Below are 60948 nucleotides of genomic sequence, written 5' to 3' on the forward strand. Positions count from 1 at the left end.
GATGCGAATGAAGAGCTACTTGACAAACTAGATAGACTTCAAAATTTGTGCATTCGTTTCATTTACGGTCTGCGCAAATTTGATCACATTTCTCAATTTCGACGTCAGTTAAAGTGGCTTCCTATCCGACTTCGCCGGAGCTTGCACATATTATCGCTTCTTTTTAATATATTAAACCATGGTAGCCCTGATTACCTACATGAGCGTTTTCTGTTTTGTCCTGCTCGTGAAAGACCAGTACGCGCTTGTGTGGCGTCGAAAACTCTTGAGGTACCATTTTTTAATACTACTTCCTATGGTAACTCGTTTTCCGTTGTTGCCGCTCGCCTATGGAACTCTCTTCCAGATAATATTTTCTATAATAATGTTACGATAAAATCGTTTAAAATCAGAGTTAAGCAACACTTTCTTGCCACTTAAGTTTAATTTATTTTATATGTATGTATATATATTTTTTTGTATCTATGTAAGTTGAATGTATATATATATTATAGATAATGGTATATATTATGTATATATTTGTATTTAGTGTGTAATATATTCATTTATCGCTAAGTCTACTTGAATTCTATAATATAAAACTAATTGATATTGTACCTACACCATAAATATGTATTACAAATAATCTCCACTAAATTCAGGGTTTCTGGAAGAGATCTCTTGTTAGAGATAAGTAATCCCTTTGTACACATTTTTCATTTATATAATTTTCTGTATACTCTGTTGGTACATAAATAAATAAATAAATAAATAAATATATCTTTCTTCTAGAACTCTATTGTACTCGTTTAAAAGCGTAGGATTCTTACTTAATCGTTTCTCCAATGAAAGTAATTTGTTGATGGCTATATCACATGACTGACCATACTGACATTGTGGATTATTTGTTTTAAACGGTAATTTGACAACAAATTTTCCATCTTCTCGTCTTAAAGTAGTTTCTTCGTACAATTTCTCACATAGTTTTTCTTCTTCTGTTAATCTTTTCTCGATACTGTTCGGCTCATTTTCTATTTCCCAAAACTTTTTCAATAATTCGTCTTCTTTTACTTGTACATGTAAGTTTAAAACATTCTCTTTTACCGACTCTTGTTCTATTTTTCCCGACAAAACCCACCCGAATAAAGTATTTTGTGCTAGTAAATTCCCACGTGGACTCTTCTTCACTCCATTCTGCAAAATTTCTCCATACACGTCAGCGCCAAGTAATATATCAACTTTACCTGGTGATGAAAATTCTGGATCTGCAAGCGGTAGCGATTTTAGCTCAAGCCAGTCAGGTATACGAACTTCACGGCTCGGCAACAATGACGTTAGTGACTTTAATACATAAGCATTTACACAAACCTTTCCAACAGGTTCGTAACGCGATTCAATTTCTATATTTACTGCATGTTTAATATTAAGATGACCGTTTCCCAAACAAGACACCTTACCATTCACATTTGTACGTTTAAGACCCAACAATTGCACAATATGTTCGCTGACAAAAGAGGCTTGAGAGCCTTGATCAAGTAATGCTCTGATGACGAAACAACCATTTTTAGATTTAGATTTTACCACTGCTGTTGCTAGTAACACATTATATGTTTTTATATCTCCTCTTGAAAAATTTGCTACTACGTTCGTCTCAGATGTCGTTTCTCGTTCTCGTTGTTCAGGTTCTCCTTTATTTTGTTCGGTTTGTCTCAGAGTGTAATAGGCCTCTTTGTCTTCCTTCTCAAAGTGAAGCAAAGTGTGATGCTTTTTGCCACACTTATGGCATGAAGTGTTTTGATGACATTTATACACAGAATGTGTTGGCGCCAGACAATTAAAGCAAAGTCTTTTTGCCTGTGCTATATTCTGCCTCTTTAAAATTGGTTGTTTCTTAAACTGGGCACAGTGATAGACAAAATGTGGACCATTACACATTGCACATGTCGCCTCTGGTGAAGCATTTTTTACTTCAAGTGCTGTATGAAATGACTTAGTCTTTACCGGTTGATATGATGATCTTGATTGAATCATGGTTTTACTCATTTGCTTACCAGTTTCGAGCAATTCTAAAGTTCTGAATCGTGTTTCGATAAATTGTTCCAATTGAGACCATTTGGGTAAATCATCTGTAGTTGAACTTACATAAGTCTCCCACTGTCTTAGTGACTCGTGATCCAATTTAGACACCACTAGATGTATTATAACCGGATCCCATTGTTCAGTGCTAATGTTCAGATTATTTAGAGCTTTCAGACAAGATGTTGTTGTATCTAACAAATGTTTTAGTGCATTTGTTGATTCATGTAGTATTAATTTTTGTCCAAATAATGTCTTCATAATCGCGTTGCAATTATATTTCTTATTGTTGTAACGTTTAGATAATTGTTCCCATGCTTCTTTATAATTAGCTGATGTAGTAGGAAAATTTCTAAGTAGCATTTCAGGTTCTCCTGACAAACTGGATTTTAAATAATGCAGCTTCTGAACCGGAGAAAGTGTATTATTCTCATGTATCAATGATAAGAACATATCATAAAAAGATTGCCACTCGGTATATTTCCCAGAAAAGTGTGGAAGCTGTATTCTTGGTAACTGCACCTCGGAATTAATAAGTTTAGAATTAGCTGAAGAACTTTCTCTCGTGTCCATTGAAGATGTTCCAGAGAGTGGTTTTGCCAAAGCAATGTATTCTTTTAAAATAGATTTGTATTGTATGAAATAATTCTTGAAATTGATCCTGCATATCATCTCTGAAATATTTTAACACTTTTAAATGTTCCTCCGTAGCTTTAGTAATTATTTCAAGATGATTTTGGCTAAACACTTCTTCCAATTTCTCCAAAGCTTCCATTCTTGCCACAAGATAACTGTATTTTGCTCGTGCCTCTTGATTAGCTTTCTTAAAATTGCGTTCGGCTTTAATCAATTGATCGAACAACTCTTGTTGCCCTTTTATTAACTTCTCCATGTTTATTTTCAATGCAATAGCTTATAATTATAAAGTTTGAATTCACTATAAATGTTAAAGTTCAATCAAATTATTATTTTTTATAAGTTCACAGTATTGCAAATTACTCTAAGTCCAAATCACAAAAATTTTACAAGTCCTTATCGCAACATCACAAAATTTTACAAGTCCAATATAACAAATAATTCTAAGTCTATAATATCACGAAATTTTTACAAGTTCAAACTGATTTAATTTTTTTTTTTTTTTAAGTCCACTGAATACGATCACGAAATTTTTGCAAGTCCAAACTAATTTAATTTTTATAAGTCTAAAGACTTACTTGTAAAGTTCACTTTCCTGCGTATCCTCAGTTTTCACTAATCACTAACTATTCACTTTCCTTCCCGGGTTTCGGCACCATGTTAAAAATGAAATACTCGTTTTCTTCACTCGTATAATCATTCGTATTTTTAAAGATAAACTCACTCAAAAAAAACAAACAGAAATCTCTTCAATATAAAATAGATGATCTTGACATCGCGATTTAACATAATGCACAACGCCATCTATTCATAAATAGAAGAACTAAATATAACACAACATCCACTAATAGATGGCGGTGTCCGCCATCATTTAATAAAATCAATGCTAACTTTTTACTCAGGTGCTTAAGCCCTTAAATGAAAAGCAAGCAATCAAACGATTTGCTGATGGACTGCGAAATCGTAGAACCGGGACTATTATTACAGCGCGTAACTTTACATCTTTAAAAGACGCTATTCAATCTGCATTAGATGAGGAGTTGCCATCCACTTCTAATTCCAATTTAATGACCATAAATAAAAAAGTTTCGTTTTCGAAATTCCAGGGGACGTTATAATTACCGAGGTAATCAATATTGAGGGTACCGTGCCCACCCACAGCACGGCGGTGGTATGAGCAGAGGCCTACAACCAACGTGGCGTGGCACTCAGCGAGGTAGATCATGGCGTGGTAATTCCCGCCCGTACCAGAATAGAAGTATTATTAAAAACAATAGCTTAAACGTTGGGCAAAATCAAAGTTATGTAAACATCATCGATCGAAATAATTCACAGTCCCAACCCACCCCATCTGTTGATAATAATAATCAGTTTTTTCGTGAGTAAAGGTATTATATTTTCATGTAATAATCATTCGCGTTTAGTTCAATTTACTTTTAACAATTGTTTTGCTTCACATTGTTTAATTGACACCGGCGCATCAATTTCCGCGCTAGAATCGAAACTTGTTTATACTTATAACATTCCATTCCATAAAGAGAAATGCGAGTTTAGCGGAATTGGAGGTAGTGTTAAAGCAATTGGATATGTCTTTCTTAATTTGGAAGTGCCCCAAGGATCTTTTAAACATAAATTCTTTGTATTTGATACTCTACCTACTAAAGTTCCTGCTATAATTGGCGATGACTTTTGCAAAAAGTATGCGGCGATAATTGATTATGAAAACAATTATTTTTCACATTACAGTTCACCAGTGCTCAGGTATTCTACTTTGAGACTTTTATTAGCTTTAAGTGTAGATAAGAATTTAGAATGTTTACACCTTGATGTACCTACTGCATTTTTAAATGGTTCTTTAGATGAATGTATTTACATGGAAATACCAGCCTGTTCAAATATGCCTAACTGCAAAAATAAAGTAATAAAACTTAAAAGAGCTATATATGGATTAAAACAGTCGGCCAGAGCTTGGTACCAGAGAGTGGAAGTTTGTTTGTTAAAACTAGGTTACACCAAGTCTCAGTATGAACCTTGCTTGTTTATGATTTGTAATAAAAATGTCAGAGTGTATATAGCATTATTTGTGGATAATTTTTTTTGTATTTTATAACAGTAAATAAATATGTGATAAATTAATATGTGAATTAAAGGCAAAGTTTAACATAAAAAAATTAGGCCAGATGAAACATTGTTTAGGTTTAAATGTAACTGTAAAAGAAAACTCTGCTACTATAGATCAGAAGGATTTTGTAGATATTATCTTAAAAAGATTCAATATGGTTTAATGTAAGAGTTCAGATACTCCAATGGAAAAGAATTTGAAATTAGATAAAGCTAAGTCTATTTCTCAGAAATATCCATATCAGCAGTTATTAGGTGCACTAATGTATTTATGTGTTTTAACTAGACCTGCATGTGTCTAATTTCAACGAAATTCTGCCACATGTGTATTCCGCCAACCCGCATTGGAGCAGCGTGGTGGAATATGCTCCAAAGCTTCTCCTCAAAGGGAGAGGAGGCCTTTATACCAGCAGTGGGACATTTACGGGCTGCTAATGCTAATGCTAACTAGACCTGATATAGCCTATGCAGTGAGTTTCCTAAGTCAATATAATAACTGTTATGATGAGACTCACTGGAAATATTTAAAAAGAGTTTTGAAATATTTAAGTAAAACTAAAGACTATGGGTTGAAATATGTAAAGGGGGATAGTTCATTGATTGGCTTTGTGGATGCTGACTGGGCATCTTGTTCAATAGACAGGAAATCTTATACAGGTTATATTTATATTGTCTGGAAGTGCAATATTATATGAATGTAGGAAACAAAAGATTGTTGCGTTGTCTAGCACCGAGGCAGAGTATATGGCACTCTCCGAGGCATGTAAAGAAGCTGTATATTTAAGAAAATTAATTTTTGAAATAAATGGAGGCCAAATTGATAATTTACCTGTTGTTATGTTAAGTAATAACCAGAGTTCACAGAAATTAGCATGTAATCCTTTATTTCATAGACGAACAAAACATATTGATGTTCGGCATCATTTTATGAGAGAATGTGTTGTTAAAGAATTGGTCAATATATCTTATTTACCTTCAGCTGAGATGCCAGCTGACATACTTACTAAGAGTCTCTGTAGTGCCAAATATTATAAATTTATTAAGATGTTAGGGTTGTCAAAAATTGTTTAATTTGATTTTCTTTTATTGTTATGTGTAAGCTTCTGTGTGGACATTATTTTGTTAAGTGGTGGTGAAAAAAATATTGTATATTTTATCTATGGTACCAAAATATTGTCTATGTACAACCAGCGCCACCTGTGAACTTAAGTGTAAACCTTTTTCTGAATTCAAATAAAGCGTCAGTTCGTTACGAATCATACTCGAGTTTTATTAAGAAAGAGATAGGCATATTTCACTTGTCGCTATCTCGAACATCACGCCACCACTAGTGCCAGTCAACGACCCGAGCGACGCGGACGCACGTACTTTTGTTATATTTTGCAAGATTTTGATGTAATTTTTCCGTAAATGCAACTTGATATTACTTGATTTTTATTAACAATATTTATTTAACTTTTATTTACTGGAATACTTACATAATAAGCTGCTAAATAACAATGACGTGATCGTCAAAAGTAATATAACCTAAAATATTTAAATCAGTATTTTTTTTTTTTCGATTTGGCGAGCTAAAGGCGAACACTTCGAACGTTCGTCATTACCCCATCATTTTGTAGATTCCCAGTTTATCTAATTTTTATTATTGTTCCAGATGCCTCGTAATTACAAACGAAAAACTGTGACGAAATACAGTTTAGAAGATCTCAAAAAAGCTGTGAATGATGCTCAAACCAATAAACTTACCATCGGCAAAGCTGTGGAAACTTATAATGTTCCAAAAACTCCAATTTTTGATCACCTAAAGAAGCCAGTGATTAAATTGCCAATAGCTGGTCGAAAAACTTTATTCACAGGCGAGCAAGAAGCTGAACTCGTGGATTATATAATAAAATGCAGTAAACTTTATTACGGCCTGACCATAAAAAAAAAACACCAAATTGCGTACCAATATGCTGAGATAAACAAACTTCCTCATAATTTCAACCGAGTAAAAAAGCTAGCCGGGAAAGACTGGTATTACAGTTTCATGAAAAGACATCCCAACCTATCTCTGAGAACACCTGAGGCGACTTCACTGAATCGTATCACAGCATTCAATGAAACTGAAGTTCAAGTTTTTTATGATAATTTGAAGGCCATACAAGAGAAATATCATATTCAACCTGATAAAATGTCGATGAGACAGGTATATCAAGGTTCAGAAGAATCAGAAAATAGTGGCAGTAAGAGGTCAGAAACAAGTTGGTAAGGCAACAAGTGCCGAAAGGGGATCTATAACAACAGTCTTCGTCAAGACTCTCCAACCTTTGAATACTTAAAGAGTTTCTTCCCTAAATTGTCAGAGGCCAAAGTTAAAACTGATATTTTCATCGGTCCACAAATTAAGAAAATAATGGCCTCTGAAGAATTCCCAGAGTCACTAAACGCCTACGAAAATCAAGCGTGGCTCAGCCTTAAAGCAGTGATCCATGGCTTTCTTGGCAATAAAAAAGCTGCAAATTATAAAGAGCTCATTTCTAATATGCTTGATAATTTCAAATTTATGGGTTACAGAATGTACCTTAAAGTGCATATGCTACATGCTCAATTAGGCCAGTTTAAAGATAACTTAGGGGCATATTCAGAAGAGCAAAGAGAACGCTTTCATCAAGATTTGATGAAGTTTGAACAGCGTTATCAAGGACAATTCAATGAAAACATGATGGGTGACTACATATGGAGCTTAATTCGAGAAAGTTTCTAAAGGGTGTCCCAAAATTAACGCAAGATTTGAATATGCCGCCATTTGTGCAGTGAAGTGTTGGCAACCCTGAAAAAAAGCAATTTGACAGCTAACAGTATAGGGTTATTAAAAATGGAGCGTTACACGATAGAACAACGTGTCTTCATTATTAAAGAATATTTCAAAAATAGTGAAAGCTTGGCGGCTGCAGTTCGAAAATTTCATACAAAATATCGTCGGAATAGTGCTTTAACTTCGTCAACTGTGAAGAGATTAATTGAAAAATTCATGGAGACTGGATCCGTTGGAGACGCCAAACACACTGGTCGTCCAAAAACAAGCCGTTCAAATGTGAATGTCCAAGCAGTGCGTGAGAGTGTTGCTGACAATCCAGGAACCTCAATTCGACGTCGTGGACAAGAATTGCAAATTTCAAGAACCTCTCTACAGCGTATACTCACCAAAGATCTGTGTCTTCATGCTTACAAAATTCAATTAACACAACAATTGAAGCCTAATGACCATGCACAGAGAAGAGAGTTCGTTGAATGGATTATTGAACATCAACAAATGGACCCTGATTTTTCGAGCAAAATCATCCTAAGCGATGAATCACATTTTCATCTTGATGGCTTTGTCAATCGCCAAAATTGCCGCATTTGGGGTTCGGAGAACCCACATGTGATTGTCGAAAAACAAATGCATCCACAACGTGTGACTGTATGGTGTGGATTTTGGGCTGGAGGCATAATTGGGCCATATTTTTTTGAAAATGATGCTGGTCAAGCAGTGACTGTTACTTGTGCTCGATATCGCGACATGATTACACAATTCTTTCTGCCAATTGGATGATATTGATGTGTCCAATATGTGGTTTCAACAAGACGTTGCCACATATCATACAGCCCGTCACACAATTCAATTACTGCATGAGACATTTCCAGGTCGTGTACTCTCTCGTTTCGGTGATCAAAATTTAACACCATTAGACTTCTTTTTATGGGGTTATTTGAAATCACAAGTCTATGTCAACAAGCCCACAACCACCCGTGAATTAAAGGAGGAGATTCAACGCTGCATCAACGAAATTCAGCCACATTTATGCAGAATGGTCATGAAAAATTTCAACAAAAGAGTGCGCATGTGCATGCAAAGCCGTGGAGGCCATTTGTCCGATGTGTTATTCCATACATAATCCTATCCTATGTACTTTACGAGTCAATAAAAATATAACTATCAAAAGACTAAAAACGGCGTTTTCTATTTAATTCAAATCTTGCGTTAATTTTGGGACACCCTTTACTTACACAGAAGAAAAACAAAGAATGTTGATTTTTAAAGCTTTTTTCTGCTTCTTTTCTATTGTATTTAGAGATTAACCTTTATTGTTCTTTGTAAATAAATATGATTAACATATAAATTAAAGTTATTTTTCTTACTTTTGTATTATACTGAATTAAAAAAAAAATGATTTTCTTAAAATTTTAAATTTTGTTCTTTTTGTTACAAAAGCAAACTTTATTCGATAAAAGTATTTTTTCCTTGTTTGGTTAGACATAATTAATCAAAATCAGCACCACAGAACCCAGACTAAAAAATCTTGTTTACTTGTGTAATTTTTCGGATCAGCGTGATGAAACGGCACTTTATAATGACCTCTCGTTAGCAACGCAGGGTAATAAAACCCCGCAAGAATTTTACGAAAATTGCTAAAGCTTGTTTAGTACAATAATGACATACGTGACCTTACATGAAACTATCCCTACGACTACCCAAGCGAAGCGAGAATTGTATAAGAAAGTAACAATGCAAGCGTTTGTTCGAGGCTTAAAAGAATCATTAGGATGGCGTATTAGATGCATGCGTCCCGATACGATAGAAAAGGCGTTAAAGTTCGTACTAGAAGAACTAAATGTAACGTATTTGCAACAAAGAAACGAACCTACTAGAACTCAACATACTGTAAAGCCCTCTAACATGCCGTTGCAAACATAGGGGATGTTTGCGACGGCATGTTATAGGTTCCACACCGACAAGACCACCTAACTAACCACGTACCGGTACCCAACTGGCCTGTACCCGCTGGACAATGCCCTTTGCGACCTCCGCCTCAAGCTTTCAAATTCTCTGAACCGATTCGACAATATATGGCGTCTAATACACAAAGATTTTTCGGCTCCCCACCACCTAACTATAACCCCAGAAGTAATTTGCTTAGATTACAACCCCGACATAATTCACCGCAAGCCGTACAGACATCCATGAGTGGAGTACACCATTTTACACCTAAACCCTTACCACACTCTAAAACAATAAATGTACATGACTGGAATAGATTCGGTAACTCGCCACCTAGTAATTATTTTAAAACACGCGAAATGCACATGAATGAATGCGTGTCATACAACGACTTATATTACAATTATTACTACACACCCGGAGTACAATTACTACGACGATTATGTTAAAATAAATTGTATCTTTTATAACAAAATATCATACTACTAACGCCATCTATTGGGATAATATAGTAAACCTGTGTACCTATTTTAAAATAGTATCTGAATAAAATATTTTTAGTCAGTTGCAAACCTCCTTACGAGTTTTATTTTATAGGTTATGGGCCCAGACAAGGTAATTAGTGGCTAATAGACTTTCGGTATTTAGAACAGTTTTGTAGACTATCAGTGCAAAAATGTCGGGTAATTATTCAGTGAACGTCCCTAAACTAAAAGGACGCGAAAATTACGACGACTGGGTGTTTGAAACTCGAGATAGTATTGTTTGCTGATGATACTTCTTTAATTTTTAAAATAAAAAGACGTCTTTCAATATATGAAGATGTGAACAATACTCTCTCTGAAATAGTAAATTGGTTTAGTGTTAATAATTTAATGTTAAATAGTAAAAAGACTGAATGTATTAAATTCACTACTCCCAATGTAAGATGTGTTAAAACGAGTGTACGTTTAAACGGGGAAGCATTAGATGTTTTAGAATCAACAGAATTCCTTGGTATAACAATAGACTCTAAGCTCCAATGGGGCCCCCATATAAATAAATTGGCGAATAGACTCAGCTCTGCAGCCTATGCGGTAAAAAAAAATAGACTTTTGACTGATGTGGATACGGCTCGCCTTGTGTACTTCAGTTATTTCCATAGTATAATGTCGTATGGCATCCTACTCTGGGGTAATGCAGCTGACATTAAAACTATTTTTGTACTGCAGAAGAGGGCTATTCGTGCAATTTATAACCTGGGCCCAAAAGATTCGTTAAGAGGTAAATTTAAAGAAATTAAAATAATGACTGTCGCTTCTCAATTTGTTTTTGATAATGTTATGTATGTACGCAAAAACATAAATGATTTTCCCAGAAATTGTGACGTACATTCTATTAACACTAGGAACAAGAATAAACTTGTTACATTGGTTAGTAACTCTTTTTTGGGGCAATGTATACGTTTTTGACAATGACACGTGGGTTCTAGTGGATAGGCCAAGTGAGGGAACAGTGGTGAAAAACAAGTGGGTGTTCAAAGAAAAGTGTGACAGTGATGGTAATGTGCAATATAGAGCCCGACTTGTGGCCAAGGCCTTCACACAAATCAAAGGTATGGACTATAACGAAACATTTTCCCCAGTTGTACGTTATTCTACCTTGAGACTTCTTTTTGCCTTAAGTGTTCAACTAGATTTAAAAATTAACCATTTAGATGTTCCAACAGCTTTCTTAAATGGAAACCTAGATGAATGTATATACGGAAATACCAAAAAATTCTAATTTTAATAATTGTAAAAATAAAGTTTTAAAGTTAAAAAAGGCCATATATGGTCTGAAGCAGTCGGCTAGGTCCTGGTACATAAAAGTAGAATCTAGTTTGTTGAAGTTAGGTTTCAAGAAGTCTGAATATGAACCCTGTCTAATCATGAAATACCATAGTAATGTAAAAATGTATATAGCTTTATTTGTAGACGATTTTTTTGTTTTCTACAACTGTGATAATACTTACAAAGGATTGAAAAGTGTATTAGAGTCAGATTATAAAATTAAAGATTTGGGTCAAATAAAAAATTGCCTTGGCATGAATGTTAATGTTCAAAAGAATTGTATAACCTTAGACCAAGAGAAGTATATAGATAGTATTTTAAAAAGATTCAGTATGATTGATTGCAAGACCTCTGATACTCCAATGGAAGTAAATTTAAAATTAGAAAAGGGTGTTAATGACCATTGTAGTAAGACTTATCCTTATCAACAATTAGTTGGATCACTCATGTATCTGTCAGTTCTAACTAGGCCAGATATTTCGTATAGTGTAAGCTTTCTGAGCCAATTTAACACATGTTATAATGAAACACATTGGAAGCATTTAAAAAAATTGTTAAGATATTTGCAAAAAACTAGGCATTTTGGTTTAATCTTCAAGAAAAAAATTAGTGATTTACATGGTTATGTTGATGCTGACTGGGCATCTTGTAACATTGACAGAAGGTCTTACACAGGATATTGTTTTGTATTGTCAGGGTGTGTAATAAGTTATGAGTAAGCAACGAACAGTTGCTTACGAGAGATTAAGGGGAGTTAATGAAATAGGAACTTGAGTTTTAAAATATTTAAGAAGCCTCAAAAAAAAGTAAAGAAGATTTTGAAGTTATATTTTACAGCGACAATTGTTGTGGTCAACAAGTGATGATTACTATGCATAACTACTCTGTAACCCATTTGCAAAATTTGATGTCAATAACCAATATATTTCTCATAAAAGGCCACTCTCAAAATGAGGGAGATTCTGCGCATGCAACTATTGAGCGTAATATTTCGAGATCATTGACATCTGCTCCAATTTATGTACCAAAACAGTACGTAAAGTTAATTAGAACCGCCAAAAAAAAAAGAAATCCATATGTAGTCCATGAACAAAAGCATGAAAGCATCTTTGATAAAAAAAATGCAGAAGGTATTGGCGCAAAGTATACATTGAACGAAGATAGAGAAAAGGTAAAAAGGGGAGAAATTAAAGTTCTTGAGTAGAAAAAAATTGAATGATAGTTTTTTTTTATAAGACTTCTTATAAAAGAAAATAGCTTCAAAACTGTCGTGATCAAAACTCGGACAAATAAGAGGAATACAAACCTGTGTTAAGAATTACAACCCTTTTTGTTCAACAAAATTAGGCGTGTCTAATAACACTGGTCTACATCTAAATTGCCTTTTACATGAAAATATACTATAATGATTGTATTTCACTCGCTGAACATAAATATACAAATTAACACGTTCCCTGCGCCATCACTTTCAAAAAACTTTCAGCTGGTGCTTTGGAGACCTAAAAGATCTCCAAACTAACCTACCATTTGGTGCGTTTGAGACCTAATCGGTCTCCAAAAGATACAGTTATCAAAATAGTTTATATCTTCCAAAAAAACAATCAAATATATTTAGAAGTTTTGTGGGTGAAAGATAGCCTGTTGCTTTATATTTTGCTAGGTTCGCACGCAGTTATGACATTTGAATAAACTACAAATACCAAAAAAAAATATGATATCGATTGTTTCTCGTACCGCAACGGAAGATAGTTCAATATGTGTAGTAAGTAGTGATGGGAATAAAATAATATCTCAGTTGTCGATTCAAAAAATTTTATTATAATAATTATGGAAAGTGTTTTTCATTAAAACATGGTAGGCACATTGATTGCTTGCATTGCGCGCAAATGGTAACAATTCTTTTAGTTTTTTTTGAAGCGTCAGTGCTGTTTAATGTGCGTCGTAATTTTTCATAACAACCCACACAACGTCTTTTTTTGTCGCCACGTTGGAAAACATGGTCAGTACATCTTCCTTCGGGTAATTCTGTAATGAAGTGCATTGTATAAATAAACAGCATGCAACCATGTCAGTGAAGTAGGTAAATGCGATAGAATCTAATTTTATTAGTTTCGTTATTCGAGTGTCTTATTTCTATTTTTGTCTTAGGCTGTTGTTGCTTTAAAAAAATATACGGAGGTATTAAATGAAAGCTGGATGTCACAGGTCTCTTGTAAGTTTACTATAACTACGTTTTTGTTTTAATAACCGAAATTTAGGCTACCAGAAACTTACCAGAGAAAGATGTGAACCCCCCCCCTCTCAACTCTGTGTAGAATAATGCTTACATAATTAAAACACTCTAGCATTAGAGATAAGTAGCAAAGCCCACCAGAAATGCTACTAAGCTAAGACAATCTCAAAAACAACCAAAAATTTTCAGGCATTCAACAGAAGAAGTAGGTACATAACGCGTTTCAAACACAAAAAAAATAAAAACCACATAATATCGAAAAAAAGGCAGGCAGATGTTAGTTGGAAATAAAGTCTCCCCTCTTTAATTTATGTTATTTGAATTGTATTCAAGAAGACTTTTGTTCAGTTAACTCGAATGATAAAGTGCATAATATGCTCAGTTTCATGCAAAGCGTGCTGCAGTTAGTTGACGATGCTAAGCTTACGCGTTGTCTGGAACCATTACCTAAGTTTCTGAAGAGATTTTAGCTACCTTACTGAGTAAGAACAGTTTGTTTTCTAGAACTGTTAGGTATGTTGACCACGGCAATATTCTGACACGACCACGCTCGCCATCGGATTTATCCGCATACCCTTGAACCTAAACGGTTATGTTTAGAACAAATTAAGATGTGTTTCCTCAAAAAAAAAATTGACTACAACATGATACCTACTCTGCAAAAATGGTGAGAAAAACGCAGTAGGTAAGTACACAAGTATGTGTCTAGTATTTTGAGCGCTCTTAGGCAAGAAAGCTGAGATGGCCCAGTGGCTAGAGCGCGTGCTTCTTAACCGAGAAGTACGGGTTCAAATCCAGGCAAGCACCGCTGAATATTCATGTGCTTAATTTGTGTTTAAAAATTCATCTCATGCTCATCGGAGAAGGAAAACTTCGTGAGGAAACCTGCATGTGTCTAATTTCAACGAAATTCTGCCACATGTGTATTCCACCAACCCGCATTGGAACAGCGTGGTGGAATATGTTCCAAACCCTCTCCTTAAAGGGAGAGGAGGCCTTAGCCCAGCAGTGGGAAGTTACAGGCTGCTGTTGTAGGCAAGAGGGATGGTGTAGTGTATCTGCTTTACATTAGATATCATGTCACAAGAAACCTGCAGGTTTTATATACACGCTTGTTGTCACACGAGTTGTATTAAAAATAGTAATTTGTGCAATAATAAGTTAATCATACCTGTTCCAGAAAATTTTCGGCCTCCGTATGTTTCGATTATTGATTCTGTGAATTCGTTTTTTGACATTTTCTTGTCTGTATTTGCATTGTATATTATCCATGCGTTTATGAGTGCAGTACCAAATAATAATTCCATCATCACTTTCCGATACCACTTTAGACCTCGTCGTAAAGTAGTATAGTATACCGACATTTGATCTGAGTAGTCTATCCCTTTTTTATTATCATTATATGTTAAAATGCACAGTGGCTTTCTGATCATTTCATTAGTTCTCTTATGTATCTTACCTGTATCTACCAGAGACGCTTTATGTGCTTTACAGGAAGTTATCATTGAAACTTGGCGCTTATCGTGCCATTTAATAACTTTCACACCACTAGGCAGCATTATCCCTTCAACTTCGCCTTTTTTCAATTTTTTAGACATAAATTGCTTGGGAAGTCCTCTTCGGTTTGATCTTAGCGTGCCACAGTAAAATGTTTTCTTTTCTAAGAGTTCCTCTACTAAATCAAGAGAAGAATAAAAGTTATCGGCTACTAAAACTCGTCCTTCATTTTCTAGACCCTCTATGAGCTTCATAACTACATTTTTTCCATGGTTCACTTCTCTGCTATTTCCTTCTTTCCCTGTATATACTATGGTTTTAAAAGTGTAACCCTCAGGAGTATATAGTTTATATAATTTAACTCCATATTTATGCGATTTATTTTTGATATATTGGCGAAAAATAAGTCTTCCGCGCCAGGGAATCATTGATTCGTCTATCACGATAAATTTTCCTGGAGTTAAAATATCTCTAAAACGATTATTTAACATATTAAGTATTTGTCGAATTTTGTAGAGTCTATCTTCAGTATCATTTCTTTCATCGCTGAAATGCCAAAACTTTAGAAGCAAGATAAATCTATCTCTTCCCATGAGAGAGCATATATAATCATTTCTGTAAATGGATTTCTTTGACCAATAATCGTGAAAATGTGGAACCTTATTTAAGCCCATCGTAAGTATGACACTGAAAAACTGACGCATTTCATTTGCATCTGTAGGTTTCCAAGCTTTAGAGCGTGATTTTGATGAAATTTCTTTTTCTAATAAATATTTATCAGCGTATTTATTAGTTTCTTCTACTATTTTATCAATAATATTGTCAGTTAGAAACAAATTATAAATATCGACGGGCAATTTATTATGAATAGGTACATTTGTCACGCTATCAAGTATGCTCTCATCGAAGCTCAATACGTCATTGTCGGGAATGTCAATCCAATCTTTATCACCCCCAAGCTCTCCACCCTCACTTTCTGATATATTTTCAGACATATTATCTTCATCTTCACTTATTATATCGGATGAGAGATTTTCACCTGTATCATCATCACTTCCATTTGAAACTGTTTCTTCTATTTCAGTATTGGTTGCTTCATCAGTTTGCGTCTCCGGAGCGTCTTCTTGTATTTTTTCGTTTTCTACGTCCTGATCTAGTTCTTCCACTTTTTCATTTTGTATTTCTAGACTTATATTTTGCTTATTCTGGTCTTTTTCTCCTATTATATTATTTTCTTGTTGATTTTCAGTGTTTCTCTCTTCTAAATGTTTTTGTAAATTATTGTTCAAGTTGCATTTAGACGTTTTTCTTTCTACTTTTTCGTCATAAGTGAGCGCATTATCCTCAAAAGTATACTCAAAAGAAAATGGACTATTTTTTGTATTACCTGTGGTTCTTCTATCCTTTATAGTTGTTTTAATCAATTTTTGCATACTGCTTTCATTAAATTCTAAAGGTAATAAGTTCGAACATGAAATATTATTCAAAGACGAGCACCTACTTGATGTACATAAAGCATTCAATGAGGCAGGAGAAGCTTTAGCATTTGTGTTGGATGTTTCTGTTAGCATTTGTGTGCATGAGCTAGGAGTAGATAAACCACTATGGTTACGAGAAACAGTACCACAAAATCTACGAGTAGGTGTCATAGGATCAGTAGGTATAGTAGGTGTAGTATTCGTCATCAATAATGTGGTATTATTGTTACTACTTTTTGGACTGGATATCTTATTCTGAAGCACACTAAATCGTTTTCCAGTACATGGGCTGATATATATATTATTTTCATTTCTTAGCTGCGTGTGCTCCAACGTAGAAAGGTTCATCATTTTCTTTTTAGGGGCTTCAAATATTTCATAATCAGAATCACTGTCATTATTAGCCAATGGAGGGCAAATTTGAAAATTTTCCAAAATTTTTATTTTACTGGACGATGCAGCAGTATAATCCGGCGTTGATTTTTTGTTGGAAATTTCACCAAAATTAATAGATTTTTTACACTTTTTTCTTTTAAAAGCACTCATTGTATAAAAAAATTATAATCAACACGTAGGTATATACGCGAGTGTTATTTCGCAAACGTGCGCGCGACCTCCCACGTCGATGCTAGGACAACACTAAAACGAGTCACGCAGCGCCCGCGCCCCCCACCTTCACTCTCTTGCGTCTACGAGGCGTACGATTCCACGAGTACCGACATATCTCCTAACGCAAGGAATGAAAATAATTACAGTACTGTGCGTTAGGGATCTAATCCATCTCTAATTTTTTTTTTAATGTCCTTGTATTCATCTTTAAGTAGGAAGTAAATATGTATATTTGTCCTACTCATACCTAAAGAACTTTACACGTTAGATCCTCCCGCAAGGAGTGAAACAACACGATTATGTTCAACGCACAATACAAAAGTCCTGCAAGAGATCTGATAGATCTCGTAATGCAACGAACGTGTTAAAATTCATAGTTAGCTCTTATTGTGCATTTATGCCATATAAATATAATAGCGGGTAGCGCGACAGAATTAACACATTAATGATGATAACTCAAAATATTTAGTGATTACCCGCGGAAATTTTATTATTTCACATTTGTTTGTTGCGTTTAACGCTAACTGTGTTTTGTTCAACAGTTAAAACGTGAGATTGTTACCAGTTTTTTGACATTTTTTAGTGAAAAATCTACAGTTTTCGTTATGTCGCGTAAATGTGTAAATAGTGCAGACAATTTTTGCTACATTTGTGACAAGGTGACCCTTAATAACCAAAGATGCTCAATAACACAACGTTTAGAAACTGCTTACTACCATTATTTTGAAATTAAAATTAAAAACCAAGACAAATCGTGGGTACATTTTAGTTGCACAACTTGCTCCACAAATCTGATAAAGGCTAACCAAAAAGAAACGCTCATTGCCTTTTGGTGTACCAATAATGTGGAGGGAACCTACCAATCATGCGAATGACTGTTACTTTTGCTTGACTCCACCCATCCAGGACGCTATATCACGAAAAAAGAAACGAAGCGTAGTATACCCTGACGTAGCTTCTGTATCGCGACCTGTACCACACGAAATCGATTTACCTGTTCTTCGATCCCCGAAGAATACCAGCAAGATTCTAAGAAGCGATTAATTCAATGGAAGTTGACTACAATGAGCCTACAACTTCACAATCGTCACATTTTGTGGGTGATAATATTGTTTGTGACGAACCTCATAGAATTTCGCAAGATCAACTCAGCGACCTTATACGGGATTTAAATTCGCCAAAAGATAAAGCGGAATTACTAGGATCGAGACTTAGCAATGGAATTTGCTTCAACCGGATGTCAAAATCAGTTTATACAGATATCGTCAGAAGAACTTGATACCCTATTTCAAATCCGAAAACCAGCTTCAATTCTGTAATAACGTTGGCTTGGCTTGATGAACGCTTTTAACACTGAAAACCATCCACAGGAATGGCGGCTGTTTATAGACTCCTCAAAATTGAGTTTAAAAGCTGTTCTCCATAATGGTAACATATGATGCAGATTAGGCACGGACAGGCCTCAGCTCTATACAGTAGCAAAATCAACAATAGAGTTGGCGGTGCAGTCACGTGGTTTTGTGACGACAGAGAAACAATCTATACTAGTTTCCGCCTGGAAAATTACTGCTCAGTGTACCAAACAGGCGGAACTTATGGCTATTTTGAAGGGATTAGAGTTACTATGGAGGAAAAACAGAGCTAATGCCGTAGCCAATTTAATATCAGATTCCAAATCAGCTCTGCTAGCGCTGCTAGCAAGATCCGAACAACTTACACCCAATCAGAATAAGCATAAGAAAATGTCTGGCGGAAATATGGAAATCTGCTGGAGATGTAAAACTGTTCTGGATTAAGGCCCATGCAGGTTTTCGGGGCAATGAGAGAGCTGACGAAGTGGCAAAATATGTTGCTTTAAACAACAAATGCAGAGCTTTATATGATGTCATCCCAGTCTCCTCAGTAAAGTGGCACCTACGTCAGACAACCTTGACCAACTGGCAGACCAAGTATAGCAACAGCACATCCGGCTCAACAACGAAAATATTTTTTAAGGACATAAAATTAGCTCATAAGATTCTAAATCAAATTCATTTAAATAATAAGATAGCTCAACTAATAACCGGAAATAGCGGGTTTGCTGAGTATCTTCATAAATATAAACTGAAAAATGACCCGACCTGTGATTGTGACGCGAATACCAGGGAAACAATAGTCCATTTAATATGTCAATGTCCTAAATACGAATACGAAAGATTAAAACTAGAATTAATAATTAACTGCAATATATCACCCAACTCAAGCATAATAATGTCAGACAATAGAAAAAGGAATAAATTCCTGGAATTCGCGCTAAAAATTGTACAATATAGTATATTAGAAATAAGTCTAAATACTGATAAATAGGAATCCATGCGAATAATAATAGTAAATAGAAGTATGGTAAGCCAGTACCGCTTGTAAGAAATAGTATAATAATAAATATAGAATAGTAGTCATTATTTATATAATTAATTATTTACAGGATTAAGTAGGATATTATGTAAAAAAAAATAATAATAATTAAGTAAACTTTAAATTGTGTCTTATATTGATGATTGCCCTTAATTTCGAATTATGTAACAAAAATAGTAGAAGTAGTATTAGATGTAAGTGATAACATTAGATACATTGTAGATATAAAATGTACTTCAACTTAATTTATTGTATAATATCTTGATTGTAATCACCACTGTCCGCTACTGGAAAAAAAATGTATGTATATATACATATATAAAGATTTAAGTGGCAAGTATGAAAATACACAAAGTATATAAAGTTGTTGCAATGTAATAGCAACAGTGGTGATACTTTTAAGGAAAAAACAAAAGTAGACCTAGTTGACTGTGAGTAACTGACTGACTGATGGTGGACTCTGAAGGTAGGCAGACCTCAATCAAGGCACACATAAACCAACATGTATGTACCCATTTAAAAGAGCTCAAGGATACCTAGGTGACTATGAAGAACAAACATACCAACCATATATAACTAAAGCTAGTTTTTCCAGGCAATTAAGAAAACAGCACAAATCAGGATTACAAAACCAACAATTGTCGGAATCCGACAAGACAAGTGAACTGTCTGATAAGCCATTTGAAGAGGAGGCAGTGCGAAATGTATTCAATAGCACATGTGCTCGGTTTCGTGTACGGGTTACAAATGGCAGAGTGACGTTTTTCAACAATCAAAATGGCGGATTATCATAGAGTACAGAAATGACACTTGTGACATTATAGTGACTTTGACGTATAATTTTGTGAATTGTCACTTTTCCGTTAAAAATATAGTAGATAATAAATCGTTTTAATGAATAATCGTAGTTTCAAAAAAATTCCAAATATGTCATTTTTCCATTTAATCGACGATGTCTAAAACATTTTTCGCCATTTCTCGTGCTTGGCGATGAATAAACACTCGTTTTTTTTTTAATAGAACTTGATGAACTCGGTTCGGTCATTATTCAAATAAAAAAATAACACTACTTCAACAATAATAATACGGTAACACGGCAAGCGTACGATAGCTGTCAAGAATGGAACAACACTACACTGCGGGCGAGCGAGGAGGGGCGTGCGGACAGCGGGGGAGGTGCTCCCGCTCTTTACCTCACGCCCCGACTGCATTCAACTCGTGCGCTATTTATACAAGAATTAGAACCAAAATTTTATCAATTCCAATTATACCAGAAGAAAAAAAAATTGTTATAGATAACCATTTACCATCAGAATTTTTTTCTTCACGGCAATCACTAATAAATTATTACTTCACCAACACATAATTATTTTATGTATTTTTTCGAGAAATTACGTTTTTCTTGAAACTTTACTTAGTTTTTCTCAGTTTTAATAGAAAAATGTATTTTTTTGACATGTGACATCTTGGTGTAGAATTAGGCAAAAGAGAAACGTCAGATTTTTATTTATGACATTTTTCTACATAGTCGTGAATTTTTTGTAGTATGACTTTAATTAAAAAATTGTTACAATTTCAAATACGACTCCGAATGTTCGTTAAAATAAATTATGTGTAAGATTTTTTTTTGAAATATGACATTTGTCTATTAATATAGAACTAATTATTATCCTTGAAATAAAACTAGTTTTTTTAACGGATTTAATCGCGTATATTAATTATTTTATTTTAACATCCCGACGTTTCGAGCACTTTGCAGTGTTCGTGGTCACGGGCAGACTAAGGTGACATTTGTCTGTTCGAATTAAAAAGATATTATTTACAACTACCGCCAACGATTTCTTAATTGGTATCTTGAGTAGCGTTCCGGTTGCACGCAGAAGGCACTAACTGTATCTTTAGGTCTTGCAGTCTGTTGGATTTGGGATTTTAAATTTTTAATAAGTGGATCCCAAGTGTTAGAAAGTCTCCAACCATCTTCTCTATTGAAGTTCGGATGTTTTTGAATTTCAATAGCCTCGCGTATCATTCTAGGAATGAATCTGTGTTCTCTAGCGAGGATCTGTGGTTTATCAAATCGAATAAAATGGTTGGGTTTATCCAGAGCATGTTCACAGACTGCAGACTTTGAAGAACGCCTATTTTTGACATCTCCTATATGTTCCTTGACCCTAGTACCGATGCTTCTCTTTGTTTGACCTATGTAAGATAAACCACACTCACATTCGAGTTTATATACTCCCGCAGTTTGTAAAGGGATATTACTCTTGATAGGTCTCAAGAACTGGCTCACTTTCTTATGAGGCTTGTAAATGGTTTTAATCGAAGCTCGCTTCAAGATATTGCCAATCCTGTCTGTAACTCCCTTCACATATGGTAGAAATGCAGGTTGTCGCTCAACTGTGGGTGGCTTGATACGGCTTCTGCGATGCTGGCGAGGCACGGGCAGCTTGTTCTGGTGGAGTGCAAGCTTGACCTGAAGTAGCTCGTCCTCTAGGTGTTCAGCATCGCAGAGATGGTGGGCTCTCTGAAACAAAGATTTGCCGACGGTAGCTAACTGACTAGGGTGGTGGTGCGAGTCACCATTGAGGTATTTATTGGTGTGTGTGGGTTTCCTATAAACTGTGTGACTTAATGTATTGTCAGGATTCCTGATGATAAGGATGTCAAGAAAAGCTAAAGAATTATTTGCCTCTAATTCCATAGTAAATTGAACGTTTTTATTTATAGAATTGAGATGTACTAAAAATGCAGATGTCAGATCACTAGGTAGTATTGTGAAAGTGTCATCTACGTACCGTTTATAAAACCTAGGTGTTATTGGTCCGGAGTGAAGAGCCCTCTCCTCTAGGTCTTCCATGAATAAATCAGCGACCACGGGGGATACTGGGGAACCCATGGCTACTCCGTCAACTTGTACATAGAATTCATCATCCCACAATAAATAACCAGATGTGAGGCAGTGATGTAACAGCTCTGCATATTCAATAGGCATGTTGTGTGTCTGTAGCTTCCTCTTGACAATTTCGATGCAGTCTTGTATGGGTAAGGAGGTATACAATGACTGGACATCAAAACTAACCATTGTCTCGTTGTTGGTTAATTTAAGGTCTTTGATTTCACCAACAAACTGGTAAGAATCCTTGACATACGCCGCAGTGTGTCCTCGGAGGGGTGATAATATCCTTGCTATGTGTTGAGCCAATCTATATGTTGGTGTATCGATTTGGCTTACAATAGGACGCAGCGGAGCACCAGTTTTATGGATCTTAGGTAACCCATACAGTTTTGGTGGCTTTGCACATGTAGGCACGAGTGATTTTTTGTCCAGATTTAATTTTTCTTGATGTTTAGATATTAACGCGGATGTCTTTTTAAGAATATTATTAGTAGGGTCTTTAGTTACTTTTTTATAAGTTTTTACATCCGATAAAATCGCGGAAATTTTCTGGTTATAATCACACGTATCCATCACAACGGTCGCGTTTCCCTTATCTGCTCGGAGGACTGTAATGTCTTTATTATTGCGTAAGTTCTTCAGTGCTATAGATTCATCACTATCATCTATAAATAAAAACGTTCAATTTACTATGGAATTAGAGGCAAATAATTCTTTAGCTTTTCTTGACATCCTTATCATCAGGAATCCTGACAATACATTAAGTCACACAGTTTATAGGAAACCCACACACACCAATAAATACCTCAATGGTGACTCGCACCACCACCCTAGTCAGTTAGCTACCGTCGGCAAATCTTTGTTTCAGAGAGCCCACCATCTCTGCGATGCTGAACACCTAGAGGACGAGCTACTTCAGGTCAAGCTTGCACTCCACCAGAACAAGCTGCCCGTGCCTCGCCAGCATCGCAGAAGCCGTATCAAGCCACCCACAGTTGAGCGACAACCTGCATTTCTACCATATGTGAAGGGAGTTACAGACAGGATTGGCAATATCTTGAAGCGAGCTTCGATTAAAACCATTTACAAGCCTCATAAGAAAGTGAGCCAGTTCTTGAGACCTATCAAGAGTAATATCCCTTTACAAACTGCGGGAGTATATAAACTCGAATGTGAGTGTGGTTTATCTTACATAGGTCAAACAAAGAGAAGCATCGGTACTAGGGTCAAGGAACATATAGGAGATGTCAAAAATAGGCGTTCTTCAAAGTCTGCAGTCTGTGAACATGCTCTGGATAAACCCAACCATTTTATTCGATTTGATAAACCACAGATCCTCGCTAGAGAACACAGATTCATTCCTAGAATGATACGCGAGGCTATTGAAATTCAAAAACATCCGAACTTCAATAGAGAAGATGGTTGGAGACTTTCTAACACTTGGGATCCACTTATTAAAAATTTAAAATCCCAAATCCAACAGACTGCAAGACCTAAAGATACAGTTAGTGCCTTCTGCGTGCAACCGGAACGCTACTCAAGATACCAATTAAGAAATCGTTGGCGGTAGTTGTAAATAATATTTCTTTTTAATTCGAACAGACAAATGTCACCTTAGTCTGCCCGTGACCACGAACACTGCAAAGTGCTCGAAACGTCGGGATGTTAAAATAAAATAATTAATATACGCGATTAAATCCGTTAAAAAAACTAGTTTTATTTCAATGTGTAATAATCGCGAAAATCTAAGACAACATTATTAATTATTATCCTATATGATGGCCTATAATGCTATGATTTGATGTAATGAAAATATTGATAGAATATATGTATTTATTTGTAGGATGAATCGTGGTGCGAAAATTTTGAAAATGATTATGTCTAAGGAACTTAGCAATGAAGAGAATCCAATGCCTAATAATTTTGTTGCATTGAAATCAAATGAAGATACACTTAAAATATCAAATATATCTGAATCCATGGAAGAGGTAACTTCAAAGTCAAAGCTTCTCTTTGAAATATATAAATCAATTGCAGAGAATAGAGAACAATCAAAGGAAGCGGATACATCTAAAGTATCTGATATTGTCGAAGTCGAGGCTGCGCAAATAAATGCCAACCCCATACCTAATCCATTAATTAGTTTAAATAGTAATGTTATTGTGCCGAATCTCGACAGCACCAGTTATTTTTCTGATGCACAAATTATGCCACACATGACTTTTGTTCTACCTGATTCAAGCAGAGTTAATGCAGACTTTCCGCTAAGTGAGTCGGAATCAATAGAAAGTCGTAAATATCAACAATCTTGCCGTCAGAACTCAAGGTGTAATAAAATAATTTTAGAATCCGATATTTCCTTTGAAAATAATGACGATGATAGTATTTCTAAATCTGAATACTCGGATAGCCAAAAAGACTTTTCATCTGACGACGTAGATAATGATCCCGATTTTCTATATGAAGATCTTGCAGTATCTTCTACATCTGAAGATGAAGCCGTTAAAATGAGTGAGTGCCAAGACGAAACAGTTAAAATTGAACAAGAAAAACAAAAAAAAGGGAGGAAACGAAAAGCCGTCCCGGAAGAATGGAAGAAAAATAAAGCAAAGCTATTAAGAAATTCTGGAAAAGCGTATATATCGTCATCGAAGTCACAAAAACAGATAAAGGAACGAGAAATCAAACCACCTTGTACCGATAAGTGTAAGCTTAAATGTTTTAATAAGATTGGTGAGCAAACTCGCCAACTTATTTTTATAAGTTATTGGAAGATGGGAGATTTAGAAAAACAACGTCAATTTATTAACAAACATGTAATTGCAATAAAACCTAAATATCGATATATTCGTGAAGGAAGTACAATAAAGGATTACAACCATGCATTTTATTTTGAAGTAGACAGAGAAAATATTCGGGTTTGTAAAACATTTTTCAAAAATACGTTAGGTATATCTGATAGACCGATAAGAACAGTAATATCTATGCAAAACTCTATAGTTGGAGGTTTTCTCAAAGGTGACGAAAGAGGAAAACATGGAAAACACAATAAACTTGAAAACGCAATATATAATGGGATTAAAGAGCATATTAATTCTTTACCTAGAATTGAAAGTTTATTAATTCTATACCTAAAAATGTGCTATTTTCTTGAAGGTTTTGAATGTTACTGTATTGTTGGGTTATGATTTTCTTACGTATTTAAATAATAAGAGAATTTATAATGTTTTTAGAGTATTTTTTGGTTATTTAGTATATTTTATTCCAGATTTTAAACATTTAAGACTGACATTTGAATCCTATACAAATTGAAAACAAAAATTATAATAAAACGTGATGTAAGAATATACGTAAAGATAAGAATATAATTTTCTTAATTAATACTTAAATAGTATGAGTAGACTTAAGTTTGAACTGATTGATCTCAATATTGATGCCATTATAAAACTTATTTTATTTTTAAGACACAGCTTCGCTATTGATTCTTATTTCATTATATTTTAATAGTTAGAATAGATTTAAAGGATTTACTTAAATCAAAGTTTTTTTCTCCTAAAATTGTGTTTGATTTCATAATAATACCTGCTACAATGTTATTGTATATATATAGAAAAATGGCATTTCTTGCTAGAAATTCTAACATATTTATTCCATTAAATAACGAAAACACAAATCTTAATCAGTGTCAAAATACCTTTAAAATGATATAAAACACTTACATGTATAAATCAAATCTGAGGCGAAAATTGAATTTTAACAAAATTAAAATCTTAAAATGCACGTGCTGTAAAATTTGCCTTTTTTTAATAATGTCATTATTCTTTTTAACCAACGACATGTGTATTGAAGATAGGCAAAACAATAATTTGTCAATTAATTTAAATAATGCTTTCGACCGAGCAAGCCGTTATACTGGACTTTCGAAAAGAACATTGGCTGCAATTCAAAATGAAGCCAAAAAGGGCCTCTTTGTTCTCCTTCTAAAAAGAAAAGGCCGTGTAATAAAAAGAACAATTTAAATGTCGACGATTTGATCGTAGTGTTATACATAGAGCCATAGAAGAATTCTACTTAACAAAAAAAATTGTTCCGACCTGCATTAAACTCCTTGCAGCGATTCGTGAGAAAATCGAGTTTCCATGGGGAGTAAGCAGTTTAAGAAATTTGTTGAAAGACATGGGATATAAATGGCTGAAATGTCATAATAAACGTAAAATTCATTCGTCTTGCGAACACATCAGTGAACGAACCTGTGTCGAGTTATTCTTTAAGTCGTCTTATCACTACTACGCTAATATATTCATTGTTACAGTGACAATTAGTTCGTAATTTGTTTATAAACTCTTACGCAAAAAAATATTAAATCAGTGCCTGTGACGCGGTAACCGCTCTTCGCCCCCTCGGGGAAAGAGTACAAGTGCTATTTTTCATCCTTTTTACTCACACAGCTGCGGCGTCGAATACTCTCGAACCTCGCAAACTCATAGCAGTGCTTTGTTATTGTTTTTCTATTGGTAAGAATTATTTAAGACAATATGAATATACAGTCAAGCAACACAAACACTAACGCTGTTCTCTTCCAAATGTTCCGTTGCTTACCGATGATGACTCTTCAAACCAAGTAACCTTAAGGAAAAGAAAAACCCCCGATTCTTACAACAATATTTTGAATGACTTGAGACAGGACATGGCGGTTTCTTTAGCGAACTATCATCAAGAGTTGCGTGAATTGTATACGGAATTTCAAAAAAAAAAATATGATGTCGTCTTTAGAAAATATGTTAAAAAAGCAAAATGAGACCATACAAATATTGCACGACGAAATAAATACATTAAAATCTGAAGTTTCGGACATAAAACATTCAAACCTTACTTTGCAACGTGAGTATTCGCAAATAGCAACCAATTGTTCCCAAATAAAAAAGGATACCGAAAACATAAATTTGGACATTAATCGTCTCAAAAAAGATATTAATGCTACAACAGTCTTGGTATCGACATTGGCAGATCAGCTGCGTCTTAAAGAACAAGAAGGAAGAAAAAATAACCTTGAAATCTCTGGTATACCGATGTCACATAATGAGAACCTACACAACATTTTACATAGATTATCTTTAAAAGTAGGCTTTACAATGTTGCCGCAGGACATAGACTTTATACACAGAGTAAGACGCTTTCTTCCTCAAGACGTAACCACTGTTACCGAAAAGCAATCTCCATCATCCCGAATATTATCGTAAGGTTTACTCAGCGCAAACGCAAGAACGAGCTGTTGGCGGCAGTGCGCGCCCGTCGTGGTATTACTACAACGGACCTGGATATCGACAGTGCTTCGAAACCTATATTTGTGAACGACCACCTTTCTCCCCAAAACAAATTATTATATAGCCGTGCACGGCGTCTGGGCAAGGAGCTGAGATTCAGATACATCTGGCTGAATGTCTGTAAAATATTCCTAAGAAAGAATGACAACTCTAAAGTAATCTTTATTGCGAATGAAAGTGATTTAAGTAAAATAAAGTGACGGGCGAGAACTATTCTACTAATTTGTGCAACAGGTCGAATCGGTATTTATCCTGTTTTTCCCTTAGTTAGTGATGAGATTATAATTGTTATTATTAGTTTTGTAAGTATAATTGATTTCATGCTTGTTATTTTAAAAGTATTCAAGGAATATATCATATTTAAATCGTTACTATTTAAAAATCTTTACACATGTTACTATTACTATAAATTAACACAAAAAAATTATATGAATAAATCCGGGTGGTTCTGTACTTTTATTACAAAATATTTGATATCATTTAATTACTTATTTAATTTCATGTTTCTGTTAAAATGATTAATAAACATTCTTTAACTATTTACTATCAGAATGTGAGGGGCTTGCGAAAGAAATCCCATGAATTTTTTACTAATTTATTAAATTGTAATCATGATATTATATGTATTACAGAATCCTGGCTAAACGACTCCTTTTACAATTCTGAATTTTTTGATAACAGATATGAGGTTTTCAGATGTGACCGCGACACAGTTCTTAACGGGTGTAGTCGCGGTGGTGGTGTAGTAGTTGCCTTGCGCCGTGAGCTGTGTCCGAGCGCGCACCCGAGCTGGTGCGCACCGGCTCCAGTCGACGAACTGTATGTAACTATACCTATTCATAGCCGCGCACGCGCTGCTGCCGATGACTATTAGACCTCATTTTTTGCAATGAACAATGTTTTGTAAAAGCCTCTGAGAATCCATTGGTCTTAGAAGATCAACATCATAAATCATTAGAGATCGAAATTTCCCTTACGTTACCAGAATTTCTAAAAAATAATTTCATTTATAAAAATAACTTCTACAAAGCAGATTTTGAATCAATTTCTAAAGAACTTAGTCTGCATGATTGGGATACATTATTTTCTCACTTCAATGACATTAATTCACAAATTTCATTATTTTACCGAATCCTTAATGACTTAATTAGTAAATATGTTCCAATATATAAAGTACTTAATAACAATAATCAACACCCGCCTTGGTAAACAATATCTTTAATTAAGCTAAGCAATGAAAAAAGAAAATTTCACAAAAAATGGAAGACTTACAGAAATCAAAATGACTATAAAATATTTTCTCTTTTAAGAACTAGGCTACGTAAAAACGAAAATGAAACTTACAACAATTATATAACTTTCTGTGAAAATAAAATTAAAGAAAATACAAAATTCTTTTATACTTATGTTAAATATAAGAAGAAATCAGAAGAAATTCCTATTCAAATGGTATTTAATGGTATAAATTATACAGATGGTCAGGAAATTTGTGAATGCTTTAATAATTTTTTTCATTCAGTTTTTGTCCAGCCTCAAAAACAAAATACACTCGTTTCATGCAATCTCATGTCTTACTCAAATCCTTCAATACTTACTTTACTTGACTCAGTATCATTTGATGAAGAAATTGTCTTCAAAGAACTAAAAAACGTTAATATTAACAAAGGAGCTGGGCCTGATGGTATTCATCCAATTCTTATATCAAAGTGTGCCAAAGAGCTATTAAAACCCATAACCCTTTTATTTAAAAAATCATTATCCTCGGGTGTGTTTCCTGAATATTGGAAGCTAGCACTTATAACACCTATCCCTAAAAATTGTCAAAAAAACATAATTACACAATATAGACCTATTTCTAAGTTAAGTATATTTGGCAAAATATTGGAGAAAATAGTAACATCGCATATAGTATACGCCATCCACCATCTAATATCGGATAAACAACATGGATTCATCAAGTCACGTAGTGTTGAGTCGAATATGTTGACTTTTACTGATTACTTGTTAAACGCAATGGACTCCAATTATCAGGTAGATGTCGTGTATACCGATTTTTCCAAAGCATTCGACAAAATTAATCATGATATTCTTATGAAAAAGCTTGGAAATATCGGTATACACGGTAATCTGCTAAGATGGATAGAGTCATATATACGTAACCGCTGCCAAGCTGTTTGTTTAAAAGGGTACTGTTCTAGTTATTTACCAGTACCTTCCGGTGTACCACAAGGTTCGCATCTTGGCCCCGTTCTTTTCTCCATATATATCACGTCCTTCTAGATGTCGATCATTTACATTATGCTGACGATACAAAATTATTTACAGTTGTTACGCGTCCTGAAGACTGCTTAAGGTTACAATTAGGTTTAGATAGATGATCTCAGTATTGTAAAAACAACCAACTTTTTTTAAACGCTGAAAAATGTTGCCTAATGACTTACAGTAAAAAAAAGGAACCCATTTTATATAATTATAATTTGGATGGCAACTGTCTTTCGCGTGTTAAGAGCATTCTAGATTTAGGAATTATAATGGATCAAGAGGTTTCCTTTAAAGCACACTTTGATTTTATTATTAAAAAAGCGTTAAGAAATTTAGGTTTCATTAATAGAATAACTGCACCTTTCAAAAAACTTATTACCATTAAATTACTCTATTTTAGTTACGTTCGATCAATTTTAGATTTTGGTTGTTCCGTATAGAACCCTTCAATTAAGCAACACATTGATCGCCTGGAAAAAGTTCAAAAGAAATTTATTAAAATACTAAATTTCCGTAACCAGCAATCGCATACCTCATATAGTTCATCTCTTAAATATTACAAATTGTTAAGTCTTAAAAACCGCAGGAAACTTTTTGACATGGGTACACTTTTTAATATTATAAATAATAAGATTGACTCTGCTAATTTACTTGCAAAAATAAACTTTATTATAAAAGCTCGACTTCCTTGTCGCCCCTCGAGAAATATACATGCCCTCATACCACCCAGATATCATAAAAACTACACCCGTAACAATTTTTTTTCACGTAGCATTACAACTTATAACAAAGAATTTAATGATATTGATCTCTTCAATAATTCCTTGAATACTTTTAAAACCAAAATCGCAGGAAAACTTCACTTATAATATATTAAACGATTTCATCTCTTTTTTCTCTTTTCGTTTTTTTTTTGTTTTTTTTTTTTAAAATGTATTAGTGACTAAAATTATTTTTTATATAATTTCTTATTTACTTGTTCTCTATTTAATAGTTTAAGGTATGTATCATTTCTGTTTAGACGACTTTCACCACTTTTTTCAAACTGATGTTGTTAAAATATATATATATATATATATTCTAAATGTATTCAAGTATGGACACTCCTTGTCTTTATGTTACTCAGTTTTAGATCATTGTACTTTTAGATTAATGACTGTTTGTGTCAAAATAAAGAGACAAAAAAAAAATACTGGTGGAAAGGCCAGCTGTTGCATATGCACGGTCAATTTATTTGCGGAAAATTCGGCAATACAGGCAAGACAATCAACATATTTTTTTTCTGGACGAAACATGGATAGACAATAATCCCACTTTTAAAAAATGTTGGAGAAATGAAATGATCGACGCAGTTTTGACGGATACAAGCTCTACAAACCGGCTCATACTTGTTCACGCAGGATCAAGAGAGGGTTTCTTAAATGGGGCGAAATTACTTTTTAAAGCTGGTACTACCTCAGGTGATTATCATGGGCAGATGAACAGCGTTAATTTTGAAAAGTGGGCCGCTGATAAGTTAATTCCCAATCTACCACAAAACAGCGTTGTTGTGATGGACAACGCACCGAACCACAGCGTGCAAAAAATAAAGTCCCTACAAAGTCCAGCACCAAAACAATCATGTTAGATTGGCTAACAAAAAATAACGTGGAGGCTTCACATACGATGAGAAAAGATGAGTTATTTCATTTGGTTCAGTTACACAAACCTACAGAAAAATCGTTTAAAATCGATGAATACATTAGAAGACATGGTCACGTCGTAGTAAGACTACCACCGTACATGTGTGATCTCAATCCGATTGAGTTGGCTTGGGCAAAAGTGAAAAGAATAGTAAGGCATCACAATGTTACTTCCGATTTATCCCTAAAAAGGTTAAAAGAAGTTACGGAGCTAGCGCTTACCCAAGTCACAGAGATTCAAGATTGGCGTGGATTCGATGATCACGTCATAATTTTAGAAGAAAATTATTGGCAAAGAGATGGATTGATTGAAGATACCATTGATGGATTTGTAATTGAAGTCAGCGACGGTGAGGATAGTGACACCGATTCAACCATGTGTGAATCTGATGATAATAATAATAAATAAATCATCAATTATATCAGGTCATCAATTATAATTAGGTCACAGCACTATCGAATTCCTGAGCTCTGCATTCAACTCGTGCGCTATCTTTAAATTCATTTTCCTCGCAATATTGTGTAGCACAGCAGTAGCTATACATTTTGAACTTTGAGTCGGCATTTTAATGCTAGAATAGGCAATCTTCTGTTCCAAACACTAATGCATCTGCAAAGTTACCTAAATGAATATTACATATGTACATAGGGGGAGGTGGGGCACATTGATGCAAGAGTACAAAGATACATACATACCTAATATCGATTAATCCTTTGTATGTATTTCAGTGGTGACATCTCTAAAATTCTCATAAAAGTTTTTGAACGAATCCTATGCGTTCGCACCGACAGCCAGTCAGCCGTTGGCGATCTACAAGTCATAACGTGTTTTGTGTGCTTCTAACTAAAAATATGCGTAAAATGTAAGTGTTTCCCTGGTTTTGAATACTATCTTGTGAGGATCTCTATATACCAAAAGTATGTAAGGGCATTTAATATTATGGATTCAATAAAGGGCAGTAAGGGCAGCTTGGCTTAAGTGTATGACACATCTGAATACTTATAACTTTTTTCTATATTTCTAGTAATTACCGACTTAATTTACGACAAAATTTTTAGCTCATTGTTGTGATATCTGGGTTGCAATTTGTAGTGTATTGTGTCAAATATTGGTTGTCTCATGCGCCTACGTCATATGTCAGAGGTCATTCTAAATTGACGGGTCGGTTGCACGAGGTGTTGTTGAGCCGTAAAATATCCCAATAAGTGTAGTGTATCAAGTGTGTCAACTCCAATAGGCAGGACATTACACAATTGTACCAATGCATTATCGTGAAATCATTAATTTTTAAGTTATTTTTGGGCATCCTCAATGATGGTAACTGTTCCGAGTTGGACTTCGAATACGACGACGATGAGTTTATTCCTCCGCAACTGGAAAATAATGAAGAAGTTGAAGTTGAGCTATCCTCTCCGCTTCGTCCATCTCTGGCAGCTGGAGAATATAAAAATAACAAATGTAGTGTCTAAAAGGAAGTCTACGTCTAAAAATATGGATGATAGTGAAGCAGGCCCATCTTAAAAAGTCAAAGCAGACGCCTAGTTCAAAAGTAACAAAAATTAAAGGCTATTAAAGTGAAATTGCCTGCTCGTCAAAGATTGTGGAAGAAAACTGATTACGTCGATAAAGCACTTTTCAGGTCGTCCACAACCCAACTGGGCGAGTTTTAAATACAACCAAACAGGAAATAAAAAACTGGTTGATATCCATCTACTGACGGGTATACTTTAATATCCCAGGATTGCAATGTACTAGCGCAGAAGTATTAAAGTTGACATGATTGTTTCTGCAATGATAAGAGATAGTGTTACCTTTTTACGAAATATACAGGTTCAATAATGAAGTAAATAACCAAGAAATAAATAGGCGTATTATCATAATATATATGTAACTATATTATATTTATTTATTACACGACATATTTGACACGACATATATAAAATTATATTTAATATTTATTTACATATATTACGCACTATACATTCACACTACACATTTATATATTCAATATGAACGAGACAGAGAGATAGAGAGTCACGTTAAGTGTGAGCAAGACAGGCAGAGACGGTACTTATTGGTATTGATACACGCACTACAGATCAGTACGCAACGCTCCTTCGTTTACTACGCATCTTTTCGTAATCGCTGGTGTTATTTTGTGTTCTAACTACTTTGGCTTCGTTTACGGACTTGTTTGCTTGTGATTTGGATTTGGACATTTGTAATCTACGACGACCTTTGCTTTTCCCTGGACTTACGTGTTATTGTGTATTTGTACCATACCATGGCTACGTACACTACACAGGAATATGCCAACATGCACCTCATTTATGGAGAATGTTTATGTAATGCCAGTGAAGCCGCGAGACGGTATCGCGAGAGATACCCTAATGCAGATCGCTATCCGGATCACAGAGTTTTTACCAATGTGCACCGTCTACTGTTCTCTGAGGGCCGACTGCCAAACCAAGTGCATGGTGAAGGTAGAATTTCACTACCCTACGAGGCAGTTGTCCTTCAAGCAGTTGATGAGGACCCAAGTTGTTCGGTACGTGGAATTGAGGCTAGCACAGGTGTGCCCAAAAGTACAGCTCACCGAATACTACAAAAAAATGAGTTCCATCCATTTCATGTACAGCGAGTACAAACCTTATTACCTCGAGATTATGAACCTCGGGTTGCTTTTTGCCAAACAATGATTCAAAAAGACCGAGAAGACCTACAATTCTTAGAAAAAATTTTGTGATCGGATGAATCAACCTTTAAAAAAGACGGCTACATGCTCCATGATCCATGATCCTACACAATCTACACGAGTGTCACGTCGAAAATCCACCACCAATCGAAGATGGTTGTCCTGCGTATTACAGCCGCTTAGTTCGAGACCACCTTAACGAGGAATATCCAGACAGATGGATAGGGCGGGCTGGTACAATCTCATGGCCCGCCCGCTCACCCGATTTAAATCCTCTAGTTTTTTTTACTGGGGAGCAGTAAAGGAAAAAGTTTATTCCAAGTCGATTGAAAATGTAGAAGAGCTTAGACAGAGAATAGCGGAAGTAGTAGAATTTGTAAATAATGGAAGATTTGCCCGCCTCATTTCACGATCTTTTTTAAGGAGATGTCGAGCTTGCATTGCTGCTGAAGGACGGCAATTTGAACATCTTTTATAAAAAAAAGTAATAAAAATCATAAAAAAGAAACTGTCTATTTTACTCTAGTTTACTTATTTGCGTCCGTATGTCATAAGCGTCACTATCTGTCTCGCTCACACTTTATGGAATGCCTCTCTCCATCTTATTTAAACCACGCTGTGGTCATTAGGAACGCTTTGAGTGCACTAGAATCGTTTTTTGTAATTTCAAAGAGATTGTTGAAAACAGACTTTGTTTAACAAAAAAATTTTTTATGGCCGATCTAAGAAATAAAGGAGTAAGTGTTATACCACGTTAGAATCCTTATTAAATGCGCTAACTTTTAAAGCTGCTTGCCAAACTGCAGTAGTACATTTTTTTTTCAGGCCGATCAGTTGAAGTAGAGCGAAAAATTAATTTTGAAAACTTGGTACGGCATAAAATGACATTTTCCTACAAGTTGGAGTGATCGGCACAGGGTTTAGGATCATAGGTTACATAAAGCACTATTCGGGATGACGTAAGAGAAAAAAAATTGGCAAAAAGTAAATATTTATAACAACAGGAATGAAAAAACGGTCACATGGTGTACATTTTCTGGACTAAAAGAAAAATTTCCATAACTTCAAAAATACATGACTTAAATTTTATTTTTAATTTTCTGATAACTGGTGTGGCATTACCTGTCAGGAAATTTCGGCTTGACGTCGACCTACGGGACACCCTGTAGGGGAGGTAGGGGAGCATCGGGAGGTTTGGGCACCCCCTCATTTCTCCAAAACTTTCGTAGATATTTTTTGTTTTCTACCACAGCACTATACTTTATTCACTAGCAACACCGCTTATCTAAGGTGTCACCTGTCATTTCACTTGGTTGTCAAGTTACATGCGCGTAACGGTTTGCTGCGTACAGAATTAAATATTTTATTTGTGATTTGATGTAACTTATCAAAGAAATCTGCAAGAAAGTGTAAGTATCTGTGTTATCTTTTTCTTTTGTGTTTAATGAATATTATATTTGCCTGTCAATTAGGTTTCTACATTTGATAAAAATAATCTTATTCTAATCTATTTGAAAAGTGAGGTTATGGGGAGCATTAGGCACGCAGGTAGGAGGGAGGTTTGGGCATGCCCAATGCTCCCTCTGTTTTTAGTGTATTTTGGTGTCAAACTTTTGTGTCTTTTTGCTATGCCTATTGGATTGAGTGGTTAATCATTTCTTTTTAGGACAATGCCGTTTTCATTTAAAAAGAAAAATAAGCGACGTGAAATTCCTAAAGATATTATTTTGCGCGCATTGGAAGAAGAATATGACATACCGAAATCTAACCTTCAAAGGTATATCAAGCAGGGTGGTGTCGTAAAAGATAATTCTTGTAAATTTATATCGTCTCAAATATTCACAAAAGATGAAGAAGAGAAAATTTCAGAATATCTTGTAACATCGTTTAAACTAAACCATGGACTATCAAAACTGAAAACACGCGAATTGGTTTATGAATACGCCATTGCCATTAAAAAAAAATTCCAGATAACTGGACAGAGAAGAAACTTGCATCCAAAGACTGGATAAGGGGATTTTTTAAAAGACAGCCTCAACTTTCGATAAGGACACCAGAGGCTACCAGTCTGTCACGGGCCACAAGCTTCAATAAGAAAAATGTCGGAGATTTTTTTGAAAATCTTAAAACTGTGTATGAACGGTATCGCTTCGGCCCTGAGTCTATTTACAATATAGACGAAACTGGATTATTAACGGTGCAACGAACCCAGAAAGTGATTGCTCTCAGAGGCACTAAGCAAGTTGGGCAAGTAACGTCAGCTGAAAGAGGGACGCTTGTAACGGTTTGCTGCGGTATTAATGCATTGGTTAACTCAATACCACCATTTTTCATATTCCCACGGGTTAATTTCAAAACATATATGCTAAATGATGCCCCTGTTAGTTCAGATGGAGCAGCACATCCTTCAGGGTGGATGACATCACCAATTTTTTTAAATATATTCACCATTTCGCCAAACACGCAAAACCAACGCCTTCATCGCCAGTTCTTTTGCTGCTGGACAATCATGAGAGCCATATTTCAGTACCAGTTCTCGATTTTTGCAAACAATCAGGCATTGTTTTAATGACTTTCCCACCGCACTGCAGCCATAAACTGCAACCTCTAGACCTGACTGTCTATGGACCACTCAAAACTTATTATAACACTGCTGTAACAGATTGGATGGTAAGCAATCCGGCCAAAACAGTAACAATTTATGAAATACCAAAATTAGCAGCAAAAGCCATTCCACTAGCATTCAAGTTGCAGAATATTCAAAGTGGATTTGAAAAATCTGCCATTGAATTCAAATATTTTCTCCGACGAAGATTTCGCTTGTTCTTCTATAACTGATCGCTGCTTGTCGGAAGAGGGTAATGTTCCTTCAGAACAATCTATTTCAGACCAACCTGTCACTGAACAGCCTTCAACAGGGGAAAATCAGAGTCTAGAGGATCGTACAAGTTCAAATGTGGAAGTCATTGGGCCATCTCAACTGGAATCTCCCTCTAGAAGTCAGATTAGTGGCACTGTCAATGTAACGCCTGATGTAGTAAGACCGTATCCGAAAGCCGGCCCCAGGAAATTGCAGGGCATGAAACGGAAGAAGGGAAAAACTAGAATATTGACGGACACACCCGAAAAAAGACTTATAGAAATGGAAGAAGAAGAAAGACAAAGAAAAAATAAGATCAAAGAGCTCAACAAAAATAGAAAATGCTTCAAAAATACAGGACAGAAAACAGTTCCGAAACTTGCTGATGAATTTACTTCCAAACCAGAGAAAAACAGGAAATTTAGCAGCGATGATGAAATAGAAAATGTTTCGGTTTCTGACGAAACCGTTGTTGAATTGGAAGAAGATTTTGATGAAGACGATGTGATCGTTCTGGATAGAAATTTCCAGATCAATAACTTTGTATTAGTGAAATTTGACACCAAAAAAACTGTCTACCATTATGTTGGAATAATCGAAGATGTTAATCAGACGATGGCAACTGTAAAATTTATGAGAGTGAGTAAGTTAAGAAATACTTTTATATTTCCTGACATCGAGGACGTAGCCAGCGTCCTCCTGGAGGATATAAAGACAAAATTGCCTACACCAACGACATGGATGAAACGTGGCAGCTTAAAATATAAATTTGACAAGCTTTGGACATGTGTTCGAAGATCTCTTGTAACTTTGAGACTAATTACAATATTGAAACTTTTCTTAATAATAATTACTGCCAAATATGTGTGCTCCATATATTAGGAATAAAATTTTGATTATGATAAAAAATAACAGTTTTATTAACATTTATGTAAAAAAGTGCCCAATGCTCTCCTACCTCCCCTATGTATAAAAATTTTATATAATATTATTTATAATAAAAATTTATTCACGAGCATACTCGGGTGAAGCGCGTAGTATGCGGCAAGGCGAGCGCGCGACGATATGATTTCCACGTCTACCCGCCACTGCGTTAGATTTTAACAACTAGATGCGAATAACGATCTTAATGCCCAGTTTACATTATTCCAGTCCAGCGATCTAGTCCAGCTAGGTGATTCTGAAACTCATATTTCGATTCCTCATGTGGAATTTTTAATGAAAACTATATTTGGTATTCTGCAACTCGAATAAAAGATATACTAGCGCCACTTTGTGAGATTGTAAGTAATACGAACTAATTTTCAATGAGAACTGTATTATTTGACATTAATTGCGATTCTCAAACACAATCTCGATTTTAAAATTCTACTTAATACGTCAAATTAAAAGTTGATATAATGTGGCGGAAGGCTCAAGTGAAAACTGTAAATCTATGTGATCTATTCAAAACGTGTTCGAGGACCAAATAATAGCTTTATTTGGTCCTCGAACACGTTCTGATATTATCACTATGAAAGAGTTTTTTCTAACGTAAGTATACATAAGTAAGCAAATTTTCATCATATTCAAATCAAATCATATGTATCTTGCAGTAACGAATGAATAAGAATTCATTGTCAATTAAGTTCTAATGAGATATAAAAAATATAGAATAACAAAAACCTTTATATCAAACTTTAAGGCCTTGATCTGAGGTTTACAATTTTACAAAGATTGTCTTTAACATACAATTGCTTATTTTTATATAAAGGGAATTATTCCTTCCAATTAACACATGCATTTATTATAATTCTGTTTCAGATGCATTGCAAATTTATATAACGCTACAGCTACCAATCAATACCCATTTCAGTCAACAATATCTTACTAGAATATATACAGGTATATATATAAAATATAAATAATGGGTAAACATATATAGTTTACTACAACCAGACACCATGACAAACTACACAGACAAATAGATGCTACATGGTAAAGATTTTGGAGCAATAAGTAAATACTTGAATTGAATCTTCTTTTAAAATTGAAGAAAAAGATACCTACTGGATTCCTGCATACTGTCATGTCTGATCTATACTTGTATTTTTAATAATCACACAAATAAACTTAATATTACAAGTATTTCAAGTCAATGGAATATACTAAATCTAAAACTAATAGACAAAATAAGAAATTCAGATTAAATGCATTTAAAAGTGTGTTATTAATAAAAGATAAATAAGTGCCTAGTTATTTGAAAAAAAATATTATAATTTATAAAAATTATAAAAATATATTATATAATTATTATAAATAATAAATTATTAGGTATTGTGAATAATTTAATTATTTATTTAAACAATGTGCAGTAAATTATTAAATGTTAGTTAATGTACACTACTTAAAAAAGAATGTCAATAATATAGCAAAATATAATAATTATTCATGTATATACAACTATAGATATCTAATTGTAATATGTTACGAGACTAGCCCTAGCCTCCAATACGGTGCTACGTCATAGGATATCATAATTAATAATATCATTAATAATGTCACATTATTATTATTATTACATATTATTACAATTATTATTGTAATTAATTGATCAATAATTTGTACAACTTTAGTTGGTATTATTTTATAACATTTAATACTGGCATGTAACACTATTTCTTATTTTAAAAGTGATTGAGCTGTCATAAGGAAAACAATTGGATAATTGGGGCATTGTAAAGGGCGCTCCACATTCTTAAGAGAATCTCGCGAGAACGCGAGAAACATGCGAGAAACGTGAATGTGGAAGCGATTTCTCAAGTTCTCGCGTTGTTCTCCACTTTTTGTCGGTTTTTTTGGCGCGAGACAAAGGAGCGCGAGAACGTGAGAACAGGCGAGAACGTGTATTGACTCCACACTCGCATGTTTCTCAGTAGCGCGCGCGCCGCCGACTTGAACGGAAGTCATTGTGTACCTTGTGGCGTCAATATGAGCGTAACTTGGACAAACGAACTTGAGTTGAAATTTTTGGAATATTTTCAAGCGGAACCCGTGCTATGGAATACAAATTTAAAAGACTACAAAAATAAACTAAAAAACCATGATGCGTGGTGTCGTCTAAGTGAACTGATGGGAATACCCATTGATGACTTAAAAAACAAAAAAACATCGTTATTTGCAAGCTACAGAGGGTACAAAAATAAAGTTAAGAAATCAGAAAACTCTGGAGCAGGTGTCGACGATATTTACAAGCCGATATGGTTCGCATACGAAATAATAGACTCTTTTTTTGGGGATACTACGAAATGTAAGAAAACAATAAATACGGTAAGCAGCAACTTTTATTACTTATAATTATTATTAGATATAGGAAAGTACAAAAACGCCTTATTCGACGATACAGCAAGTTTTCCTTTATTAGTTAGTACAATCAACTTATGTCTATTGACAACCAGTACATAACCTATCTACTGAAATATTTAGCGAATTCATCTCTTATTTCTGTTGCGTGATGAGCCGCTCGCCGTGGAATATGTCGCGGATTTCGAATAGCACAGGTGCTCTCCATTTCTCCTCTCCAAGAGCCGGGCTCTATTAATAAATTATTATTGTCATAAGTATCTATAGTTCCGGAAGGTGTATAGATGTGTGATGATGTAGTGCTTCGTCTCAAGAAATTGTGTAAGAGTATGCATGTCAACGTTATCAAGGCGGCTTTTTCGGGTTGTAAATTTATTGGTTTCTTGAAAATTCTAAATTTTGTTACCAAAATGCCGAAAGTATTTTCAACTACTACTCGTGCTCCAGACAAAATCTGATTAAACTTTCGTTTTGGGGATCCCAAGTTGTGATTTCCAGAATAGGGTTTCATAATGTTTTCCGAAAGGGCAAAAGCGCCGTCTCCCAAAAAAATGTATGGCACGTCGATGTTTGAACCAGGCAGCGGATGTGGTTGTGGTAAATTTAAGTCATTTGTCTGCACTTTTGACCATAAAACTGTGTTAGTAAAAACTCCGCCATCACTAATTCTGCCTTGACAGCCTATGTCTGCGAAAATAAAATTGCAGTGACTATCAACCAACGCCATCAAAACTATACTGAATGTTCTTTTATAGTTATAATATTCCGATCCGGAATTTATGGGACATTCTAAAACAATATGTTTGCCATCTATTGATCCCACAGCACGCGGGAATTTCAATGCAAAGTCTTTTTCGGTTTGTAGCCATTCTTCGGGGCACGATGGTAGCTGCACACTATCCTCACATTCCGAACCAATCATTCATAACTCACCAAATTCAAATATTAATATTCAGTCGAATGACGTCATTTACCCACCAGTTATTCACATTCCTGATTCAAACACTAGTGCAGAAATAGGTACTGTAACCTATGAAGGTTCAATTTCGCCAAATTCACTTGTTCAGGAAAATAACCGGGCTGCATCTAATATCATCATTGAAGCCTTTCAATTGTGTGATAAATAAAACAATTTGTTTGATACTAGATTTGACACTTAAAAAAATGTAATTTGGTCGTAAGTGGGCATCCGTTGGTAAAATTTAACTTGTATCATTTAAAAATTGTTGTAATACCTACTTTTAATTTTAATAAGTTTTTTAATAAAAAATCATAAAATGTCATATTGTATTTTTTTACAGGTGGCAACAGCCATTCACACATACCTTTATAGTTTCCTTTAATGCTTCATTTAGGGCTTGACAAACTTCTGGTATTATCTGCGAAATAACTTGTCGGGATATTTTAAATAAAAAATGAAGACTTTGGTAGTCATCTCCTGTGGCCAAGTATCGTTATGTTACTGCAAGACGTGTCCGAGCTGGAATGGATTCCATTAATTGAGTATTTTGCTTAGAAATCTGTGTTGATACTTTATTCAATAAATATTCAAAATCCACCGAAGACATTCGAGTAAACTTTTTAAATTCATTTGATGGTTCGGCCACTAATTCATGTAACTGCTGATCCATAGTTAGGCTGTAAAAAGAGAAAGTTATTTCATTAGCATTATTATTAATAAAGTGTTACCTTTATCTAAATTTATCTTTGGTCGAAGAAGATATTGAGGGGCTTCTACCTTTAAGTCGCTAAGCGAATAATGATGGTGATGGTGTTTGTGGTGGTGGTGTGGCTCAGGAGGAGGTGCTTAAAGAAACACAGATTCTTGAGACATCTCCCCCAAAAAACAAAAACTTTTTTTTAAATAGGGCTAGTGGAAGTTTCCGTGATACTTTCTTCCAATAAATTTGCCTCAAATATAGGGCGATTGCCTCTGGAGACTCGTAACATTTAATAGCCATACGTGATTGACCCTTGCGAATGTACACCACCGCTCAAAAGTATTTGGCCACCTTCAATTTGTTTAAGTTACAAGAAATATATAAATATATATATATATAAAGAGATTATTTATTAGGTTACATTGTTTGTATACCACCGAAAAATACTTATCTACTTGTTATTTGCCGACTCCTGGTCATAAAACCATAATATAGTTCAAGTTTAGTTATCTGATGTCATTCGAACAGAAAACACGCTCTCCATAGCTCGGTACTTAAAGTCTACCAATATTTCTTTTGTTTTTCTCATTTGAGTTTAATTCTTTAAAGAAAATGGGTAAAATTAAGGAATTATCCCAAGAGATCAGAGGCACAATAATCGGCCTTCATAAATCCGGTAAAAGTAATCGTGAGATTTCAAGACTACATAAGATGCCAAGACAAACTGTTGACTACATCGTTAAGAAATTTGTGGCTGAAGGAACAATTTGCAACAAACCTCGTCCTAGCAGACCAAGAGCTACGACTTCGACTGACGATATGAGTATAGTTGTTAATAGCAAACGAAATAGACGATTAACTGCACCGGAAATAGCAGCACAGTTTAATGTGGGTCGTGATAAACCAGTCAATGTCTCTACAGTTAAAAGAACACTTTGTGAGGCAGGACTCAAGGTATGCATAGCGGTGTCAAAACCACTTCTGAAACCTATTAATAAAAAGAAGAGACTTAATTGGGTGAGAGAACACAAGACTTGGACAACAGCAGATTGGGAAAAGGTCCTTTGGTCGGTTGAGTCAAAGTTTGAAATTTTTGGAACCAAACGAAGAGTTTTCGTAAAGCAGCAGTCAAACGAAAGGGTGAATGACGCTTGTACTGACGACTTCAGTTAAGCACGGTGGAGGGTCTGTGATGGTTTGGAGCTGCTTTGGTGGCTCCGCCGTTGGAGATCTTGTGCGAATACTAAAAAAAGTAAAGGAATCTTAAAAAAAAAGTATACAAAAATATGTTACAGGATAATGCAGTGCCTTGTGGAACCGGATTGTATATTTCAACATAATAATGATCCGAAGATCACGTCAAGACTATGCAAGGACTTTTTAAAACGAAAAGAACAACAACAGATGTTAAAACTCATGATATGGCCCCACAGTCCCCTGAGTTAAACCCTATTGAACTATTGTGGGATCAGTTGGAAAGACAGGTGCGAAAACGTTGTCCCACATCGCAAAAAGACTTGTGGAATAAACTGCAAGAAGAATGGCAGAAAATAACGAAGACAACATTGGAAAAATTAGTAGCCAGGTTGCCGAAGCTTTATGAGGCTCTCATTAAAAATAATGGGGGACACATAGATGAGTTCAAAATTTAAAAATAAAATTCTTGTTATGTCTAAAAGTGATCAATAAACATGTTGAAATAATTACATCGTTTCACTCAATCAAACTTTTACAAAATGTATTTTATTAGGTGGCCAAATGCTTTTGATCGGTAGTGTTTCTCTAATGGTACTAGAGGAAAAAGAAAATATAATTGCTAAACTGGTGGAGTTAGATAATGCAAAATTAGAAAAATTAAAATTAAAAAATGATTTAACTGGTTATCCCCATATTATATAATGTCGGTATCCCCGCGCCGAGTTAACGGGAATTTTGTAACAGTGCCGGCGACTCCGCGCCGGGGGTGACTAGCTGTTACATTTCTATGCCTCAGTATGCCGCCGGCATTGTAAGCCTATGGTCTATCGTAGATCGTAAAATCATTTTGGTTTTTAAGTTCACTATTTTTTGAGAGAACCAAGGACGCCGAAACCCCGCGTTCATCATTTTTCAAACAGCGACGTAAACGCCGTCTTGTTTGTTTCTTCACCCGAAACCTCAGTAAACGAAGAACCTGCAACTTCTAGCTTACCCCGTACTCGTACATTACGAAGAAAAAATACAGGAATTCAAGATTCTGAGGGTCATAAGGATACTTGAACAAATTGACTCTGACTTTAGTTCCTCGTCTTCCAATGATTATCAACCAGGATCAACTTGTTCGTCGTCGTCAGACTCTGAAAATACAGACTTTGAAGATAGTCAAGCCGAGTGCTCTGTCGCAGAAGATGAATAGACTCAATCGCCAGCGTCTCTCCAAGTTGAGCAGGATTTGGCATCACTAAATCCTCCCGGACTGTCTCAAGGGCAAAGAACGGGAGAAAGGCCGTCTGTACCTTGGTCAACAACAAATGAAGGTATGAAGACTTTCGACTTCACGGAAACCGTCGGCTTGAAAGTGCCGGTAACTATAAAATCAAAACCAATACATTTTTTGAGTTTATTCCTTGATGATGAATTTCTGACCTATATTGTTCAGGAAACTAATAAGCATGCTATTGATGTTTTGACGAAGCTAGAAAATCAAGAATAATGGACTGGAAAGACACAAGCGTAGCGGAGATTAAGGTATTTTTTGGATTAATTATGCATATAAGCATTATTCGCCTTAATCGAAGTTTGACGGACTACTGGAAAACGGATCGATTATTTAATATTCCTATTTTCCGACAGTATATGTCACGGAATAGGTTTTTGTTGCTGTTTAGATGCTTGCATTTTTCCAGCTCATCAACAGGGGGATTGAACAAAGTCGACGAATTAATCGAAAGATTTAATGAATAGATAAATAATCTAATATGTACTCAGATTTATTATCCCTTGACGAAAGTATGATGATTCTCTACAGAGGTCGTTTATTTTTAGACAGTATTGTTACATTAAAAATTATTTTTATAATTTTAACTTTTTTTATATTATAAACTTCCCATATATCAGTATTGCTAGCACAATACATCATTTGGGAATTTTCTTTGAATTTAGATAATAAAATAAATTATATTTATTTTATCAGTGCAGTGAAATAGTTATTAAAAATAGATTTTATTTTCTAAGTCGTTTGTTGTATTTGTTGGAAGCCATTTTGCATCGTTTCAGATTAATTCACTAGCTGTCATCAAATATAAAGGCCTTTCAAAGTTTCAAGAACTTTTGATTTCGTTCCTTTTGCATTTTTACATCTTCGGTTTAACACCGAATTCTAACTTCAAATTCGATATATTGAATATACCGAAAATATTTATGATGGAGTTTTGAAGTTTGATAAATAATTATATAACATATTTCTACCGACCCATTGGAATGATTCTCCGGAGTTGAAATCATCATTTAAAGTAAGCTGGCCTTTAAACCTCCAGAAGGAGGTTTTTTTTACCCCCTACATGGATTTGAAATATTAAGTGTGGACGGCTTCAGTTTCCTGGTTGATTGTTTCCAGATAGCTGCTGATGCAACTCCAAGGATGGCATGCCTGTTCCCTTAGATATAACAATATCCACGTGTAGCTGGAAATTTGGTGATGTACCCACTTTAATTTTTTATACAAACTTAGTTTCACCGACCTGGTGTACTAAATAATTAAACATACAATATTTGAATCGCCAGTGGCGCCTAAATTTTAATATTTAAAAAAAAATTTATAAGGCATTGAATTTTTCAAACATTCCTTTTATTCCAAGTGACCCACGCTGAGTCTAGCTGGCACATTTTTTTTAAATTATCTATAGTACAAAAGATGTAACTAAATTAAGTAACTAAACTTATTGTAAGACTTATAATATAATGTTAAATAACAAAACTGATTTCTTCAAATCCATACCCACAGTAAAAAGGTAGTATTTAAAAAACAAAAGACGGAATGAAGCTGTACATGCTGACAGAACCAGATGGCCTCGTTCTAAGACTGCATCTGTATGGAGGTTCGGCCTATATAACAAGCGGAAAATGTCACACAGAAAAGGTAGTGCTACACCTGTTGAAAGATTTTCTAGGAAAAAGCCATTCTGTATATATATATACAGAACGGGACAATTTCTATAATGGGTATAATTTAGCCGCAAAGTTGCTTACTCACAAGACTTACTGTACAGGAACTCTGAGAAAAAACGTCAATTCAATCCTGAGATAGTAAGCACAAATATTAAAAAGGGAGAGAATAAATTTGTGTTTCATAATGGCATACACGTTGGATGTTACAGAGATAAGCGATACATTCCCTACATATCAACAAAACATGATGATGAAATAGTTAAAGTGACCAACAAAAGGGCAGTTTAAAGGCAAACCAAAAACTTTAGCGTTTTATAACCGATTTATGTCTGGCATTGATAGGCAGGACTAAATGTTGTCGTACTATCCTTGCGAAAGAAAAACCCTGCGTTGGTTTAAAAAGTTTTTTATACATGTATTTCAAATACAAAACGCTTAAACATTTATGACGTCAGAATGCGTATCATAAACGAGTTATTACCACATAAATCTTTTTCAGTTTCGACTAGCGCACTGGTTCCTTCTCGTTTGGAACATATCCACAAACTAACTAAAATAGAAAATAAAACCGAAGAAACTAAAAAAGATGCACCTTGACATGTTCGAAAAACTCATAGGATAAAACGTAAAGTTTGTCGGCAATATATATAAGAAAAATTCGGAAGCAAACATGCTATGCAATTATTCAATTATAAAATTCAAAAGAATCGTTAAAGAGTGTTTGTGTGCTAAAGGATATTACGACACTTGACTATTTAGTTGACTGCACACCTTGGGAATGAAATGATCGCCTCCAGACTGTTTCAAATAACTAAAATATAATTATTATTGAATATGAAATATAATTTTAAGAAATGAGTCGATGTTCTAACGGATTTTTGTATTATTTCACTTTATACGTAGCGAAGCCCGTACCGGGCCGCTAGTATTTTATATAATGTTGTTTTTTAACAAAAAATTAGAATTAAAAGTAACTTGAAACGGCACGGATTTCAAAACACCAACTAGCGTTTAGTGACGTCACTCCTGTTATGACAACTTATTTGAGGTTATAGTTGTAGTAAAAGTGAATATTAACGCGAAAATTAATTTAATTTTTCGAATAAATATGAAAGTTGGGTTTGTCAAAGCAGACTCCAGGAATCATTTAAAAGTATGTGTTGACATGGTTGTAACTTTTTCTGTCAAATGTGCAGTTTTCAAAAGCAGAAATGAAAGGGACTAAACTGCTACGGTACCTTTGTGTAAATCATAGTTAGTCAAATTTGTATTTCAGTCAGCGGCTTCTACAAATAGCATTATTCCAGCTCAACAATCGAATCTTACAATGCAATCTGCTATGTCCAAATCAAAAGAGATGGAGGATTATGTACAGTAAAAAGTCAAGTTACTTTGGAAAATAAAGTACGTAAAGAAGGTTATCGTGTTGCAGCTATAAATGACACGCAAGGCTCGGTTCAGTCCTGCAAATATGAAGAATGTGCAGTTTCTGAAGACAAAAAAAAACATAGGTTTATTTCTAAATAGTTATCTCTACCACCCCACACATCTGATCGCATGCAGCCATTGGATGTGTTCTTTTTGGTTCATTCAAAACTGCATATAGAAGAAAATGCGATTTATTCATGAAGAGCTAACTTTCACAAAGAATAACACCCTATATTATGATATGTTGCTTCGTTGGGCGAAAAAGCATTATTTAACCCTAGATCACTCATTCGTCTCACAGTCGACCGGTATATGTAATGTTCGATGTTTAAGTATGTTCCCGACACTTCCTCGTCCCGCGCCTCTCAGTACCTTCCTTATTGGCTAATTAGTGGCCCGTGCGGAGGCGACGCGGACGCACGCTTATTTGTTCCGGAGTTAGCAAAATAGTCGAATCACAGACGAATGTGTAGGGACTACGTTTGAAAAGTGAACGAAGGTATCAGTGCGGCGACAGTTTCTAAGAAATGGTCGAAAACGTTGCAAAGCAACGTAATCTTAACCTTATTACGTACGTAATAAAGTTTAAATTTAGTTGAAGAACGGAATCGAGAACCATATGGATCCTTAGCCAAAACAAAAATAAAAATTATTCGGAATGTTGGTAGTTTGTTACAGAGAACAGCCATATTTGTTTTCGACATTTCGAATTTGACAACGTGTTTGTGAAGTTCGGTGTATCTTGAAAATTTTATTTTCATTGATAATAACTGTGTTATTTGATTGCTGGCGACTCCTGCAATGGTCACGTGTCAAACCCAGAGTAAAAAACAGTAGAAGTTTGAAAGTATACATATACAAATAAAACTACAACACAAATGTACTGAATCATGGGAAGAATGTAAATGCTTATAATGTAGCATTTATGTTTTAAAAGTATTTTACAGAAAATCCGTATCAATACTTTACATTCTCTTCAATTGTAAATATTGGAGAAGAATTTAAATTGTACGGAACATAAGCTTATGGATTCTAAATAATGCCAATAAATACAATTTTAATTTAACTTGGATATATTTTTCAGATGATATACTGCCACAGGGAGACAATGAAATTAAAGTCCAGAGCTATACACGCTTAAGGAAGAATGATTGCAATATACGTGGTATGTATTTGATACCATACATTATAATTGATTTCTTTTCATTTCCTCTTAACCCATTATCGTTCACTGCTGGACACCTTATAGATTATTACCCCCTTTAAACCATACACTGACTTGGTATTGTATAGTGGTTGCGTTGGTCTGGTTTGTTTTTTCTAGCCAAAACATTTTTCCTATAACTTTCTGTGTTTATCTATGTTTACTGCCACTATGACTGAATTTTACTTTCATTTTAACTTAATTCTTTTTTATGATTGTTTTAGGTGCAGAGATATTGATTAAACGAGAAAAACTGTTACTGAAACGTCTGCAAGATTCCAAAATTACCTTAAAGAGGATTGAAAAATCATCCTTAACACGTTCACTGCCAACGCGGTCAGTGCTGACCGTCAGTGAAGTTTCCCTTTAGGCCTATTAAAAATCATAAATCTGTTTAAAATTTACTAAATTGTTTTTTTGCTTATATGCTTTTATCTTTTACTCAAATGTTACTTGGTTGTAACAAAAATCAATTTGAGTTATTATTTATGAAAATAATTAACGTCAGGCAACATTGACCGACGCGGCCTATAGAGAGAAAAATACGGGTTTCCGTTAAAGGGGGCCGCGCGGGTCGCGGTGTCGGGTAGCCGTTCGCACTCCTCCGTGTTCGTTTGCGCTTGCAGTTGCCGTCCGTATCTTGAGTAAAGACGCCGTGTTGTGCTATTACATTTAATTAACATACGTTACTATTACAGCGAATTAATTGAATTTCAAAAGTATTTGTTATTTTTATCACTATGGATGAATTCGAAGATTTTGAGATTACGCAAGATTTCCTTACACAAATTAACAACATAGAAATCGATCTTCTCAATAAAACTTTAAACCTTAGCATCAGTGATGATGAAGAACATATTCCTCCCAATCGTATGAAAAATAGGCGTTTGCGGATCATGTCTACAAGTGAGGGTAGTGAAGCCGAAATTAATGCCGCAATCCAAGATTTACAAGCTACTTCATCGTCTAAGTGGACAGATCCGAAAGGTAATCAACGAAATATAATTCCCTTTACTGAATGTTGTGGCATGCCGGTTTCTATTCGCACTTCAATGATTGATAAATCTCCAGCTGATTTTTATGCACTTTTGCCTTTTACAAAAAATCGTTGAATGTACTAACGCTTTCGCAATAACTAAGATAAGTAACACTGCTGAAGTTTCGAAAAATGCAAGAATTCGCTTATGGTCTGAAACTAATCTTTCTGAGATAAAAAAATTTTTTAGCTTGATTTTGTACATGGGTTTGGTAAAGCTTCCTAAACTTGCTGATTATTGGTCTACGGATGAAATCTTTGTCCCAAAATTTTCCTCGATCTGTAATGTCTAGAAATAGGTTTGAGCTGCTTTTAAAAATGATCCACTTTTCCCAAGATGACGATAATAACAAATCGAACCGACTTCACCGCGTTCAACACTTACTGGATATATTGAATGACAATTTCAAAAGAAATTTTATTCCCGGTCAAGACATATGTGTCGATGAAAGTATGGTTCCGTTTCGAGGACGCTTGCTATTTCGCCAGTATAATAAGCAAAAACGTCATAAGTACGGGATAAAACTTTTCAAACTGTGTAGCCTACCTGGTTATACATTTAAAATAAATATATATGCTGGTAAACAAAGCGAAGAAGTGAATGTCACGCCTCAAAGAGTTATAATGAACCTTTGCCAGGACTTACTTAATAAAGGATATTTGTTATACACAGATAACTGGTACACAAGTGTAGTGAGAGCTCCTGGAAAATGAAACACACCTAATCGGAACATTACGAAAAAATAGAAAGCATTTTCCTAAGGTTGTTGTTTCTACGAAGCTGAAAAAAGGTCAATTTATAGCGAAAGAAAGTGAGGATGGGATAACTATTCTACGATGGAAAGATAAACGAGATGTGTTGGTACTTTCCACGAAACATTCAACACGTTTTGTTTCCATTACTAAAAATAATAAAACTACGATGAAACCGGCTATTGTTGTGGATTATAACAAGGCAAAAGGAGCAGTGGATTTGGCAGATCAAATGGCAGCATATCAAACACCATTAAGGAAGTCCGTAAAATGGTATAAGAAACTGGCATTTGATCTCATTTTGAATGTCGCAATGGTAAACGCTTTAATATTGTATAAAAGCGTCACAAATAAGTCCATACCTATAGTAGATTTTAGAAAAGAAATACTAAAGAGTTTTATGTCAAAACCTTCAATACCCAGAGCACCTTCGGGCCGAACGACAAGAAGAAAGCACGTTCTTGAGAAAAAGGCAGGACCTTCTTTGAAGGTGCGTCGGTCTTGTGTAGAATGTTACAAGAAACATGTGTCTACATTTGGACGTGTAATAGCCAGAAACAAGACCAAAAAAGTACCTACTTTTTGTAATGCTTGCCCAGAGAAACCATTTCTATGTGTTGAGTGTTTTGCCAACGTTCATATATAATTTTTTTGGTATTTTTCATTACTGTTCCTTTTTATATAGCTATTTGATATCGTTGTTATCTACCAAAATGTTAAAAAAAGTTTTAGTTTTTATTGAGTTTAATTTTTAGAAAAATAAACGTTTTGTTTTTTGTGTTAATTTCATTAAATTTCTTTGTATGGTAATTGTTGTTTTTTTTTCTAAGTTCCTAAATTTTTCAAAAACCAATTTGATATGTAAAAGCTAGAGGGCCATGCGGGTCAATTAACATGATATTTAGTTTGACAGCACTGCCTGCCGGCCTGTAAGAACGTAACGAAAACCGTCGTAAAATGCGGTCAGCACTGACTGACGCGGCTTGAACTGAAAGTCTATATGTCAACCACCACTGACCGACACGGCCTGAACAGGAAACTGCGTTTTTTTTCTCGGCAGAGAACGTGTTAAATTTGGACAAATTAGATTCTGATGTTTTGAAATCCATTATAGAGAATGCAGTAAAAAATCAGAAAAAAAAGTTCTCATGGGAAGCGCTGGGATCTAAAAAACAAACGGCCTTACTTATAAACGTTGATTAAAATTAAGACACTGTTAAACAGTCTATTAAAAAATAGGTTCACTTAAAAACGGTAATTAACGCTAACCAACGTCTTAGCGACGTCTTAAATAGCTGTCAAGTTAAGTATCGTCGCACCCTTGTTTAAAGCCCTAATTACCAACATGGCGGACGAAATTTGAAAAAGATAACAGCTGACGACAGCGTGACGTGCGGTACGGATAGGATTACGTTCCGTGCGGCCATTTAACCTCTTTTATTTAATAATTACAAAGTGCATTTTACTGTTTGTGAATTAAAATGGATATTTTTGAAAATGATGATGTGTTGCACACATTCCGAGAAGACATACAAGATATAAGGAATTTCAGGAAGGGTATAGGGAGAAATAGGAAACGAAAAGTGTACAATACAAGAGCGAATCCAATGGAAGAATTGAGTGAAGAAGACTTTAAAAAACGCTACAGATTCAGCAAAGAAAATATGGAAAAAATTATTAATATTTTGAGAAATGATTTATCCATGGATAACCGGGGTGGCAGTATATCTGTGGAGTTGCAAGTAATGGCAGTTATCAGATACTGGGGCCGACACGAGGTAACTACTGACCATACATATTGTCTTGTCTTGTCCATTATTGTTATTAATTAATTCAGGCAGACAGTTGATATTATATATCGGATATTAGGTAGGCACCTCTAAAACTATCTAGAGAATTGCTAACATGATTTGTTTTTTTTCAGATTCAAGAAGACTGTGCCGAACTCCATGGTATGAGCCAGCAGACATTATCAAAAATGTGTAAAAGAGTTGCTATAGCATTGGCTTCAAAAAGTTCCATTTATATCAAAATGCCTTCAAATTTAAGAGAAGAGACAGAAACCATTACAAAATTTCAATCGATTTGTGGATTTCCACATATAATTGGAGCAATAGATTGCACTCATATTAAAATAAGAAAAGTTTCAGGAGATGCTGGTCAGTACTATGTGAACCGGAAAGGTCACTATTCAATAAACACTCAAGTAAGTAGTCATTCAATAAAACATAGTTTCTTTTACATATTGGTAAAGGTGAAAGTAACATTAATTTACAGGTTGTCTGCAATGCAGATTTAAAGATTTGCGATATTGTTTGCCACTGGAGAGGCAGCACTCATGATGCAAGAATCTGGCGTGAGAGTTCCATAAAAAGGAGATTCCAAGATAATGAATTTAAGGGAAAACTCATAGGAGACAGTGGTTACCCTTGTACTCCTCACTTACTCACCCCAGTTTTAAGTTCATCCGTGCAGTGACGGAGTAAGAATACAATTCACTGCCCCTCTCTCTCTCATGGGTGTCGTAAGAGGCGACTAAGGGACATCTGAGCGACCATCTGCTCATCTGGTGGTAGGATGTCAATCATCCGCCTGGCTTGTTACCACCGTACGCATGGTGAAACACTCGTGAAGTGGCTGCTTGCAGCCGCGTTTCGAGATCAGCCGGTGTACAGCCAGTGCCCGAGCGCGCATTGTCGCGATAAGTGTTGGTCCGGTGGATATTGCTGTTGAACCAATGCTGGAGGAAAGTATATTGACCTGCCGGTCAGGGAGACCCGTAGAAACGGTTGTTCCGCTGGCCGCCCGTGGCAGAGTACAGGGGCCCAAGCGTTCCTAACCAGCTCGCCAGGCTGCCCCACCAGGCCACGCATAATCCCGGTGTGGACCGTCGTGCCGGTTGGTGACCGGACGGTGGGGTCCCGGCGGCCACTACCGGGAGGGTTCGGGGCCCCTTCCGCCCGGCGGGTCAGTTTATTTTCTCTTCTGGCAACTTATTGGGGAAACACAGCTCCACACTTTGACCGTCCTTATCGTCTCTTCCTCTTTTTTCCCCCTATTCATGACAGTGCATAAAAGAAATGACGGTCGTACAGCGGTGCACACCCCCACCATTCCCACGCTGTTTGAGGTTGAGTTCGTTAACATCCGTGGACTCCACGCTAACCTCAATGCTGTCCACCACCATCTCGAGACAGCACGGCCAGCAATGTTGTTTCTGACGGAGACTCAAATACTCCGTCCTGTCGATACCAGCTACCTTAATTATCCCGGCTACATGCTTGAAGAATCCTTAAAAGCGAAAGCCAGAGTATGCTTGTTCGTCAGGACGGATGTTTGTTGTCACCGTCTGCGCTGCTTGGAGGACCCTTCCTTCTCCCTGTTAGTGGTACGTGTGGACTTGGTTCGTCAGAGTCGGGTCTACGTGTGCCTCTACAGATCCACACAATGGTGACTTGGAGACAAGCCGACTATTTGACCATCTTAGTCGGGTGGCAGATGCTGCGCAAGAGCAGTTTCCTAACGCGGAACTGGTGTTTTTGGGGGACTTTAACGCTCACCATGAATCATGGTTGAAGTCCTCCAAAACTGACCATGCGGGAAGGACTGCCCATGCTTTCGCTCTCACGCATGACTTGACCCAGTTGGTTGATCAGCCCACCAGGATCCCAGACATTGACGGGCAAGCGCCTTCCCTACTGGACCTTCTGCTGACTAGCCACCCGGTGGAATATCAGGTTGAGGTTCGGGCTCCACTTGGTTCTTCGGATCACTGCCTGATATCTACCAAAGTGCCGCAGGCCAAGCTGCCGCCACCAACGGTAAGCAAACGTCGCATTTGGCACTATAAGTCGGCAGATTGGGACGGTTTGCGCGATTACTATGCGTCAGTCCCTTGGAAGGAGCGTTGCTTCAGTGAGAATGACCCGACAGCTAGCGCCGCTGCTATTGCTGGTGAGATCCTGTTGGGGATGGAATACTACATTCCTAACTCAGACCTCGCCAGTAAGGGTACGCGTAACCGTTGGTTCACTCGCGAATGTGCCGATGCTGTGTCTTCTAAGCAGGCGGCATATCGCGCGTGGATCAATGGCTGCGTTAGTGGGGCATCTAACATTGACTCACTGAAAGCCTACAATAAAACTTCCAAGTCTTGTAGGAAGGCATACACAAGAGCGGATGCACAGCGCATTGCGCGGTTTGGCCATGACCTTATTTCACATCCTAGAGGCTCCCGTAGCTTCTGGCGTCTGACCAAATCTGTGCAAAGCAATTTCTGCCAACCTTCGCTGCCACCGCTCAGGTATCCGGACGGATCGCTAGCTCACAGTCCGCAGGAGAAAGCTGATCTTCTGGCAAAACTCTTTGCGGATAATTCCGTAATCAATGATTGTAGTGCGCTGCCACCAACAATTCCTTCATGTGGCTACACGATGCCTGACATCAAAATCAGGCAACGTGAGTCAGCTACAATCACTTGATGTGCGGAAAGCTAGCGGTCCCGATGGAATACCAGCCATAGTGCTGATGAAGTGTGCAGCGGAGCTGTCTCCTGTGTTAACGCGCCTGTTCCAGCTGTCTCTTTCTACAGGATGTGTGCCGGATTCTTGGAGAAAGGCTAATGTGCAAGCGGTTCCCAAAAAAGGGGATCGATCTGACTGGAGGATAAGATACTGAATCAGAACAGCGATACAACTATAGCCACATTCGCACAAGAAATGTATAGAAAGATGTTTTGGTGTGTTAAAACAACGATTTCGAATACTTCTTGAAGTTATGAGTTGTAGCATGTGCAGTATTGCATAATTTAGCAATAGAATTTAAAGAGTCGTTAGATTATGGTAAGCCATAATATAAAATTATATAATAACTTAAATTCTGTTACCTTGACTTAAACATGTTCTATAATTAGGAACCTTTTTTCAGATCCAACTTATAGAGACAGTGATGAAGACATTGAGGACATTGAACAGGGCTCTAATAATTTAACAAATATTACCAGAAATATTTTTATTGAAAATTACTTTTAATAAAATAAAACATATTTAATAAAAAAAACAGTTTCAATTCAGCATCTTTAACTTTTTTTCCCAATATTGCCGTTCCAACTCCAAAGGAGATTGGGCATTTTTGGTTTCACTTTTATACGCGTATAGCCATTTAAGTAAATGTATAATTCATGTTTATTATTTTAAATGTTTTATAAATGAAATTCATTAAAATCAATTGTGGGGTTTATATTTGCAATCTAATTAGTATTGTATTTGTAATATAATTAATTAACTATGTCGCTTGCCACTATAGTGAAGATCTTTTATCTTGAAAAGAATCGATCGACTAACCGACAAAAGAAACTATACAAAAAAATATATACCTACTATAACTTTATCATTTCAAAAGCGGCTATTATTGCTTTTCTATAAATCCATTATAACTTATTTATAATAAAACTATTTATATACCTTAATCTAGCAATAAATATGTAATCGATAATAATGTTCTGATGTCGAGTCAACTGATGTGTACAACACTATTCCATGATTTGACAAAGTGTCAAATTCAATTATTCAATATTCATTTACTGTTGGTGTTACTGTAAACTGTTTATTGTACGCAAACTGAGAAAATATTTCTAGTTTTCTATGCTAATAAACGTGTATTTGTGTCGAGTTGAGTTTTATAATTCCTCCACATTTATCTACTACATCGAGCAATTGGACTCTTTTTGTTTGTGCGCTTTTAAGTTACGTTTTTACCTCGACAGTGAATCTTGTCTTTAAACAACATGTCGCGTTGTGTTAACTGCTCTCTTTTATTATCACACCCACGGCGAATAATAATAATATAATGATAGCATTGGGGACATATCAAATTAAACAGGCACGCTCCTATTACGGGGAGCATGTTCGTGCCGATGGTAGATATGAAATTGAAGTGGCCAATGACATAGAGGATGATCTCCCATTGGTACTGGGAGTGGACAAATACCTCATAAGAGGTAGAATTAAATCTCGGCATATTGGACATAAGGTTTATTACTCTTATATTTTAGTTAATAGTCACACATCCAATCACATATCTGATATTGCTGGTTATTACTGCAGTTGTTTGGTGGGCACCCGGACCGTAGGCTGCTGTGCCCATGTGATGACCATTCTCTGGTATCTGGGTTGGGCTAGATATAATGATATTGATGCACCTGCACAATTCTTAGATAACATTTTTTATGAATATATTTGTAGTACACTATTTAAAGCGAGCATTTAAACTGTTCTTATAAACATCTTTAAATTATGTTGTTGGTTTCCACTTCCCAGGTCACAAGGTTTGAAGTGTTGTTTTTTTAATTTAAAGGAATGGGGATTTATTTATTAGCTGATTTAGTGTTGCATGTAAAATAATAATAAATAATAAAACAATAGGCTATTTGACAATTTTTGAAATCAATTTAATATGATTGAGCGGGGCTTGAGGAACCTAATAAAAGTATTTTCTTTTAATTCTGATACATATTTGCTGAAAAATATCAAATTAAAAAATCAATATTAAAATAGCGCGCTAAAACGCTATTTTGATATATGGCGCTGCAACACAAGAAAGTGACGTCACTTTCTTGTCTGCTTTTACGAAATCGTTGTCCATGATAAAAGTAATTTACAGAATTTGTAATATAATGGTTAATATAAGTAAATCTTACAAAAACAGTTTCGAAAACTAATATATAACACAAGTAAACACATGCAAGCAAACGAGATTTACGAGCAACTGACGTCATCCTAAGCCCGACCGATCAGGAGCGTTTTCTGTCACGTGACAAACGCTTAAAAATATTCATTTTTATTTCCGGATTTATGAATAAATGAAGTATTATTTTTAACTTTTGTGATTAAAAAACCATTTTTAAACTCATAATATATACTAATGGCAGTAATTAACACTTTATTTTTCGCATTGTCAAATAGCCTATTTTAAAATAAAACGTCATTGTTTTGACATATAACATAACCTTCATACTTTTTTTCAATTTTGTTTTTTTCAAAAACCCCACAAAATATTAAGCTGTAATTGACCTTGTTTTAAAGTAGATAAATCCTCCTTATTTACTTCCAATTCTCGCTGCTATACTGTGTTAAAAGTAACGCAACCGAGCGCCATAGTAATTTGCCCAATCTCCTTTCCTTCCTTTTTTTTATGTATTTCTTCCTCTCGTAGCTCTTTGTTTTCCTTTGCTTTTTTTGTTAATAAAAATCATCTTTCTATTCAGACCGTTTACGATTGATGTTTTAATCTTGTTACTTTCTTGCAGAGACTATTAAGACAACTTATAATTGAAAAAATTGATATTATAGAGAAGAAAGACTGCTCTACAAATACGCATGCACATAAGAAAGCGGCTTGGCAAGAGATACTGTCTAGGTAACAATAAAAATAACAACACCAATATAGCACGTGAAAATACATATAAAAGTAAAAATATGAAAATACCTTTTCTTCTTCGTCCCAGTTCGAAGAGCGAGCCCTTTTCTTAGTGGGCTTCGTTTCTATTTGATGTTCCATTATAATAAACAATAGTCGAGTGAGGAAGAGAAATACTGTTGTCGAACGATTGAAACAATTCAAAACAAGTTACACTCGATTAAATTACCACGCACGCCGGTTTGACAGCAAAAATAGTGAAATGACTTCAGTTTGACATTTCGTATTTTTAATTTTTGCCTTGGGTGACGGCATTTTGGCAGTGCAACATGACTAATTGGTCAGTGTTGGTAGAGTAAAATAAAAATCCCGTTAATTAACCGTTCATTAACTAAGTAAACCTTAAACAACGTTTTTAAGTAAGAAGTGGTTAATTACTAATTAAGAAGTTAATAAGTGATTAGTTAATTAGTCTCTAAGATGTTGATTAGTTGATTTTTATAAGTAAGGCCGAAAATCTCTGCTCTAGCTATCTTTAAGAGATGTCCTAAAGCTTACCGCTTCATGCAGAGTGTGCTACCACTGCCTAGCACAAGAACACTACAAAGAATTTTGAAGGAAATTCCCATGGAACCTGGTATTCATACCCAAGTTATGCAGATATTAGAAAAGAAAGGTCAAGAGCTGGAAGATGATGAAAAGCATTGTGTTCTTTTGTTTGATGAAATGGCATTAAAAAAAAGATTGATTTACAACGACCCTATGGATAAGGTTGAAGGGTATGTAGACTTGGGAGATGGAGAGAGTATATGGTAGAAGAAATAAAATTGCTGGACATGCTTTAGTGTTTATGATTCAAGGCATAAGAAAAAAATTTAAACAGCCCATAGCACATTATTTTGTTGAAGGAACAATAGAAAGTGAAAAATTAGCAGTGCTGATAAAAAGCATAGTGGATGCCATACACAAATCTAAATTTAATGTAGTCGCAACAGATTGTGACCAAAGGCCAACCAACATGGGTGCACTTAACTTATTGAAAAAATTTGATGGTCTTATGCCAGAAGCAAATTATTTTTTTGTCAATGAAAAAAAGGTGTTCATTATATTTGACATTCCACATCTTTTCAAGTCAATTAGATATAACTTCTTCCAAGCTGGCGCGATGGAGTTTAAAATATATAGACACAATAAAATTTTTAAAATCTGACTCGCAGATTCGATTGCGAAATGTCCGCTGCATAAAAGGTTTTCAAACAACTTTAAATTCATTAAAAGATATTTGGCATTTTCTTAATAAAGAGGCTAATTTTAAATATTTGAATTTACGCCAACTCAACCAAGATTCCTTGGAAAATTTGTTTGGTAACATAAGACAACACAGTGCAACAAACAGAAATCCTACATGCTCTCATTTCAATGCTGCTTTAAAATCCAGCGTAATTTCAGGTTTGTCAAGTCCACATAGCCGTGGTTCTAATTGTGAAGTTGATTATAACAACTTATTTAACAACTTATTATTATATAGTATCTTACCAAGAACTAAATCAGAAATCCAAACCCGACTTAGAGCCAACTTCTGTACTAGAAAATGTAGATTCCGGGAATGATGTTAATGTTTGTTACCCTGTGTTGTCTTTACCTGAAGATTCTGAAATAGAATATTTTGAAAGTTCGCTCTGTAGCTTTGAAGAACAACCAGTCGTATATGTTAGTGGGTACTTAGCTGCAAGAGTCCTCACTAAATTCAACTGTGAATGTTGCAATTTTTATTTGAAAGAGGTAAATCCAGATTTTGACAATCCTCTTTATAAATATATCTCATTGAAGGAATGGTGGCAGGGTAAAATGTCACTAACAATCAAAAATCCAAAGAAAGAATTATGTAATCTAGTAAACGAAGCAAAAAATATATATGAAGAATTTGTTGCCCCTGACCTATACAGACTAAACATTTGCCAGTATTCTATATTACAACTAAGTACACGCTGCAATATGACATGGTTTAAATGCAAAGCTCATTATAAATATGTAATGGAACATATATTTACTTTATTAAGCAAACTCTTCATTAGAAGATCATGTAAAATTATTAATTCTGATTTTGTAATATCAGAATGTGATGTAGCGGATAAAGTTAAAAAGGCACAACAGCTTAATAAAGACAAATAAATGTTCCTGGCTTTTTCTCATTAAGTACAGTATTGCTTAACCAGGTATAGTCTGTTTTTTCTTTGTTTGGTGCGATCTAAATCTTTTTATTCAATTATTTAATGTAAAAAATAATATTTCATTTACTTCATTTTGTTTGTATCTTAATTATGATACCAAGTAAAAGTAGACTATAACTCACTTGAAGATTTTAAAAGTGCTTGTAACAACATATGTAAATAAAGTACATTTTGAGTTAAAAGTTTGTATTTTTATTTATTTAAATCCAAAACTATAAAATGAAAAATACAGACATGATCTATTTTATCGACAATTAAAGCACATCACTATTTTATCGATATCGATACATTTATTGTCGACACCACCACCTCCCTACAGTTGTCAAAAAAGTGGTTGGGTTTGGGTGCAGTAAGTACTTCCGTATTTTACTTCCAATAGTTGGTTGGTAGTGCTTCCCATACGGTTCATGTATGTGTGCGTGAGCTCGGG

The 60948-nt window shown here is 35.2% G+C and overlaps 1 protein-coding gene, 1 long non-coding RNA gene and 2 pseudogenes across 2 annotated transcripts; 1 reads left to right on the forward strand and 3 right to left on the reverse strand.

Annotated features, from left to right (window-relative positions):
• Nucleotides 1–7561: 7561 nt before the first annotated feature.
• On the reverse strand, nucleotides 7562–8475 carry LOC125072195 (annotated as a pseudogene).
• A 4756-nt stretch (nucleotides 8476–13231) lies between these two features.
• LOC125072415 lies at nucleotides 13232–14819 on the reverse strand. Its single transcript, XR_007119959.1, has 3 exons — nucleotides 14772–14819; nucleotides 14048–14182; nucleotides 13232–13392 (listed from the first exon to the last, which is right to left on the reverse strand). It is a non-coding gene; the product is annotated as an uncharacterized LOC125072415 (long non-coding RNA).
• Nucleotides 14820–34539: 19720 nt separating this feature from the next.
• LOC125072196 lies at nucleotides 34540–40193 on the forward strand. The gene is made up of 3 exons (XM_047682720.1): nucleotides 34540–34675; nucleotides 37330–37940; nucleotides 40044–40193. The coding sequence occupies exons 1-3, from the start codon at nucleotides 34540–34542 to the stop codon at nucleotides 40191–40193; spliced, it is 897 nt and encodes a 298-aa protein (XP_047538676.1).
• Nucleotides 40194–40627: 434 nt separating this feature from the next.
• Nucleotides 40628–42274, reverse strand: LOC125072422 (annotated as a pseudogene).
• Nucleotides 42275–60948: the final 18674 nt, after the last annotated feature.

The sequence above is a fragment of the Vanessa atalanta genome, chromosome 21 (assembly GCF_905147765.1).
Source record: "Vanessa atalanta chromosome 21, ilVanAtal1.2, whole genome shotgun sequence".
In the NCBI taxonomy this organism is placed as follows: domain Eukaryota; kingdom Metazoa; phylum Arthropoda; class Insecta; order Lepidoptera; family Nymphalidae; genus Vanessa; species Vanessa atalanta.

Bases quoted from the DNA above. Each gene is read 5' to 3' on its own strand.
- LOC125072196 (XM_047682720.1), top strand. From the start codon at position 34,540: ATGATCCTACACAATCTACACGAGTGTCACGTCGAAAATCCACCACCA. The intron at 34,676-37,329 runs GTACAATCTCAT...AATCTATTTCAG, and splicing joins CAGATGGATAGGGCGGGCTG to ACCAACCTGTCACTGAACAG. The intron at 37,941-40,043 runs GTGAGTAAGTTA...CACATTCTTAAG, and splicing joins CAACTGTAAAATTTATGAGA to AGAATCTCGCGAGAACGCGA.